At 42.5% G+C, this 72,089-nt stretch overlaps 1 long non-coding RNA gene across 3 annotated transcripts; it reads left to right on the top strand.

The window, feature by feature from the left end:
• Nucleotides 1-23,134: 23,134 nt before the first annotated feature.
• LOC148684861 (uncharacterized) lies at nt 23,135-37,974 on the top strand. Of its 3 annotated transcripts, none has more exons than XR_015951520.1 (3): nt 23,135-23,288; nt 28,574-28,740; nt 35,736-37,974. It is a non-coding gene; the product is annotated as an uncharacterized LOC148684861 (long non-coding RNA). The 3 variants fall into 3 exon arrangements; XR_015951521.1 differs by lacking the exon at nt 35,736-37,974 and adding an exon at nt 35,435-35,491; XR_015951522.1 differs by lacking the exons at nt 23,135-23,288; nt 28,574-28,740 and adding an exon at nt 35,513-35,633.
• Nucleotides 37,975-72,089: the final 34,115 nt, after the last annotated feature.

Genomic DNA, 72,089 nt, shown 5'->3' on the forward strand with positions numbered 1-72,089 from the left:
ATGTATTTACTATATTTTATCCAACTTTTTAAATAGTAATAGTTTCCCAAAGTGGTTCATATCAATTTGAAATAGAGTGACTGAGAGAGAGGAGACCGTTCAGTCTTGCACATCCAGGTATGTCTGGCACCTTCCTTGTTTAGCTTTGGTCATATGTTGAAGACACACTTCACCTGGACTTTTACATCTGATATAATAATAATAATAATAATAATAATAATAATAATAATAATAATATATTTATACCCCGCCCTCCCCAGCCAAGACTGGGCTCAGGGCGGCTAACACCAGATATAAAACAATTGATTAAAATACAGCTTAAAAACAAGATTAAATACAACATTAAAATGCAGCCTCATTTCAATAGAAATTCAAATCAAAAACTGTTTGGGGAAGAAAATGTCAAGTGTTGCAGGGTTTTGTTTTGTTCTTTTGAAAAATGAATACCTTGAAAAAGCAATTAATTTCTTTTACAGGAGAAGGAGATGTAAGTTTAAGTCCTCCTACGTATGCCTGCTGCACAGATTGTAGTGGATCTTGCATCCATGCTGTTCGGTATTAACAAAAAACCAGGTGACAACCTGAGTGCTTGTGCTTCCTTTCTCTTTGGGGGGTTGTCCACACTGAAAGATGACGAGGATAAAAATAAGCCAAACGTTGCTCCTGTTCAGTGTTCCAGCCAGCCAGCCAGCCATGCTCTCCTCCACAAATCTCCATTCCATTCCATTCCTCCCCTCCACTAGTTTTCCTTCCCCTTTCTCAACCATCCGTCAGTATTTTGTGGCCACTAAACTGGTCTGCTTTGAGTTCCCCCTGCCCCTTAGGGTTTCTCCCCCTTGAGACTTTTTTTACTTCTTTAAACCCTGGCAATCCCCTGAGCCTGGTGGGATCACCTTCCCATTTGTGAATGGTGCCATTCTTAGCACTCACCCAGAAGTGGTCAGTAAGGCTTCATCTGCAACCTCATCTCCTTCCTGGTAAACCACAGGGACATCGGTGATGGAAGGTCAGGTCATTGCAACCGTCCTGCCTCACTGAATGCATTCACCTCTGAACTTCAGAAATGGAGGTAAAAAAATCAGTGATGCCTATTCTGTGCCCATTCAGCCCTTAAATGTGCACACTCTAAAGCAAGCTTGTCATAGGCCAGGGTTGAGGAAAGCACAATGGAGGAAAAGGGAGGTGATGTAGTGGATGTACACATGGATGAAAATTCATTTTTGTACATACCAACACGAAAACTCTCCAGTGCAATAAATATTGGAATGCGTAGGATTACGTTGTTATCTGTGATTGAGGCAATTTTTCAAGCCCAACTGAGGTTTTGCACGCAATGGCTTTGCCCAGGTCTTGAGCTGCTGAGAGTGAGAGGTGCGCTTTGTGTGTGGCGAAAAGTTACTCAATGCTAAAGCTACAGTTTGCTCAGCTAAAGCCTGAAAGGGTAAGTGTTTATTTGAAATGTAAATGAAGACTTGCCACCCAGGAATGTGTGTTACGTTTGACATTTGTCTCTAATCAGAAGTCCCTATGAATAATGTAGTTTGGTACCAATAGGCTCATTAAGCAAGCCTTCCCTTGTTATACTTCCTGATTGTAATCTCTTCATTATGCTTTCCTTTTCTTGTTTCTTCTGGCCCTGCTAATCATTATCAATATGGCCAGGCCTTCAATACTAATGTGTATTTTACATCACCTAGGCTGCTTAAAATGGGAATTAATAGTGCCGGTGCCCAGGTGATCTTTAAAAGCAAGGCGCTTCCATCTGCCTTGTATTTTTTATTAGGAAGGGACCTGTGCTTAACTGTCAGTACCAGAAGTACACTGGGCTGGGTCAAAAGTAAAATAAAAATAAAAATGAGCTTGATGGCTTCGTCCGACCTCTCATTTGTGCACGTCGGGAAGAGGTGGATGTGCAACATGGCCACGCAATTCCACATGATTGGCAGTTTGTGCTTAACAGAGATGGAGGCATGAACCAGCCTCACCTGGGAAGGTCAAAACGGAGGTATAGGGAGTGAGCTGAGCAGAAAAGGTATCTGCACTGCCTTGCAGGCAATACCTGTGACAGGTCAAGTGCAGCCGGTCCTTGACTTTCATGAGCGCTGAAAGATGGCACACTATTTTGAAAGGAAAGCAGGGGAAGTGATTAAACGCTCTGCAGGCCTTATTTGGTCTTGATTAAATATAAATGGAAAGTTACCACTAATTTGAGGCTTCTTTTTGGGGATGATTGCACATTATGCTGGTGAGGATAATCACGTCCCCAAGGTAATGAGCACTAACAGGATTCATTTCACAAAATAACCAGCCTCTTCTCTCCCCCCCCCCCCGTCCCCATCTTGTAATGATCCCGTAAGAATAAAAGATAACGTTGATAAGCTTTGGAAGGAGGTGATGGCATATCACCTTTCCTTTCTTGCAGTGATGATTATTTGGAGTGATCAGACAGGGGTCTATATTCCAAGAGGTGCAGGCCACAAGCCCCATCAAGGCTCCCATCTTGAAGGAGTTCCCAGAAATGGTGTTCTCATTAGGCTCAGCTGTCATTACTTTTACACAATTTTTTTCTGGCTACAAAAGTGCTGGGCAAATTGTGGTGCCTCTTGTCTTCTGGGAAAGGGAGAGGTGTGGGAGGCATCAGGAAGCGGATTAGGAAAAAAGGGGGATTCAGCATGAGTTGCAGAATATTATGAAGCTCCATGTAATGGGTAATTCACTGGCTTGTGATTTTGAAAGTGAAGCCCTGTTGTAACACTGTTCAGGTGTCTTCAGTGGTGCTTACTCCCAGGTATGTCTGTATAGGTTTGCAAACTTAACTGTGACTTGATTTTTTTTTTAAACTGAATTTTAACATCTCTTAGCTGTAAAGAAAAAAACCCCTCAACAACCTTGAAGAGTTTTACGTAAAAAGAATGTGCTAAATAAATAAATAAATAAATGATGAAAAAAAATGTGTGCGCGCCCAGTTTTGTAACTGAAAAATATTGATGGAAGAGCAATATCTGCCCTTTTCTCTTTTCAGCTAAATCACCGTACAAAATTGAGTTGTCTGCCCAACCATCCACCATACTGGCTTTGTATAGATAGATTTCCATGGGTGCTTATATTTCATTCAAACCTGTGGTTTAAGGAATACAGTGGTGCCTTGGGTTACAAACGCTTCGGGTTACAAACACTTCGGGCTACAAACTCCGATGACCTGGAAGTAGTATCTCGGGTTGCGAACTTTGCCCCAGGATAAGAACGTAAATCGCACGCTGGCGGCGCAGCGGCAGAGGGAGGCCCCATTAGTGAAAGCGCGCCTCACGTTAAGAACGGTTTCGGGAACGGACCTCTGGAACAAATTAAGTTTGTAACCGAAGGTACCACTGTTTGTGTGCCGAGGTACCAAGACGTCCCACCAAATAATATCACACGGAAATTAAGTTTTGGTTTTTGGCATTAATTTTGGCCACAACTTTATTTAAATACAACTGAATGTGAGTGGTTGCTTAGGCATTGGTTCCCATGCCATCTGTCCCCCGCCTGGGACAGATCTGACTCCCCAGCATACTGGGGATGTCAGGATAGGTAAGCACCCTCTGAGAGAGGCTGGGGCAGGGCACCACGCCCTATGACCTCTCCCCCAGGTGCTCCCCGAGGCTCATGTGTGGTCCTAGCCCCTAGCGGGGGTATGGTCAAACATGTCGGGCCCGGGGATTCCTTTAACGGAATACCCCTAAAGGCAGCAGTAATTTTGAGGGGAGGCCCAGCCAAATCCTTACCCTTCCACCATCCAATTCGAACCAATGCCTAACCGCCAACCTTACAAGTTGTGACAGTTTGCTATGTAGTAGGCAAAAACCACCTGGCACCAGCCAATCAGCCAGATGGCAAAATTCCCACTACGCCCCTGAACACAGACGACCCGTGACAGGCACAACAACGTCAAGCACAGCAAAAAAAAACCTAAATATAGGGAGGGAGGGAGGGAGGGAGGGAGGGAGATTCATTGCAAGCACCCAAATAATAATAATAATAATAATAATAATAATAATAATAATAATAATAATTTATACCCCAATATAAATAAATTATTATTTATATCTGGCTGGGTTTCCCCAGCCACTCTGGGCAGCTTCCAACAGAAAAATAAAATACAATAATGGATTAAACATTAAAAGCTTCCCTAAACAGGGCTGCCTTCAGATGTCTTCTAAAAGTCTGTTAGTTGTTTTTCTCTTTGACATTTGATGGGAGGGCGTTCCACAGGGCGGGCGCCACTACCGAGAAGGCCCTCTGCCTGGTTCCCTGTAACTTGGCTTCTCGTAGTGAGGGAACCGCCAGAAGGCCCTCGGTGCTGGACCTCAGTGTCCGGGCAAAACGATGGAGGTGGGGACGCTCCTTCAGGTATACTGGACCGAGGCCGTTTAGGGCTTTAAAGGTCAGCACCAACACTTTGAACTGTGCTCGGAAACGTACTGGGAGCCAATGTAGATCTTTCAAGACCGGTGTTATGTGGTCTTGGCGGCCTCTCCCAGTCACCACTCTAGCTGCCGCATTCTGGATTAATTGCAGTAGTCCAAGCAGGAGATGACCAGAGCATGCACCACTCTGGTGAGACAGTCTGCAGGCAGGTAGGGTCTCAGCCTGCGTACCAGATGGAGCTGATAGACAGCTGCCCTGGACACAGAATTGACCTGCGCCTCCATGGACAGCTGTGAGTCCAGAATGACTCCCAGGCTGCGCACCTGGTCCTTCAGGGGCACAGTTACCCCATTCAGGACCAGGGAGTCCTCCACAACTGCCCACCTCCTGTCCCCCACAAACAGTACTTCTGTCTTGTCAGGATTCAACCTCAATCTGTTAGCCGCCATCCATCCATCCACCCAAAAGCAAAAGCGGAACTTGCTTGCAGCCTTTTAAAGGCTGTGGCTGTCAACCAAAATTAGCAACATAACATTCTCCCCAGCAACAAACCCTCAGTGGCCATCCAAACTGACCCACCCCTAATGACCAGGGAAGGTCTTGTTAACCCTTCCGCAACCCATGCTCTCCCTAAGGGGAGAACCTGCTATGTGCATCCCGATTTTACTCTGTGGGCCGTTGGAGGGTATGTAGATAGCCTAAACCCTTCATCAAGCAGCTAGCGTGTGTATCAGTCCTATGGTTCTTTATTTATTATTTTAATGACATTCTGAGCAGTTGCCAGCCAGGGGTGGCAGCGGGCAGCTCTCAGCCTCACATTTCTCAATTTTGTTCTGAATTATTTGTATTGATTTACTGCTTCGTGCAGCATTGATTGTGTTCCCCTCCTTGACTATGCTAAGGGAAAGGTGGGGTATGCATTGCAAAATTAAATAATGAAGATGTCACTGGGTATTTGTAAGGAGCCAGCACGGGGTTCTTCGTCATCAACTACTTATTTAGGAAAGTGATTTAATGGAAACTGAGTAGCACCTGAGAACGCAGAGGCCTTTGCTACTCGTTTCATTAAGCAAGAGTGGCTGCATCATGGTAAGAGTGTTGGACTAGGACCTGGGATTCAAAGCTCAACTCAGCCAGCCATGAAGCTCACTAGGGGCCCTTGGATTTGTCACCAACTCCCAGCCTAACACTCTGTGCAGGAGTTGTTGGGATAACATGGCAAAGAGGAGAATCATGTATACTCCCTCGAAGTCCTTGGCGGAAAGATGGTATATAAATGCAATAATAAATAATATTGTTCTAGGACAGGATGATAGAAGGATGCCATACGTGCAGAATTTTTGAAATATAGACGGAATACGGAAAATCCGGACATATGGACAAAAAAATTCAACAACTTTGCCCAAAAAACCCCTCAACTTTTGTGTCTGGATTTTCACTTTTTGAAATATGACAACCCTATATTATGCTCATATCCTAATTCTGGGCTTCCTATAAGCATGTGACTGGCCACTTTGAGAACAGAATCCTGGGCTAGACAGGCCTTTGAACTGATTCTGCAAAACTCTCCTTAGGTTCTTGCATTATATTCTTAAGGGGTCATTATGACGCTAACACTGATGGGTTCATCAACAACAAATGCGCATTTGGGTGCATGCACACACGTAGCCGAGCATCCCCAGAAACAGGAGCATTCCGACTTCTCATATGCATGCATTGAATGTTCAGTGATTCTTGGTACAATATTCATGTTGTCTCCTCAAGGGAAAAGAAGGTTACTGAAATCCAGACATTTTGAGTTAGAGAAATGAAAAACAAGCTGGTGTTATGACAGTTTTGAAATAGGCCTGGTCTTGCCAGCCTGTTATGCGCTTTAAGGGACACCGGCTGATTTATGCAGTACTTGTCCCAAAACTGCTGTATTGTATTACTTCAATATTTGTGTCCTAAGCATTTAAAGAAGTTTTGATCTTACATCAATAGTCCTCCAAAAATATTAAAATGAAAGGGATTTTTTTTCTCAAAGAACCTATGCAAAACAAACCCTGTGTTCTCCTAAGGTCTTCACGGTTTACTGAAAAGGCAAAAACAGTTCTGTAGCAAAAATTGTGCACGGTTATTGAAGCTGCTAAAAGTTCTGAGAGGTTTGAAAGGGGAAAGGATCTGCTTTTAAAAGTACAGTAGACGTCTTTGAGCTTTCAAGACAAAATATATTCTAGTAACTGAAGAAAGCAAAAATTAGGATTAATCAAATCTAACATCATTCCTCTCTCTCTTTTAAAATAATCCATTTTAATTTAAATTTCTATTTAAAATAAACTAAAATATTTCAATGTAGTGAGGCCCCTCTAATTTGTTCTGTTGTATATATTTGAATTTCTCCTTTTATTAGGAGTTTGCTAAAGACAGTTTTAATTTCAATATGTGTTTATACTTCATACATTAATCAAAAAATGGTTGAGGACAGGCAATTCATGATCATAATCATCTTATTCTTCATCTTCACCACTGTTAATATTAACTTGACATTAGTCACTTACTATAAAAAGACCCTAAGTGACCAAGAGACAAAGGCATAGCATAACATGAGTAACAATAGATTACAATAAATCTGGAGACGGTCAGGTGGTGCATCCACAGCAGTGACTAGAGAAGGAATGACTGGTGGGAGGAACACAGAGAGAAGAAAAGCTATGGTGCATCTGCAGCAGCACAACCAGAAGCCTTCATCTGCCCCATCTGCAGCAAAACATGTCTCTCCCATATCAGTCTCTACAGCCACAGCAGGCACTGTAACTCTCCAATGGTTTGACTTCACCCCCACACTCCTCCATTGTCTTCTGCGACAGACAGATGCCAACAGTCACTTACTATAAAAAAGACTCTAAGTGACTGAGACAAAGGCATAGCATAGAGATCTTGCAATGAAAATCATTAAAACGGCCCATAAACAGACCCAGCAAAACAGCAAAAACAAAGCAGCAGAAAACATTTTATCAATAAAGAGGGGAACATCTTTTATAAGAGCCTACTGGTGATTGGTTTGTATATCCAATCCCAAATATGTGTGGAGATAGTTGAATTAAGTTTTTTAAAATCATATTAAACAGTTAAATGTAATTGATGCTAATAAGGGCAGCAATGCTACAAACGCTTAACTGAGCCAGGTCTCTGAAATACATGTTGGCAATATAATAATAATTTCCCCAGCCACTCTGGGCGGCTTCCAACAGAAAAATGAAATAAAATAATCTATTAAACTTTAAAAGCCTCCCTAAACAGGGCTGTCTTCAGATGTCTTCTAAAAGTCTGGTAGCTGTTTTTCTCTTTGACATCTGATGGGAGGCCGCCACCACCGAGAAGGCCCTCTGCCTGGTTCCCTGCAACTTGGCTTCTTGCAACGAGGGAACCACCAGAAGGCCCTCGGTACTGGACCTCAGTGTCCGGGCAGAACAATGGGGGTGGAGACGCTCCTTCAGGTATACTGGACCGAGGCTATGTTCTCCATAGCTTCTGTCTGCTGTTCTTTGAACTTCCATGCATTCATTTGAAGAATAGAGCTGCATTGTCTAGGATTGCCTATGACCCCAGCACCTGTGAAAGGTTTCTGTTAGTATTTCCCGTGCCAGAAATCGCACAGCAGCCATTTTGGAACTGGACAGAGCAGCATCAAAAGTCGCTTCTGAGCATGCTCCGCCCAGTTCCAAAATGGCCACCGCACCAGAAAACGTTTCTGCGCATGTCCAGAGACTCCAGATATGCGCAGAAGGAGCCTCCCCCGGCCGGTAAGTAAACCGGAAAAAAACAAAAAAATCCATTTTTTCAGCTGGGAACAGCTGGAAAAACGGAGGTTTCCCAGGGAATACAGGAGACTTGGCAGCTATGTGACCATTATCTTGTTGTGGCGCTCATCTTGCTCTATGGGCCAAGGGAGCCGGCGTACAGCTTCCGGGTCATGTGGCAAGCATGACTAAGCCGCTTCTGGCGAACCAGAGCAGCACACGGAAACATCGTTTACCTTCCCGCCGGAGCAGTACCTATTTATCTACTTGCACTTTGATGTGCTTTTGAACTGCTAGGTTGGCTGGAGCTGGGACCGAACAACGGGAGCTCACCGTGTCACAGAGATTCGAACCACGACCTTCTGATCGGCAAGCCCTAGGCTCAGTGGTTTAACCATCAGCACCACCCGCATGACAGGTAAAGAGCTACCAAATAGGAGCTTTCTATCCTTATTCTCATATCCCCCCCCCCCCGTGGACATGGTGATGAAAGACAAAGATGGGACTAGCGGTCTTTTTGAAATTTCTTCCTCATCCAAATTTCTTCCTGAATTTTGGTATTCCAAATAACCTGGTGTCATTTCACAGCTTTCAATTGCTTCCCTTTATTCATGTTTCCACCCTCTAGTTTAAATTACTGGTGCTCAGGTGCATGTTGATAAAACGTACTGAAGAGGCAATCTCCACAGGGCCAGATTGGACAGGGCCAAGTAAATGGGCGGGGAGGGGGGAATGAAATACAATAATGGAACGGAGGAAACCATTTCATCCCCAGGTAATACAAGCACCTGCTAGGTTTGTATTGGCACTTGTAACATATGTTCAGCAGCGTACCCAGGATCAAAATTAGGGGGGGCAAGGGGCGGGAGGGGAGGGGCCACAGTGGGAATGTGGGCGGGGCTACGTGGCCTGCGCTCGCCCAGCTCTTCCGAGGAGGCGGCCCTACGCGCCGGGAGCGGAGCTCCAGAGGCGTGCGGGGAACGCGAGCCCATGGCTGCCTCCTCCGCGCCTCCCAGGTCTTCTGAGGAGGCAGCCCCAGGCTCCCGTTCCCGGCGCGAAGCTCCAGAGGCACGCAGGGAACGCGAGCCTGTGGCTGCCTCCTCCACTTACGCTCCCCGCTCCCGCTTAGCACTCCTCCGCTTACGCTCCCCACGCGCCTCTGGAGCTTCACGCCAGGAGCGGGAGCCTGGGGCTGCCACGCTGCGCCCCTTAGCCTTTTGCTTCTAGGGGGGGCAATTGCCCCCTCCTGCCCCCTGCCTATGCCCATGCATATGTTGGTGCTGCTGAGACTTTAACTCAGAGGCAGAGAACATGTCTGGCATGCAGGAGGCCCTGACTTCAATCTCAAGCATCTCCAGGGAGGACTGGAAAAGACCCCCTGGAGAACTGTTGCCAATTATAACTAGGATATGGAATCTGCCACCTCCATATCTTGCTGGACTCCCACTTCCACCAATCCTTTCAAGCACATCCAATGGTTAGGGATGATGAGAGCTATGGTCCTGCAATATCTGGAGGGCCATAGGTTCCATATCCCTGGATAGGCAATACTGAGTGAGATGAACGAATGGCTGTCTATGTTAGAAGAAGTTAGAAGAAGGTGATTAGGGGAAAGGTCATAGGTCAGTAGTAGAGCACGTGCTTTGCATTCAGAAGGTCCCAGGTTCAAACCCCAGCATCTCCAGGTAGGGCCTACCTGAAACCCAATACTGGATGAGGCGTAACAATGGTGGGACTTGGCATTTCCATGTTCTTATATGTTCATACCAATCTCTGACCTGTAGAGCTGCATTGTGACTCCTTGTGCTTGCAATTCTTTTTTTGAATAAGCTGCCCATTTCCTCTGCTATTTCTTATTTGCTTTTAGACTTACTAGGCTGACTTTGTTGTGGTATTGTTTCTTCCTTTCCCTCCTTCCTTCACTGTCTGTCTCTGCATCTTAAGTAGAATATTTGATTCCCCACCCCACTTCAGTAGACTCACAAAAGAATTACAGCTCAAGCTTTGCTATAATCGTACACCTCACTACTTAAAGACAGTACCAGAAACCTTATATGAAATATGTGCTTAGTATGGTGCCTACCATCATTTTGTGTGTGTGTGGGGGGGGGGCAATATGTTTCCATTTTGTGAAGAAAAATATATACTGAAAATGTGTTAGTCTCTTCCTCACAAATCTACCTCCCCTGGGGTTTAGACATTCACAGGTTTGTCTGTTTGCTCACGGTGCAAAGCATTTTGATGCATGTCAATAAATTGTACACATATATGCAATGCTTCAAGAGAATACAAGAAAGGGAAAGGGAAAGTGAAGTATACAATGCCCTTAAGAAAATACAAAGAGAATTCAACAAACCCCACTGCAATGGCAGGGAATAATGCAAGAAGACAGTCAGGGTCAAACCCAAACCCAAACGAAAATGAAGCCCTAGCAGACATCAGAGAGCTAATAATTGAAATGAACAAAACCTTAAATGAGAAGCTAGATTCAGTGGAGAGTAAAGTGGAAGGAAACTCAAAAATGATAGCAGAGTTGACAGGCCAGATGAACGAACTACATAGCAAAAACAAAGAATTGGATAAAGCAGTGAAGGATTTAAATGCGAAAGTAGGAAAACAAGAAGAAGAGATTAAGAAAATAGCAGCAGAAAGCAAAGATATGTTGACAACAAAAGAGAAAGAAGATGAAGCAATGCAGAAGCTGAGGAAAAGACAGGAAGATCTAGAGGATCAGATAGCGCTACTCGAAATGAAACAGAGGGCGCTGGTTCTGAGAGCAAGGGGCGTTCCGGAAACAACAAACGAACAAATAGAAGAAAAAATGATTAAAGGTTTGGCAGAATGGCTGCAAGTTAGTGAAGAAGATCTAACATTAGACATAGACAAGATCTACAGAGTAAGAGTGGATAGAGCAAAGAACTTTAAAGGGCCAGGAGATGTGATGCTATTCCTGAATTCAATGCTTCTTAAGGACAAAATCCTACAGAAGAAAAAACAAGAAAGTTTGAAGATAGAAGGAAAAGTGGTGGCTTTGTTCAAAGAAATTCCGAAAAGACTGAGACTTAAGAGAGAGGGATACAAAATGGTGACAGATACCTTAAGAAAACAAGGGATATGGTTTACATGGGAGTATCCTGAAGGACTATCTTTTACTTTCAAGGGCAGGAGAAAGACTTTTAGATCGGTGGGAGAGGCAGAAAGATTCTGCAACAGAAACAAGAAAGAACTACTTAAAGACCCTGAAGAAGACAACGACGGAAATTAACGAATTGGCTAATATATATATATCCTCTCCCCTTTCCCCCCTCTCCCTTCTCTCCCCCTAGTTCCTCCTTTAATTAATCTATTTTATAAAAGGCCAAAATTATAGATAATTTAAAGTATCCTCAGCTTCTTGGCAAAGTTTGAATTGAATAGAAAATAAGTACAGACGCGCCCTTTACAACTCTTTCCTTATATTTACATTCAAAAATTGAGGAAGATTTTGGTGTGGAAGTTTTGAAATTTTAAACTTTGAAATTTTCTTTTTCCCCCCCCATTATTATCTTTTTTCCCTCCCTCCTTTTCCTTTTTCACCCTTTCTTTCCCTTCTTTCCCTTTGCTTCTTCCCCCCTCCCCGTTTCCTCCTCCTTTTTTTTTTCTTTTTTCTTTTTTTTTTTTTCCCCCAAGTTTTTTAAAGGAATTCAAATAAAGATATGGATCTCAACATCACCTCTTGGAATGTCAATGGTTTGAATAACAAATTGAAAAGAAATAAGATTGAATATATAATTAAGAAGGGAAATTGGGATATAGTATGTCTCCAAGAGACTCACGTGTCCCTGAAGCATGAAAGAGTATTGATAAATAAGAGAATTGGAGATGAATTTATATCATCAAATATAAAGAAAAAGAGAGGTGTAATCATATATGTCAAACAAAATATTAAAGCAGAAAAGCTATTTCATGATGATGAAGGGAGGATGGTTGGGGTGCGTCTGTGCTTGCCAAAAGGAAATGTGTGTATAGTGAATATTTATGCGCCGAACGGATGCAAAAGGGAGTTCTTTAAGAAATTAGGAAGAAAATTGGGAAACCATATAACAGATGAAGAAGTAATTCTTTTGGGAGATTTTAATGGGGTTATCCAAAGTGAATTAGATAGAACAGGGAGGGGGAAGAGGGACAGAGGGAGATTACCGGAAACCTTCTTGAGTTTAGTAGATAATTATAATCTAGAAGATATCTGGAGAAAGGAAAACCCAAATGGCAAAAAGTTTACTTATTATTCAGGAGCGAAAAAGACGGCCTCCAGAATAGACATGATATGGATTTCAAAAGGATTAGTACCAAAAGTGGTTAAAAATGAAATATTGGCCAAATCAATAACTGATCACAACCCAACAATGGTAAAATTAAGGGAGAAAGAAACGAAAATTAGAAGGTGGAGAATGGATGAAAGAATTTTAAATGATGAAGAATTTACAAAAAAAGTTAAAAATCTATTAAAGGAATTTTTTGAAAAAAATATACAACGAGAAGTGGAATTAACGACAACATGGGACGCAGGTAAAGCCTTTGTAAGGGGATTATACATCCAACAAAAAAGTAGGATTAGAAAAGAAAGGGAGAGAAATATGGAGAAAATTAAGGAAGAAATTAAGGAAAAAGAAAAAGATTTGGCAAAGAATCCAAAAAATGAAAATTTGATAATGAGATTAAAAGTATTGCAAAAAGAATTATCTATATTGATAGGTCAAGAAATTGAGAATAAGATAAGATGGATCAAACAGAGAACCTTTGAATGGGGAGATAAGGTAGGGAAATTATTGGCTTGGAGAATAAGGGAAAAACAAAAAGAGAGGCTGGTCACGGAAATATTACACAAAGGGAGAAAATTGAGGAAAATAGAGGAAATACAAAAATGTCTTACCCAATATTATAAAAAACTCTATAGGAAAAAGGGAATAAATGAAAAGAAATTGGATAAATATTTTTCAAAAAAAAGGAAGGAGAACCAGGTCACAGAAGAGGAAAGAGAAAGGTTGAATAAACCTGTGACGAAACAAGAAATATATGATGCCATCCAAAAATTAAAAATAGGGAAATCGCCAGGCACAGACGGTCTGTCGAGTAGACATTATAAACTATTTAAAGAAGAAATAGGCGAGACCCTTCAGAAAATAATAAATAGTGTCATGGAAGGAGGCTCTATACCTAAATCTTGGGAAGAAGCCTATGTGACACTTATTCCGAAAGGTGAGGAGAAGGATAGGCAAGTAGGAGATTTTAGACCAATCTCATTATTGAATGTAGATTATAAAATTTTCACGGATATTTTAGCAAATAGATTAAAAAAGATTTTAAGTAGGATTATAGGACAGGACCAACAAGGGTTTCTCCCGGGAAGAAAATTGGCAAGGAATATAAGAATATTATTAGACGTTTTAGAATATCTGGATTGGTCACCGGGGAAAAAAGCAGCCTTTATCTTTTTAGACATAGAAAAAGCTTTTGATTCTTTGTCCTGGGATTTCATGAAGAGATCGTTAAAAGAAATTGGAATAGGAGATAATTTCATGAAGGCAATTGATTCAATTTATGAAAAGCAATCAGCTAGTCTAATCTTAAACGGGGAGGTGATGGAGAAGTTTGAGATAGAGCGAGGAACAAGACAGGGGTGCCCTTTATCCCCCCTATTATTTATATTATCTATAGAGTTTCTATTAGATGATATCCAAAAAGAAGAGAAAATTGGAGGAATCAGGGTGAAGGATAAAAATTTTAAGATAAAGGCTTTTGCGGACGATATGATGGTGATGTTAGAAGACCCAGGGGATTCAATTGAATGTCTAAAAAAAGTATTAAAAGTTTTTGAAGAAGTATCAGGATTAAAAATAAATGAAAAAAAGACAAAAGTGATGTTAAAAAATATAGGGCAACCGGATAAAGATAAATTGGAACAATTGATGAGCTGGGAAGTTGTTAAAAAATTCAAATATTTAGGAATTGCAATTAGCATGAATAATATTGATCTTTACGAGAACAATTACGGAAAATTATGGAAGGAGGTTAAGAAAGATCTAGAGAGATGGAAAGATTTAAATCTATCCTTTTCAGGCAGGATTGCAACAATTAAGATGACGGTTCTACCTAGATTCCTTTTCTTATTTCAAACATTACCCATATTGGGAAAAAAAGATATATTTGAGGGTTGGAGAAAAGAATTGAGCAAGTTTATTTGGTCGGATAAAAAACCACGGATTCAATATAGATTGTTGACAGATGTGAAGGAGAGAGGGGGTTGGGGGGTCCCCGATCTGAGGCTCTACTATGCGTCCGCTTGTTTGGGATGGTTGAAAGATTGGATAATATTGGAAGATGATGAATTATTAAAATTGGAAGGATTCAGAAATCAAAGGGGGTGGCATGCATATCTATTACAAGAAGAAAAAGGAAAATCTACTCATTTTACAAACCATGTGATAAAAAAATCAATCCTTAAAATCTGGCAAGAGTTCAAACCCTTATTAGAACCCAAAATACCCTGGTGGGCCTCCCCCTTTGAGATAACTGCACTCGGGGGGAAGCGGGAAAATGGAAAGTGGTTAACGTACAAAGATATATTGGTAAAAGAAAATGAAGACTGGAAGCTAAAAACATACGAAGAAATCAAACCACACTGCAATAGTTGGTTACATTACCTCCAGATACAAAGCCTTTTTACGGAACATAAAAAAGTAGGTTTCTCAAAAGAGAAATCAAAATTGCAGGAAATTTTAATCGAAAACAGTACGAAACAATTAGCAAAAATGTATAAGTATCTCCTAGAATGGGATTTAAAAGATGAGGAAGTAAAAGGGGTAATGACGAAATGGGCCCAGGATTTGGGAAAACCAATATACGCAACACAATGGGAATCTTTATGGAAGGGGTCAATGAGATTTACAGCCAGCATGGGGATAAAAGAAAATATGCTAAAACTTGTTTATAGATGGCACCTAACCCCCGAGAAATTAGCGAAAATATATAAGAAAGAATCTGATAATTGTTGGAAATGTGACGAAAAAGGAGGTAACTACTTTCATTGTTGGTGGGGTTGCAGGAAAATTTTTAAATTCTGGGGAGAGATATATGAAGAGATAAAGAAAATGCTGAAAATTACTTTTGGAAAAAAACCAGAGTATTTCTTATTAAGCATAGTACCGGAAAATTTACCAGTAGGCAAGAGAAATATCTTCCTATATGCTTGCGCAGCAGCGAGATTATTGATTGGACAAAAATGGAGAAAAACTGAAATCCCCACAGTTCAAGATTGGCATATAAAATTAATAGAATTCATGAACATGGAGAGAATGACAGCCGCAATTAGGAATACATCTAAACAACGGTCCAAATTGGAATGGGGGTTGGTCGAAGACTATTTCAAAAAAAAAGGTATAAAAACGGAATTGATGATTTGTTTAAATTAAGGGGTCATGGGGAAATAGACAGAAAGTTGAGTTAAATAGAAATAATTTAGATTGGAGACGTAATATTTAGAGATAGCAACACAAATTAATGAGAATTTGTTAGCTAAGCGATGTGGAGGGATTGGGAAGTTTTGTTTGTTTGTCATCAAATCTTATTATGTTATTTGTTTATGTGATATATCTGTTTATGTATTATATTTTAATAATTTAAATAAAGATTATTTTAAATTTAAAAAAAAAAAAAGAGAATACAAGAAATAAATAGAAGTGCTACTAAAAAATGTAATGCAGAAGCATAAAATATGTATGAAATTATGTAAATACTCTGGAAAAAGTCTCCCAGCTAAACTTGTCTACCCGTTTTCTGAAGAGATGCCAGCCTCAAAATAAAAGCCACATTGAGTAGAATGTTTACACATCTGGATACCTTTCCATTAAGTTCCAGGAAAATATTCTGTATCAAGTTTGAACTGCAGCTACCTAAGTCGCTATTTCCACTACAGTCAAAATAGTTATTCTTTGCAATTTCCTGTTTGTCATATTACTTCTCTTCAGCCAGTTGATCAAAGAAACGCTTGATATTTTCCTAACTGTTTCCCCTGCCTAATTTTCTAGTTAGCTTTTTAACAGGCTCAGCATTGCAAGGCAACTCCCCTCCCCCTCCTTTCTCTTTGACCTGTTCTGGCTTTCAATCTTTAGGCTTTTGGACTTGATTCCACTGCCATAGCTGCACATTTTATTGGGAATGAATTGAACACTGCAAAAAATATTAACAAAGTTCAGCAGTTCACCAAATTTAATGTTGAAAATTATTTCTCCAGTCATGTTCGTGTCGCAGGAAATTCCTTGAATACTGAATCTATCTCAAGCAATTTCAACTAATAATAAAATGAAAAAGTAGGCCTTACACCATCGCGTGACAGTTTCGCCTCATGCTACTCGTGCCCAAGTTTTATCTGGTTTTGTTCTATCAGACCAAGCAAAATGAGCAACCTTTTAAACTCACGAAAATATTTAGGTCTGAGTTTATGCTTCTTCAGCCTTCACATAAGCACATACCAGGTGTGGGTGGTGAGGAGTCCACCAAGAAGGTACCTAGAACAGCACCTGCGTTTGAAAGTGTAAATTGAAACAAATAAAATAGGAAGGGTATGATTTCTATGCCTACCTGCAGTGCTATTTTTCTAGAGAAAGAGGTGCTGTAACTCACCATGAACACCTCCTTCGTTCTCTTAGAATGGCAATAGCACTCACCTGAGAAGTGCCGGAACGGAGTCCCGGTTTTAAAAAAAGCCCTGTATACCTGTATGTTGTATTGTACGATTCTGCTCAAACCACAGAACGGTTTCATGAAATCCCAGGATTCTCTCTTAAGAATGTAAGAAGAGCCTGCTGGATCAGGTCAGTGGTCCATCTAGTTCGGCATCCTGTTCTCACATTGGCCAATCACATGCCTGTTGGATCTGTGGGAAACTTCTTAGCTTAAGCTTCAGTGCTGTATCTGACACACTACATGACACATTAAACAGGACCTAAGTACAAGAGTACTCTCTCCTCTTCCAGAAAATGGTATATGGAAGCATTACTCTTTCCCACAATGGAGACCAAGCATACCCGTCATGGCTAGTAGTCATTGTAGCCTTACTCTCCATATATTTGTCCAATATTCTTTTGAAGCCATTCAACTTGGTGGCCATCATTTTCTCCTGAGGGAGTGAGTTCCACAGTTTAGCAATAGGCTATTTCCTCTCCCCCCCCAACCCCAGTTTTTACTCTAATATTTTCCAGTTCCTGTGTCCGAAAGACATACTTTCTCCTGCAACTTAGTTCATTAATCCAAAAGTTGCACATCTTATTTCTAGTGTTCCACTTTGCTAATGTGGTGAAAGTTTGGTTTGACTTGACTTAGTGACCGATATTAACAGCATATTTGTGTATGTATTTATGGAAGCCAATGGGAATACTTGCATTCACTGCGCTGATTCTCTAATGTGTCTTATTGAACAGCTGCTGCTATGCAGGGGAGGGGAGAATATTTGGACACAATCCAGGCAAAGTTAAGCACTCTCACACAGCACTGATTTCAATGAGAGAAATTCAAGCTCATACTTAACTCTTTTGTTCCTTTTCAATGGGACTTAAAGGGACATCACTTTGACTAGATCATGACCCCCACCTTGCAGAAAGGACTGAACTCCCCTACCAGTTAAAAAAGAAAAAGAAAAAGAAATGAGAGTTCTTCCTTCTTTCCTTCCTCCAAGCAAGCCATGTTCCTCTAGTTATTTATTTTTCCTTCCTCTGCATCATCAGAGATGCAGATCAAGATAGGGTATTTTTATCAACATTTTGCTGAGCTGTTAGATTCATTGCTCATTTCTCAAACCAGTTAAACAAGTGTTGTAGACACCAGTATCATTAGCAGTGGCTGGGGGCCAAGCAATACATGAATCAGAAGACCTGATCACATATTTTGGTACTAAAAGCCATTGGGAGGAGGCTACCACTGTCCCTCTACACTATTTCCCCACAGAAATCACTCCCCAGCAGCTATGGGGCATAAGATAAAATAAAGGTATCTGTCTCCACCCACCAACTGGAGATAGGTAAAGGTAAAGGTCCAGTCGCAGACAACTCTGGAGATGCGGCACTCATCTCGCTTTACTGGCTGAGGGAGCTCGCGTACAGCTTCCGGGTCACGTGGCCAGCATGACTAAGCTGCTTCTGGCAAAACCAGAGCAGCGCATGGAAATGCCATTTACCTTCCCGCTGTAGTGGTACCTATTTATCTACTTGCACTTGACGTGCTTTTGAACTGCTAGGTGGGCAGGAGCTGGGACCAAACAACGGGAGCTCACCCCGCCGCAGGGATTCGAACCACCGACCTTCCGATTGGCAAGCCCAAGGCTCTGTGGTTTAGACCACAGCACCACCCGCATCCCTAATTGGAGATAATATCGGTGTAATTTGAACAATTATACATACATAGTTTGGTCCTGAGGAATCAAGTACAGGACTTTCTCTGCTGCAAAACTAGTGGCTTCTATTTTAGTTTTCTTTCAGCTAAATTAGATTCTACCTTAAGATGCATTTCCTAGGCATAACAAGAACCTGCCCACACACTGTGTTTATTACCTGATGCTCCTCTGTAGGTCCTTCCACATTCTGACAGGAGGTTGGTGGTAACTAGAGATAGGGACTTTTCAGCTGTGGCACCATGTTGGTGGAGTAACCTCTTCACGGAGCCTTTTCAGGTGCTCATTTTTCAAACCTTTCAGCAGAGATGTGGCCTGGCTCAGTGAACAGGTTTCGTCTGTTCTGCTGTACTTATAGCATAGATTCCACGTGTTGTTGTACTACTTAGCATTTATTTTGATGGTGGCTTTCTATTAAACTTATTGTATACTAGTCTGATAGCTGTACTTACGAAAATAACAACTTAGCGTGAAAAAAGATACAAAGCATCAGAGAGTCAGAGCCCGGGAACTTTGCATCAGTTTATCTCACACTCATTTATGAGTTAATGTTAAAGGGTGTGAGAAATGGACTGGTGTCTGTTCCTTCAAATCCAGCTTTTTGTGTAGTGAAATTTCGTAGAAGCTTAAACTTGGACTCAACAGGAGCCATCCTATAATTAGTAGTGGTCAATGGAACTTAAAAATGATTTGTATACATTGTCTTTTCCTTCAGTGTATGATTTGGCTCAGTTGTATACAGTAAGTGTCCTTGCTTTTGCCATGGCCCAGACCTAGAGTAGCCAGCATAGATCCATAGAATAATTTTTTTCTATTTAATTAATATTATTTCTGATATAATATGCAGACTGAGACACTCATTATTTATAATTTGCACTTTTCTGAATTTTGTGATATGTTCTCCGCCTAAGTAACATGTACAAAAATACAAACACTACATGAAAATGCATATATTCATGCAAAGAACATACAAAAACGCATTATGTTATGGGAAATTGCTTTGCAAAAATATATACACTAGGTAAAATTGCATATGAAGAATGTGCATCTTGGGAAAAATTTGCACTGGAATGGTGAATTTCCATTATTATCTTTTGAAACAATTCACAAACTGATGGGAAATGTGAAGAACTGAATTTTAAATGGAAAAATCAGAAACAGAGAAACTGAAACTGGTAGATTTGCCTTTTCCTTGGACCATCCCAGACCTGACCTGGTTCAAAGTGTTTCTTGAATTCCTTTTGCTGAATAGTTCATTTCCTTCAATTTCCTTTCTTCATTGCCTGTTATGTCTTTCTACCTCTTTAGGGTTTGCCAGACACAGACTTCTGTAATTCTAAGAGCTGAACAGTAGCAAGGGTTTACCAGGTATCATATTTTCTCTTGATAGCATTGTAAAGATGCGGGGAAAGATTTTTCTTTCTGTGCATCTGGACACACTTCCTTCATCATTGCTTAATTTAAGACTTTTTGATGAGGTCCAAATCTAGATGTCATTTTCTGGGGAAGCTAAGGCATGGTTTCCACATGCAGTAGGATGAGATGGTAAGATTTCTGAGGTGGTGGAGTAGACTTAGATCGGGGAGCCAATTATTACATAATTATGACTGTCTGTACTTCTATGCATTTAATTTCCAGCTGACTTCGCTGTTTACAATTCTGTGTATATTTCTGTGACTCAAGGTAAATGACAATACACTCCAACATTCCCCAGCTGAAAATGGCCTGGGCTTTGAGGTGCAGCTTCCTCTCCCACTCCAAATGACTGACAGGTTCCCAGCAGGGCCTCCAGCATGGCCACTTTCTCCCACAGGATCACAACCTTGGTGCCTGGTGGTCCTGGGGCTTTGGCCATCCTTCAGCTTCCACTGTCCTGGACCTGCGCCTCCTCCTCCTCCAACCACCAGGGCAAGGACAAATAAAAAGTGGGCAAAATTTTCAGCTCGTCTCTGTCTAGTTCAGTGCTTCCCAAACTTTTTTTCTCCACAGATCACTTGAAAATTGCTGAGGGTCTTGGCATTCTCCGTAGTGATTTTTGTGCCTGCATTGCACTGATGGTGTATGACTTTTTATTGTACTTCCGTTGCTTGTTTTATTTCTTATATATTGTGTTTTATTGTATTCCATAGAATCCAAATTAGTTGTGCCATCCGCTTTCTTCAGCCACAAATCCACAGACATGCTCATGATCCACCTGAATGAACCTTGCAGGATCACAGTTTGGGGACCCCCAGATCTAGTAAATTTGAGAAGCCACATTTCCACCCACTTGGAAACTTATTAAGATATCTTATCCCACAAAAGCTTGTTTCTCAAAATAATAAGCTGTGATTAATGGGGAATAATACAAAGCTGGATTTGACCTGCCGTTAACAAATTATAGAGCAGGATTTTTATTTTGATAAATAATTGTTGTTAGGATTATTTTTAAAACATGGTACTTGCTGATAATGTTGTTTCCTTGTATCATCAGCTTTTGATCTTATAATATAGCGGCTCCTGCATCTGGGTCATCGCTTGTTGTAATACTCTGATAATGCCGCCAAAAGCGTAAGGTGATCGTAGCATATGCATTACAAAGTCACAAGTAATTAAGCTTAAAGGAGAGTGAGGTTTGAAAATCACAAGTCTTCTGACTAGATGCAAACACTGTATTGTGGAGTGAATCTAATCCCTGTTTCTAAGCAGCTAACATATTGAATTCCAACATTAGTTTAGCATTTTATAAATACATAATCTTCTCAGCTACCTCACCCAAACTGGGGTAGGGAAAAGGGGGGGTGTCACCTTAAAAACCTTGGCACCTTCATCTCCACATAACTCTCCTGTGATTATTATTTTTTTGGAGGGGGCATAAAAAACAGCGAGAAGTGGAAGCAGCCGCTGAAGAAAATCAACCAGAAGAATTTGCCAGCAAGAGGCTTTAACATCCGTTTCAAAAGTCATAGATTGCAATTTAAAATGGAAGTTCCCGTTTGAACAAAGAAGGAAAGGTTATGAGGAAATACAGTTGGAAATTACTGATGTAGAAAGCCAGCGCTGATTGCTTCTGTCCTGCAGCTCCCCCAAATGTACGGCCTGGAAACTGCCACATTCTCTTGCAGAAGAATAGCAGAGGGGGGCATATTTGACTACCGCCACTTTCATTACGGCTTGGAGAATGCAGCTTGAATGCATCTTGTGTGGAATCTCTGCGTTTCTCATTTAACATATTTTATGGACTGCTTGTCAGATGGGCCCTGTGTGCTCTGCTCAGATAATCTTGGAAACATATATGAGTTATACAAATTATCATTCTAGAAAAGGAAATAAAGTCAATTGACCACTGATTTTTTCTTTTCCCCTCGTCCCAGCGCCGTGTATAAGCATCCAAGTGTAATGATTGTGAACTCAAAGAGTTTCTGTTTCACTGCACTTTATCTTTGCAGGTAATGAAGTTAGCGGGTTCAGCTTTAGTTCTTTTCTGCCTCTCTTTTTCTATTTCATTTTTCACCCAGCAAAGGCCACTTTGGGAGGGGAGCCGAGGGGGGGCAGGGGGGGAGGGAGAGGAAAGAAGAAGAAGAAGAACAGGGGGAGGGAGAGAAACGATGCTGTAATTGCCCAGTGTTAGCAAGAGAGTCGGGTCTCTATTTCCTCAATTGTTTACTCAGTGCTACACCAGGGAAGAAACTAAAGGAGCAGAACTATGAATGTAACAAAGCATTGGCAGAAGGAAGGCCAGACAGCACTGAGGCCACAGAAACACCAGCACTTTTTGCTCCAAATCAGACTTGTTTCGTGATTTGCCGTTGGTGCCTACTGTATTCTTAGGTGTGCCAGTAAAGAACATCCTAACTTCCCAATCATTCCATTTGAGACAAAGCTCACCACTGCTCGGTATTGAATTACCTTCACTGGAATATTTCTCAGAGACATCTTTTTGCCGGTCCTATCCATCACCCGCCCTGCCCCCAGAGTTTGGGTGCTGAAGACACCCGGTCACCTTTCTGCATCTCTGCAGATTAATCCTTCTTCCTTTATTCTGCATGCCACTATTGATTCTCAAACCTGTTTATCCCCATTTTGTTAATTGTAATTTTGAAGAAGAAGAAAATCGCGTTCTAAAGTGTACACATTTTATCCGGTCGTAATTTCGAAGGCGAGCAGTTACTTCACTGGGTTGTCACTCTTTCCAGAAATCAAACCCTCCCTGTCATATATAAATAGATTGCTTGATATACATGCAATATCCTGTCGATGTCATGCGCTCTTTTGTTTAATCTGACTGACATGGCACATAATAAAATGCTCACTTCAATATATGTCTGTTGCATTTCACCTAATTCTGGGCTTAGTTTAATATTAGTCATGAATATTTCCTACAACTGGATATGAATTTGAATATATAAAAGATGCATTTTATGTCCGTGCTGCAGAACTTGCTTCTCCCATTTTTTTATTGCTTCCTCTGTTTGTGATGAATTAAGTCATCTCAAGAAAATGCAGACTGGAAGCAACAGGGACTGAAGCTGTTATCTCTATGCACAAGCTAGGGGCAGCTTGTGGACTGGGAGAGAAATGCACTCTTTTTGCACATACATTTTCCCACTAACATTTCAGCATTGAGGAGAGAGGGTCTAGCCTTTCCAGTGCAAGACGGGGAAGGAAATAGTGAGATCCGAACTTCTTAAATCTCGGTAAGAAAAAGCAATTGCCTAACAATTTCACCCTGCATATTTGAAATGGAATTGTTACCATGCAAGGTGAAGCTCTCCCTTGTGCTCATGTTTAGAAACTGAATTCATGCATATCTACAGCAAAGTTTCCTTAGCTATCACTGGACTTAAAATCTATAGCTAGGTTCTTTTAAAAATGAAGAATTAGCATAATAAAACAAATTTCCTTATTCACTTTGAGAATGCTCTACAGTGATCTTAATTACAGAGGTAACATCTGCCTGGATGATCTCACTTTTAGCATTTATACAAAAAAAAAATACAACCTCTTTATGGGTAGAGAAATATTTATTGCTTTCTCTTTTATATTGAGGAACTCAATTTCTAGAGCTGGGCTTCTATCTGCAGGTATGTAACATGAAGGATTGGTTAACAAGAGGGGCCCGTAGGGGCAGGCCCAGTGATTTCTGCTAAAAAAAAAAAAAAGAAGCCCTTTGCAGACTCAAGTTCCCTCGCATACTCCATTTCATCTCAAATATCTAGGCACTGTGAATTACCAGACACTTTTCATGGATAATTAAAAGGTTCATCTTTTAATAGCAATTCAATCAATGCAGTTGAAATGTTTAATATATTGCTACATAATCATGATTTGGTACTTCAATTGCAAGGGAGTTCTACGGGTAGGTTTGGGGCTCTTCATAATTTGCCTTCAAATGAACTTGGCTCCTTTTTGCTAGTTTTTGTATATGACATACTGTACTTGCCCCCCTCCCCCCACACTGCATGGGATACAGGCAAAATGATTTTCAGTCACACATATCCATGTACAAGCCTCATCTAAAAAAACATGGGACCTTTCATCCAGCCTCTTGTTTGTTATCAATTCATTTGCTCTTCCTACTGAGGACTAAAATCTGTCTTGTTCTCCTTAGGATGATACTTTGCATTGTTTCTCAAAGACACAAATATTGAGAGTTTATTCCTTTATCATTTTTACAATTTTCTGTTGCTTTAAAAATACTCCCCTCGGTCTGCATAGGTAAGAAATCAGCCAGTCATATAGGGTATAGTTATGCATATGTAGTTGTTTGTCAGAATCCACCCCCACCCCCCCATTTACTGGCCAACTGGAGAATGAGGGACATGGTGGTTGATAATTGTTTTGTGTGGTGGCCTGTTCTCACTTGGAGCTCTTCTGTTACTGGGCCAGCCCAATACATTTTGCTGCCTGAGGCAAAGAACAAGATGGCACCTCGGCCTATTCCCTGTTCAGAAGCTGACCAGACTGGCATATAGTGTTCCTTGCTGCCGCTGAGGATAGCTGCTGGCTTAGGGAGAAGAGGGAAGGCTGAGTCCACATCTGTGTCCCTCCTCTGCAATCCGAGGCAGCTACCTCACGCTGCCTAATAGTAGGGCCAGCTCTGCTAGAAATGTTTTTGAAATAACTCACTTGGCTGTTGAGCCAGGCATTGAGATGGATGTTTTAAATTGGTGTTTTGAAAGGTAAAACTGCTACCTCTCTATCTATTGTAGCAAATTCCCACAACTTCTTATACAGATGGGATGGGGAACCACACGCAGACCTCCATGCCTCTGTAATCTGGCCTTCAAGGATGTTCCCAGGCCAAGCTCTCAGCGGCCCTGATCTGTACTCCCAATGAGCTTTTGCAAATCTGGAACTCTCATAGTACCTCTTACTTGCCACTATGGAGAGATGCATAGTACCCTCTGAATCTGTGAACCCATTGCTCCACCCACTTGTTGCCTCTTGTCCCGCCCACCACCGGCATGCAGGAACTGAAGGTTGCCCACGACAAAATGTGGCCCCCAGCTGAAAGAGATTTCCCCCCTCTGTTCTGCAGGCATTCATATCGGTTGGGTACCCTCTTATAATTTATAGGTTATCATTTTAATATTGCCTTTTCGTTTTTAGTATACCAACTTCACCGCATTGATTTGGTTTGCTGTGCTCCAATTTATGAGATTGAGTAGAAAAGGGGGATAAAAATAAATCAAAACATTCATTAAAAAAATTAATTAAAAACTCAGCTGGAACATAGTACCAAATTGGAGTGTGTTATTTTGGATATAGTACTTGCTTTTTGCTATGCGTAGCTGTGATATAAACTAAACAGAGCATGAAAGATTGTGTTCCAACGGAAGAAGACAAAAGGACCTACAACAGGCCAAAAAGCAAATTTAGGTGATTTTTTTTGTTTAAGCTTTCTGAAATATAAAATACAGAGGGATACATTATTGGAAAGCAGGATTGTGATTAATTACCCAGCTGCTTCATTCATTGTCCTCTTGCCCATGGCTCTCTTGTGGCAATGTAGACTAATGCAACTTGAGTCCTGCTTGCCCAGTATGGTGCAAAGAATCCACGCAGCATGCTAAATGCATTTTTATTCAACAAGGCAACCAACCTTGAGGAGATTAATTAACAAAACAGCCCAGCAAACTCCAAACAGAAATTACTTCCTAGTTAGACAAGGCTTTTATAACGGCGTCCCACATTGTTTGTGCTGAATGATTCCGACAAGCCTGGAGAATTTTATGGGACTAATGACACTATTACCATTGTTTCCAAATTCTTGCATTACTTCTTGCTATTGTCTTCCTGCCAAGGGCCTCTTTCTACTTAATTATCTTGACAGAGATATACATTGGCAATAATTAAATAATTCTCAGAGTTTCTCTTTCCTAAAAACAGACATTCCGACGGAAAGTGAGGGGTGAAACAGAGCGGGGGTCGGGAGACATCCCCTGGAATCGGAAACGCAGTGCAAATTAGCCATCCCAAAGTAAATCTGGAGGGGGGCGGAGAGAGAGATTGTGAACTGATTTCAGCGCTTGTTAAAATGAAGCTGGGTCAAGCAGTATGCGCCATCGAAGGATAATAACACAACTTGTTGGGCTTTCCCCTTAATATCTTGCCGCACTGTAGGTAACCCTATTGTTCCCCAAAGGCCTCTTGCAGTTACTCTGAAGGTACTTCTGTGCTTTTACCAGAGTCTTCAGTAGCTCTGACAGTCCTTGCAAATACAATGCTCATGACAATGCCACCTGATTTAAAGCATGTGAAGCAAGTCGAATGCTATTAATAATACTAATGGAGAGATTATATTTGGCTCCTGAGTTCCTGTCCCCTCCCACTCCTTTCCACTTTTGAAAATAAAAGCAGGAGGTTTGTTTTAACACCCTGCTCTTTTTAAAGGAATTGTTGAAAGAAGCAACTGATTCCTCTCCGTGTTCCCCCTAGTTATTTTTTTAAAAGTTCCATCACTTAATTAAAACAGTAGCAGAGTTTGCTTTTTTGGAAGCCAGCTCTTTTTACTGATACCTTTTTAAAGCAATCAAACCAATTAACAGAATGCTAAATGAATAAACAAGATCACTAAGCTTTTGGTTTTATTTTATTTTTAAGTTCGTCATCATCAGTTTGAACAACGGATCAATTTATACTTTTCTGAAGTCCCAGGAAATAGGTGCTGGGGGTTGTTTTTAAAGCTCCTTTGGAGTTTTCTTATGATGTGCATTCAAACCCTGCTGATTAAAAGAGAAATGCAGGAGCGCTGACTGTCAGGAGTATGGGCAGGAGTCAGGCTCTGGGGCCTGTAGTACTTTGCAGGACTGGGGCCTGCCTCAGCTTGTGCTGGAGAAGCAAGGCGTGGCCACACAGGTGAAGACCTCAGCTTGTGCTGGAGAGGCAAGGAGTGGTCACTCAGGTGAGGCCACTTGATACCTCACTGCACCTGGTGGCAAGAGCTGGGAGGGATAAAAGCTCAGCATTTCCCTCCACCTCTTGGCCACAGCAACGCTATCCCTGCCTGGTTGCATCTGGCCTCTTGATCCTTGCTCCTCGGACCCTTGCCTTGCCGACGCCTTGATTCTTGCTTCTTGGACCCTTGCCTTGCTGACGCCTTGATTCTTGCTCCTTGGACCCTTGCCTTGCCGACGTCTTGATCCTTGCTCCGTGGACCCTTGCCTTGCCGACGTCTTGATCCTTGCTCCGTAGACCTTCGCCTTGCCGACGCCTTGCTCCTTGACTCCCAGACCTTCGCCTCTGCCTTGCTCCTTGACCCTGCGACTGCCTGCTGCTGGACCCTCAGCCCTGCACCTGTTCCTGCTTCTACACCACCATCTTGCCTCTGGTCCTGACGCCCGCCGACCGGACCGTGACACCGACTCTAGTGAATTAATGTACAAATGCAGGCCAAGCGTACAACCCATCAAGGGCTCCTCTTCAACATGGGAAGGGCCATAGCATAACCCTCAAGTGTTCTGGGAAAAGTGGGGACATCCAGGATTTTTTCACATGAGAGCATGGTGGCCATTTTAGGCGCTCTAATCTCACCCTCAAAATGCACTTTTTCGGGGTTGCGATCTCATCTGGTGCCCCAAAATGTGTATTTTGAAGTGCTGTGCTCTCATGTGAGAGCATGAACCTGAAAAAGCCCCCTCTCAGGGCCGTGATCTTATGCAGGTCATGTGACTCTCACAGGAGCACAGCCCCAGAAGATGGCATCCTGGTTTTTTGCTTCGACGTATTGGAAGGTATGCCATAGCTTAATGGAAGAGCAGGAGGTTCAAGGTTCAATCACCAACATCTCCAGCTAAGGCTGGGGATATCCCCCTGTCTGAATCCCTGGAGAGCTTCTGCCAATCAGTGTAGACAATACTGAACCAGATGGACAAATATTATGACTTGATTTATGGCAACATCCCATATTCCATGCCTCATTCGAATGAATGAAATTTATTTCACAACTGCAACATCTGCATCTGCAACAACTTATGCTTGCACAGCAGGACATTCTCCCCTCTCATTCCCATGTGTGTCCCATGTGTGGTGGAGTGCTTAAGAGTGGTAGACTCGTAATCTGGTGAACCGGGTTCGATTCCCACTCCTCCACATGCAGCTGCTGGGTGACCTTGGGCTAGTCACATTTCTCTGAAGTCTCTCAGCTCCACTCACCTCACAGAGTGTTTGTTGTGGGTGAGGAAGGGAAAATGAGAATGTTAGCCACTTTGAGACTCCTTTGGGTAGTGATAAAGTGGGATATGAAATCCAAACTCTTCTTCTTCTTCTTCTTCTTCTTCTTCTTCTTCTTCTTCTTCTTCTTCTTCTTCTTCTTCTTCATCTGATATAGGGGTTCCTCCAACCCCTAGAACTGATTTGGGGAAAGAGGTACTGTTGCACAAATGCAAGCTGTTGTGCTCGCACAACTATTTAGTTGAATACTGTCCATTGACTCTCTTTATTCATTTATTACTCTCATGCCTTCTCTTTCCTCAAACAGTTCACAGAAAGCTTTTGGCTCCTTGGTGGTCTTCCCTCTATGCAGGTTATAGGACCAAACCTGCTTCAATTGCACCATCATGTGCCTTGAGGACACTCTTTCTTGTACGAATGATTTCAAGTGGAAGCAAAAGGCTGTTCTCCCATTGTGGACACAAGCAAGCAAAGGTTAGTCAAAAGTTATTGATGGAAGCAATAGAATTTTAAATCAGGCCTTAGTCACCACTCATTTCCCCCCCTCTATATACCTGTTTGCGGTACCCAGTTAAAATCACTTCCAGTGTTTCATTCTTGAACCTTGTTCTTATATAGGGTAATTTCCCACTGAAATTAAGGGATTTAAAGCGCTTAATTGGGACTCGATCAATATTACTTTTGGTTTTCAGCAGTAAAACCCCCAGACAGAACCAAGTTTTAACGATGATATTACCTGGCAGCTATTCAACATTTTCCCTAAGTGCTGAAGGTTTACATAAAGTAAAGGTTTACTAGAATTGTCAAATGATACACTTAAAAATAAAAAAAAGTCTTTTGCAAGTTACATGAATAGTTACATAAGTTATGTAACTATTGCTGCTGCTCTGCCAGGGAGTGTTTGGGAGGACTGCTCCCCCTGAAGCCCACTTCCACCTTGGGCTTGGGGCGGGTCCCCCACTCCACCACAGCTTTTAAGGCTCCTGGGAGGCCTGGAACATTGCTGCTGCTGCTGCTCTGCCAGGGAGTGTTTGGGAGGACTGCTCCCCCTGAAGCCCACTTCCACCTTGGGCTTGGGGCGGGTCCCCCACTCCACCACAGCTTTTAAGGCTCCTGGGAGGCCTGGAACATTGCTGCTGCTGCTGCTCTGCCAGGGAGTGTTTGGGAGGACTGCTCCCCCTGAAGCCCACTTCCACCTGGGGCTTGGGGCGGGTCCCCCACTCCATCACAGCTTTTAAGGCTCCTGGGAGGCCTGGAACATTGCTGCTGCTGCTGCTCTGCCAGGGAGTGTTTGGGAGGACTGCTCCCCCTGAAGCCCACTTCCACCTGGGGCTTGGGGCGGGTCCCCCACTCCATCACAGCTTTTAAGGCTCCTGGGAGGCCTGGAACATTGCTGCTGCTGCTGCTCTGCCAGGGAGTGTTTGGGAGGACTGCTCCCCCTGAAGCCCACTTCCACCTGGGGCTTGGGGCGGGTCCCCCACTCCATCACAGCTTTTAAGGCTCCTGGGAGGCCTGGAACATTGCTGCTGCTGCTGCTCTGCCAGGGAGTGTTTGGGAGGACTGCTCCCCCTGAAGCCCACTTCCACCTGGGGCTTGGGGCGGGTCCCCCACTCCATCACAGCTTTTAAGGCTCCTGGGAGGCCTGGAACATTGCTGCTGCTGCTGCTCTGCCAGGGAGTGTTTGGGAGGACTGCTCCCCCTGAAGCCCACTTCCACCTGGGGCTTGGGGCGGGTCCCCCACTCCATCACAGCTTTTAAGGCTCCTGGGAGGCCTGGAACATCAGTGCTGCTGTGAGTACTGGAAGGACTGCTCCCCCTGAAGCCCACTTCCACCTTGGGCCCGGGGGCGGGACCCATACTCTACCACAGCTTTAAGGCTCCTAGGAGGCCTGAAACAGTGCCGCTGCTGCTTTTCTTGTAATTCTGATGTGTTTGTAACTTTTATTGTTTTTGGTTTTTGTTTATCGTTTAGTCTGTTAGTTTGTTTTCTGTATTGGTTTTAAATTCGATTTTAAGGGGAGGGGTTAATTTTAGTTTGTAATTTTCTGTCTTTGTTTGTATTGTTTTATTGCATTAGTTTGTTTTCTGTATTGGTTTTAAATTTGATTTTAAGGGGAGGGGTCAATTTTAGTTTGTAATTTTCTGTCTTTGTATTGTTTTACTGTATTTTTTGATTTACATAGGTTTTAGGGAGGGATTTTTAGTCGGGTGTGGGAATCTGTTAAATTTTAGTGTATTTGTAATTTTTATTGTTTTTGGTTTTATTGTTTTATTGTGTTTTTTGTGTTTTTCTTTTGTTCTGTTCTTTGCTGTTTTTACAGAGGTTTTATTTTGTTTTTAAGGGGAGGGGTCAGGGCTGCCCGGGAGGGGGTCCCAGCAAGCAAAATGGCTGGGGCAGATTCCACAGGGGGTGATGCACTGGGACAACCGATCTCAGTGGTCACGGGTAGGAGGAGGAGTTACGCTAAGACCAGACCATGTCATTACCGAGGAGGCAGACTTAGTCGTTGTCTGAGGACTATCCCTGCCTCCGGGTCTGGTCCTGACCGGACGGATATTGGAATCAGCAAGGGATACCCACATGACCTGAAGGTGCTGCTGTGCAATGCCAGGTCGATGATGAATAAGACCACTGCCATTCACGACCTGATTGTGGATGGAAGATTTGACCTGGCATGTGTGACAGAGACCTGGTTGGATGAAGCCGATGGGCCCGTTCTTGGCGCTGCTTGTCCACCAGGTTTCTCTTATGCACAGCAACCCAGGCCATCTGGGCGGGGAGGGGGGGTTGCAGTGATTTTTAGGAAGTCATTAGTTTGCACCAGGCGTCCTATTGGTAAGACGGAGTTTTCTGAGTGCATGTTCTGGAAGTTGGGCAATAGGGGCAGTACAGGATTCCTTTTGGTGTACCGACCTCCCCGCTGCACCAAGGATTCCCTGCCCGAGCTGCTTCAGGTCGTGTCGGATGTGCTCCTGGAGACACCTAGCTTGGTTGTCTTAGGGGATTTTAACATCCATGCCGACACGACCTTACAAGGAGCCGCTCGGGACTTCGTGGAAAGCATGGCCACCATGGGGCTGTCCCTGAATAAGTCTGGCCCAACTCCTAGCCGCGGACATGCCTTGGACTTGGTGTTCACCTCTATGGATGTTGGTGATCTGACATTAAGTAAAAGCGAAACAAAAGAAGTGCCATGGTCAGATCACTTTCTGGTGCAACTGGACTTCTCCGCAACCCTTCCCCTCTGCAGGGAGGTGGGACCGATTCGGATGGTCCGCCCCCGCTACTTAATGGATCCAATTGGCTTCCAGAGAGTGGTAGGGGATGTTTTATCCCATGTCGATGGCCTTTCAGCTGATTCCCTGGTGGCCCGCTGGAATGCGGAGTTAACCAGCGCTATTGACTGTCTGGCTCCGAAGCGCCCTCTCAGATTGCATGGAGCCCGGACAGCCCCGTGGTTTTCCCCGGCGCTGAGGGCGATGAAACAGTCGTTGAGACGGCTAGAGCGCCGGTGGCGGAAAACTCATTTTGAATCAGACCGGACACGGGCTAGAGCTCAACTTCGAGCCTACCAAGTGGCAATGGCGACGGCGAAGAGGACCTTCTTCACCGTCTCCATCGCATCTGCAGAAAACAGCAGCAGGAGACTCTTCCAGGTGGTTCGCAATTTAGCGGAACCACCTGCTCCATCCGGGCCCAGTACGGGCCACATGATCTCCTGCAATGATTTTGCAAAGTTTTTTGCAGATAAAGTCGCTCAGATTCGGGAAGAGGTAGACTCCACCGTGGGGGCAGGGCCGGGGCAGGGGAGTGCTAGAGTCCTGTCTAGTCAAGTTTTGTGGGATCAATTTCAATCTGTTACCTCCGAGGATGTGGACAGGCTGCTTCGACGAGTGAAACCAACCACCTGTCTCCTTGATCCTTGCCCATCCTGGCTTATAAAAGCTAGCCAGGAAGGGCTGGGCGATGGGCTTCGTGGGTTGGTAAATGCTTCTCTCCATGAAGGAGCCTTCCCAGACCCGCTGAAAGAGGCGGTTATTAAACCGCTTCTTAAAAAACCATCTTTAGATCCGGCCAATATGGCCAACTATCGCCCAGTCTCAAATCTTCCATTCTTGGGCAAGGTGGTTGAGCGAGTGGTTGCTGAACAACTTCAGGCACGCCTGGAAGAAGCGGACCATTTGGATCCCTTCCAGTCAGGATTCAGGCCTCATCATGGGACTGAAACTGCCTTGGTCGCACTGGTCGACGATCTCCGGCGGGCTAGGGACAAAGGTAAGAGCTGTTTCCTTGTTCTGCTGGATCTCTCAGCGGCTTTTGACACCATCGACCATAACATCCTTCTGGATCGTCTAGAGGGTTTGGGAGCTGGGGGCACTGTCATGCAGTGGTTCCGCTCCTTCCTCCTGGGCCGTGTTCAGAAAGTGGTGGTGGGGGATGAGTGTTCAGACCCCTGGGCTCTCACTTGTGGGGTGCCTCAGGGTTCTGTCCTCTCCCCCATGCTTTTTAACATCTATATGCAGCCGCTGGGAGAGATCATCAGGGGGTTTGGGCTGGGTGTCCATCAGTATGCTGATGATACCCAGCTCTACCTCTCTTTTAAATCAGAACCAGTGAAGGCAGTGAAGGCCCTGTGTGAGTGCTTGGAGGCGGTTGGAGGATGGATGGCGGCTAACAGATTGAGATTGAATCCTGACAAGACAGAAGTACTGTTTGTGGGGGACAGGAGGCGGGCGGGTGTGGAGGACTCCCTGGTCCTGAATGGGGTAACTGTGCCCCTGAAAGACCAGGTGCGCAGCCTGGGAGTCATCTTAGACTCACAGCTGTCCATGGAGGCACAGGTCAACTCTGTGTCCAAGACAGCTGTTTATCAGCTCCATCTGGTACGCAGGCTGAGTCCCTACCTGCCCACTGACTGTCTCTCCAGAGTGGTGCATGCTCTAGTTATCTCTCGCTTGGACTACTGCAATGCGCTCTACGTGGGGCTACCTTTGAAGGTGACCCGGAAACTACAACTAATCCAGAATGCGGCAGCTAGACTGGTGACTGGGAGCGGCCGCCGAGACCACATAACACCGGTCCTGAAAGACCTACATTGGCTCCCAGTACGTTTCCGAGCACAATTCAAAGTGTTGGTGTTGACCTTTAAAGCCCTAAACGGCCTCGGTCCGGTATACCTGAAGGAGCGTCTCCACCCCCATCGTTCTGCCCGGACACTGAGGTCCAGCTCCGAGGGCCTTCTGGCGGTTCCCTCACTACGAGAAGCCAAGTTACAGGGAACCAGGCAGAGGGCCTTCTCGGTAGTGGCACCCACCCTGTGGAATGCCCTCCCACTAGAGGTCAAAGAGAACAACAATTACCAGACCTTTAGAAGGCATCTCAAGGCAGCCCTGTTTAGGGAAGCTTTTAATGTTTGATGGATTTCTGAATTTTAATGTTTGATGGATCTCTGTATTTTAGAATTTCTGTTTTGTTGGAAGCCGCCCAGAGTGGCTGGGGGAACCCGGCCAGATGGGCGGGGTATAAATAATAAATTATTATTATTATTATTATTATGTAACGTACATTAAATAGTGGGCAGCAAGACAATACTTGGCAGAAGCCGAACTGCAGTGAAATGGAAATAGCACCAGTTGTGACAAACACAGGCAGCCTTCTTGCATCCTTACCACTGCACATACAGTGGTACCGCTACTTACGTTCACCTCCAATTACGTATCTTTCAGGATACGTACACAGCAAACCCAGAAGTATTTTTCCAGGTTTCGCACGCACGCATGCGCAGAAGTGGTCCCTCCAGTTGTGGAGGTCCAGAATGGATCCCATCCACAACCGGAGGTACCACTGTATATACATAACTTGATGGGAAACCACAACTGCAAAGTTCTTGTGAACCTAGAGTTGCCATATTTCAAACAGTGAAAATCCAGACTGAAAAGTTCTTGACCTTTTTTGTCAATAGCAAAAAAAAATACCGTTTTTGAGCTATTTTTATGGAAAATCAGCAAAAACAGCACTGCAATTACTGCCCGGACATTGCTGGCGATCAGGGCTGGCCCTACGGCCAGGCTGGGTGGCGCTGCGCAGCTGCGTCTGCCCGCCTGTTGCGGAGCTGCGCCCGCTGCGCTGGGAAACAGGGCAGAGCGGGGACGCCGGAGGGATCCGTCGCACCACGACGCCAGGGTGCCAAATATACTTAAGACGGCCCTGCTGCCAATAGCAGTATTCTGGATATGTCCGGGAAATTCCGGATGGATGGCGACCATAGGTCCCTCAACCTGTCAAAAACCAGAGCTTATCATGTGGAATGCTTAAAAAAAACCACATACCACAAAAATCCAGAAATCCCACATGTCAAGCAGGGGGCTTGATTCAGTGCCACATCTGCCCTCTCCAATCTAGCAAACTACTGTCCAGCAGGAATCCAGCTTTTTTATTTAAAAAATGGGATATGTGCACAACACAGCCCTATTCAGGTGGAGCACAGATAGTTATTTTCAGTATGTTATTGCCGACCAAAATGATGTCAAAAATATATCTTCAGTATTAAGACGAAGCTGTGTAGGGTTTGATTATCCATGCTCTCTCTCTCTCTCCTCTCTCTCTCTCTCTCTCTCTCCATCCACACATTGCTCCTTTTTGTTATTTTTGTTGTCCACTCTGCTTCTGTTCTCTGTCGTGGAGCTTTAAAATATAAATTGTGTTCCTCTTTCAAAACTCAGCCCCATTGGGTTATGCATTATGTCAGGCAACATACAACCAAACACAACTTATCACAGTCTGGCAGCTAATATTTAAAAAGGAACACACACGTATTTTGAGGTTTGATAATGGCTATCAATCTCAGTAATGGGTATCCAATCCAAATTTCTGACAGACATCTAGTGGATGAAACATCCAGTATGAGCGGCTAAGCCTGAAGAAATCGAATGAGGTAGATATTTCGAATCACTAATTAAAAATAAGACACAAAGGCTATCTTCAGAGGGATTATAAAAATTACTGCTTGTTTACATATGCAGGAATGTTCTGGAAACCTAAACTAGCCAGGTGTTAATTGGGCTGACACATCTAAGGTTTTATCTTATAGATGGTTTGTGCATATGTGTTTTAAAAATGGGGACATTTTCCGGCATCCCTGTACAATTCAAGATCTTTGTTTTTCAGAAGCTGCCAAGAAGGAATTCGGCAGGACATGTAAATGTATGGCTTTGATGCTTAGAATTTTTTTATATATATATAGGGAGAGAGAGAGAGAGAAAGAAAGAAAGAAAGAAAGAGAAAGAAAGAAAGAAAGAAAGAAAGAAAGAAGACAGCTAAGTTAGACTGACCTCTAAAAGCCAAATTGCAGCACAAAGCACATTGGGTAATGCTATGTAAATTGCCATGTGTGCAATTGGGATGTTATTATTATAAGACCAAAAGGTGCTAGTTAATGACCTCTGCATTTGATCTCGACTTTTCCTAGGTACTGATGATGTCCCTAGCTGAGACAATAGCTGCACTGCACTGATGAGAGAGAAGAGTAAAACACCTGTCTTCAGAGACTCCATGGCACAGATCTACTAGCTGACATATTTTAACTCTGCTGCAAACACAGCCTTTTACATCTGCACAGGCTAATCAAAATATTGTACTCTTTTCTGTCTAGCATCTAAAATGTGCTTTCAAACTTTTTATTAGGCTATTTGGTCATTTGTATTAATGGATCATTGTTCCATTCACTGAACCTGTGCTACTTGGACCTGTCTTGTGACTTTCTCTTTTGCATGTTTGTGTGTATATCCCATTGATTGTAAGGTCCTCGGGGCAGGGGGCTCTTTCTCTTTTACTGTACTCTGCAAAACACGATATGCATTTATTGTTCGTATAACCAAAAATTTTTTAAAAAAATTACAGGAAAATTCATGGGATAAAAAGAGTATTCTTTTTATAAACAAGAAATGGGGAATCTGTGGCCCCAAACTGCACAAATGAGTAAGATCTGCATCCAAAAACATCCAGAAGATCACAGGTTCCCCAGCCCTTATTTATACACCACTCCATTCTAAAAGCAAATGATACCATTTTTTAAAAAATAATTATGTATTTATTTATATTTATATAGTATTTGCATGCCCAAATGGCTGTGTTACTCCAGAATACCATATTTTCTCGAGTCTAATGCTCCATTGTTTCTAATGTGCACCCACTTTTTCAGAAATTTTTCAAAATAAGTGCACATTAGCCTTGAGTAAATAAGGCCAATATGCAGTTCCATATCTCACATAGTGCTAATTAAATTTCAAAATAGTAGCAGCTGTAGTGAGGTCTTATTGACACACCATGGAGGTCGGAGGCCTACTAGAACAGTACCACTTCAGGCTGAAGGTGAGCGTCACATTCCTTAATTCTTCCTAATGCAAAACAGACATGCTCCGCATATTGTGAACCTGAATCTCAGGGAGAAAACTTAGAGCACTCTCTGGTGGTTCTGGTTTTCTATATGCAAGGACCTTTCTCCATTGTGAGCATTAAGATCATATCCCACACCGGTTGTCTCAAATAGTTCAGACTGAGTCCATGAGGAATAAATATTGACAATGCCAATCAAGCTTAATAATCTATATTGACTCAGCCCATCAGTCCATCTAGTTCAGTTTTTTATTTTATTTTACAATGACTAGCAGCAGTTCCCAGGGGTTTCAGATGATTTCTAATTGGAAATGCCAAGAATGGTACCTGGCATCTTTTGCCTGCAATTGTGTTTTACGGACACAATTGTTTCTGGGGAGCCGGTCGCTCCCCGAGCAGTTAGTAAATAGAGTGCCTCTTCTGCGCGTGCGCAAATCACCGACAGAGCGCTTCTGCACAAGCTCGTGTCACACAGATCGCTTCTGCGCATGCGCGTGCTGTGCAGATCGCTTCTGCGTGCCACGGAACCCGGATGTAAGCACTTCCGGGTCAGCGGCATTCGCAAACCAACCGATCGCAAACCACAGCGATCATAAACCGAGGTACCACTGCATCTCTTTGGCGACTGAGCTATGGCTCATCCTTAGCTCTGAAAATGTTGAGAAGACTTCATAGTAAACATAGTAAACAAGAATTTAGAATCAGACTTCAGTATTTACCAGTCTTCTCTGCTGGTGGTTCCTCTCTTCCTTCGCAACATGGCAACTTGAAAAAAGTGTAGAGAATGGTGGCAGAGGGGAAGCCAGCAACACCAGACTGCTAATGGTAGAGGAGCCTTTTCAGACTCCATCTCTTGGAGTTTAGAATAACACTCTTGATTGTTGCTCCCAGAGATTCTTCTGAGAATTTTCCTAGAATGCCCAGAATGATCAAGCCAATTCGGTATCAAAATGGAGGATTTTCAGCCATCTCAAACACTCATGGGAGTTCAGTTGCTATCTGCATCTTCAACAACAATGAAAAGCTTTGCTGAAGGCCCAGCTCCATCCAGCACATCTGGCTCCTGGAGTGTGCCAAATGGTCAATATAGGACCAGCTGTTTGGTGCCTGAAATTGGTGCCTGAGTTTTGATTTTGATTTTCCTCTTCCCTCCCTGTCCATTTCCCTTGTGTGTCATTTTTTTCTTAGATTATAAGCCTGCAGGTAGGAACTGCTTTGATTGGATGTAAGCCACTCTGGGAGCTTTTTTTTGGCTGAAGAACAGGGTACAAATGCTCTAAATAAATAAATAAATAAGCAGGTATTGACAAATCTGCCAGTTTCAGCTTCTTTCTGTTTCTATTTTTTTCCAATCTTAGGTTGAGTTCTCCACATTTCCACATCAAATTGCTGGGATTTTTTAAAGTCCTCATCAACATTTTTGTTTGAATTTGCCCTGATATACAGGTTTGTTTGTTTTTTTGCAATGTTGCACTTTTATGCATGCTTTACTCTGGTATATGCTGTTTTGTACACATTACTTGGCTGGATTGTAAAATTCAGAGAAGTGCAATTTTTGAAGGTTTGATTGGATTTTGGCTTGCTTGGTGTTTCAAGAAGTGTGCATTAGTTAGATTTGCATTTTAATGAAATCTGAACTGGATTTCTCCTACATGCTGTATATCAAGTGATTCACCAAAATATTTAGCATGTGAGCAAGAAATGAACATGCTATCCAGCCCATATACCACCATAGACCCACAACCCTATGACATGAACATTACCAAATACCTTAATAACAACAGCATTCAAGTTATGCATCAATGTCACATTGTACAATCCTATCAGAGAGGAGAGGGAAAGACGTTGATTGGCAAAGGAATTTCTTCATCTGTCTCTTACACTCACATGTGGATGTTATGCATGCAAGTGTGGATTTATTGTAGGTCCCACTATTGGTAAGAACCAGGACAGAATGAATGAAAGAGTGAATAGGATGCATAGATTTCTCTGGAGAATATAGGGATTTGATCCCTCTTATTTCCTCACAATACTGCAATAAGAAGCTTATGCAATGTATGGCAATGGCATTTTTGGTTCATCCCATATGCTAAAAAGGTGGCTTGTCTTCTTAATGACTAAATTTCCCCTTCTTCTGCCAGTCCCCTTGACTCCACCAACACTGAAATTAGACACACACTTGAATTAGACACACATGTTTCTTGACACAGAAAAAATTAGAAATCTGTGCGCCATTGTGAACCCCCCTGCAGAAAAGTAAAAGAAAATTGGGGTGGAGGGAGAAATTCCAACAAAGGAATTGCAATACAAAACAAGTGAACGATTCTGCTTGATCCACCCCCCCCCACTGCAGTCATTTTATCAGGGACAAGGAATATTTTACAGTACTGCACGCATGAAGGTTGTATGCATTCTCCAGCATTAAATTGTGGTAGAAAATGAAAAACCTAATAGCATTTTGATATATTCCAGTTAGGTTTTCCATTAGGAGAAAAAGGTGATATGTTCACACCATTTGTCAGGAAACGAAGAAATGAAGAGAATGTTGACAATTTCATTACACTCTGGTTATGGGGTGATCCGCACTTACCTATTACAAGATAAAAAAAGAAGAAGCCTATTCAGGATATTATTAGTTGAAAACATTACTGTTTATAGTTACTTTAAGTTGTGCTACAACTGTAGAGTTGATATAATGATGCAGGCTGCAGATTGAGAGAGGGAGAGAGATCCCATATCACTTTGCAGACTTAGCTCAGAAAAATTTGTATTGGTTTGAATGACATAGTATCAAACCAAATCCCATTCTGCAAAACGGGTCTCTGATAAGACATTCCTAAAAGAAAAGAAAGAAAGGGATGTAACAGATCAGCTATGAAAGGGCCTCAAAGTATGGCTTTCCCTACAGCTCCATTTATTCAGAAAGGCAATAACCCTGTCCATCAGTTCAACTGCTTAAATCCTATTGACTCCAATTGTGTGCAGGACTGAAGCCAAATCTTCTCACTGTTCCCTGTCTCTCCACCTCTTTTATTGACCATTGACTCCAGCTTTCTGTAGTGAATATTTCCCCAGTGACTGGCTAATTCATAGCAAAGTTGGATGCAGTTTTTTTGGGGTGGGGGTGGGGGAGGCAAAACTAGAATAAGTTGGCTTTGTCTGTCCTTGGCTCTGGTCTCCTTGATATCTGCCCTACCCACTCTGAATTGGCACCAGCCACCACCAATGTAGAAAGACTCCTGCATAAGATAAGCTGATCTGAAAAGACTTGCCGAGTCCCTTAATGGACACCATCAACACATGGTGCCATTTGCAAAGGGTGCCATATGGGATAGGGACGTGGGTGGCGCTGTGGGTTAAACCACAGAGCCTACGGCTTGCCGATCAGAAGGTGGCAGTTCAAATCCCCACGACGGGGTGAGCGCCCGTTGCTCGGTCCCAGCTCCTGCCAACCTAGCAGTTCGAAAGCACCTCAAAGTGCAAGTAGATAAATAGCGGGAAGGTAAACGACGTTTCCATGTGCTGCTCTGGTTCGCCAGAAGCAGCTTTGTCATGCTGGCCACATGACCTGGAAGCTGTACGCCGGCTCCCTCAGCCAATAACGCGAGATGAGCGCCACAACCCCAGAGTCGGTCACGACTGGACCTAATGGTCGGGTCCCTTTACCTTTTACCACATGGGATAAAATATCCCACATTCTTATGTTCAGCAAGCTGTATGCATGAAGCCCACTGTTGTGCCCAAGGAGCTGTGGATCACTGCTGTATTGTGCAACTTAATTAAGTTCTGCTCTTACTTCCACAGCCTTGTGTAATGAATATAAAATTACAACATTAAAAGAAACATTGGGAGGGGAAAATTAAGCTCTGGTTTGATTAAAACGGTCCTCAGTGGGATTTGAAAAATCAAGCGTTTCACTAGGGACTTCCTTACTGTACAATAAATACCAAAGATCTGTCCTTACCATGTATGAAAATATAGAGATGGGGAGGGTACCCCAGCAACATTTACCAAAAGGAAGATAGATTTTTATTTATGGCGAATTTTTAAAGGCTGAGACCCAGTTTCAAAATTAATGTTGGCATGTGAAAGAAACTTCTGTTTGGGGGTTGGCACACAGCCGGGATGTACTTCAGGAAGGAGCACTGCCCATTGGTCCAGCTAAGTGAGTACTTTCCACACTGAGGTTGCAGCAGCTCTTCAGGGTTTGAGACGGGACATTTCCAGCCCTGCCTAGAGATGCTTGGAATCGAACCTTGTGGACCTGATACCTGCCAAACAAAAGCTTTGGCACAGAGCTGTGGCCTTTACTATTTGAGGTGTCATGCACAGTGGTGGCACTATATAAATGAATACATCCACATCATGTTTACATTGGGTTGTCTGTTTCTGTACATTAAACACTTTATTCTACATCACCCAGAAAACTATGTCACGCTTGACCATTAGCAAATTAAAAATAAGTGGTTAAATACATGAGCAAACCATGGCTGTTTATTCTTGGCATCCTAACAAGACTAGTGTTGGTGACCTTTTTTTTTTTACTTGATGCAAGTTTTGTAACCCTACAGAATAAAGCTTATGTTGCCTAGAATAGCCTAAGTTGAACTGAGAACATAGTTACCTGGAGAAATTGGATGTGATGAGTGTGTATGTTGGGTAAATCCATTCAGAGTTTGGAAAATAGAGAGTGTGATTGCATTACTATCTGACCAGCTTGAAAGTCAGCTAAAATCCATGGCAACATGACAAGCCATCTAATTTCAGCAGTTTTTCCAGAGGTGTGGTAAATCTTCATTGGTTTGCCAACTAAGAACATGTTAAAGAATTGTCTGGGAGCACCCTGATGCTATAGTACAGGAATAGCCCATTGCAAAGAAGGAGCACCCCACAGCTGTTAAGCAGAAGGGTGCGATCCAGTTTTGGGATGGTGCTACTCCTTAGCGAGCAGCTTCCCTTGCATGGGGCCACAGATGAAGCCCACAGGACAGATCTGTGTGTGTGTGTGTGTGTGTGTGTGTGTGCGCGTGCACATGCAGAGCCCTAATATAAAGTACAATTCCTTCTCCACACAATTTGGGCAAAATAAAGTGAATTGCTCCAAGATAGTCTACAACCAAGCATTTCAAGCTTACCTGATTTATGGGTCTCTGTAATGAAACACACACATGCAGCCCACAATGAGAGATGGACAGAGCATGAATATGAATGTTGTTCATGACCTCTTTGCTAAGTATCCACACATAACTTTTTATTTTACTTTTTTTACATCTTGATCCTATTTTGTTAGTGGCAATTGCTATTTTTTTTTTAAAAAAAAAGCTTGAGATCAGGTTTTAAAACAGTTCTGTAATGCAGCAGCTATGGAACGAATTTGTAGCATCAACCAAATAAGCCTTGACATGTTAAATATAGGTTACTCCACCAGAGCTCTGCATTATGAAAAGCTTCCATGTAGTTACTGTGGTATATAGATGGTGCCAGTTGGATGTAGGGATTGCTTGGTAAAACACAAGGGATTAATATAGCAAGATACAAGCTAGATGAACTTAATCAGACTGGATGGGCAGATTTATAAACTTGAGTCTAGCTTTGTAAGGACTGCAGCTCTAGGAAGAAATCAAATATGCCTCCCATCCCATATGGACCTCACACATACTTGTAAGGCAGAAACAGCAACAAACCCACAGGGATTTTTTTGCAAAGGCATTGTTCTATTACTTTGCCTCTGTCTTGTTTTAAGAATTTAAAAGGAAAATATATTTTGAGTAAATGACTAAAAGGATGTTCAGAATGATGTTAAAGAATGGTTTGTGAGGCCCACTTCTCTTGGGACATTCGTCACCTGGGAATCATCGCATTATTGATACACCATAAAGATAATGTCAGAAGTGCTCAGCCATGTGGGAGGAGTCTGACTGTGGCTCCTCCTACACGGTCCCAGGTGTCTGCTCTAATCCAAGTGGTATAGGAAGCTGCTGCTGCACTAGAGTGTCTTCCATGGCGCAAACGTAAAATGAAAATAAATGGGGTAAAACTATTTATAAACTAGCTTGTGCACACGGTTAATGGAAGATGTAGAAGCAAATATTTTAAAAATCAAATGGCACAGAAAGGTGGTTATATAGTTGCAGTGATCGGTCAACATTTTCACAACCTTATGAATAAACACTGTTTTAAAAAAATGCACCATACACTATCCATTAACAATCACAAAGTATCCCTTAAACAAAACCCAGCAGCTGGGAGCAACACGGACAACATGAACTTAACCACGTCTACTCGGAAGTAAGCCCTATTGAATTCAGGGGCGGGGGGCGGCTTATTCTCAAGTAAGTGAGTTTAGGGTTGCCGCCTAAATTAATTAAGCTTAGGTCCCATTGAAAGAAGTGGGATTAACACCAGGACTAGTTCAACAAGAAATTAGTTCAACTAGCTTAGTTTGGAAGCAATGCAGCATCGGAACTTGATTCTAGGGGTATGGCCTCTATCATAACTGAGAAATAGGTGGGAGTTGTACCGAAAAGTATAAGAATGTGAACATATGAACAAGCATAATGAATGGTGGCGTACATAACCTCCAACATTTCTCCAATGGAAATAGGGGCGTCCCATCCCATAATGATAATTTTACTGTTTATACCCCACACATCTTATTGGGTTTCCCCAGCCACTCTGGGCAGCTTCCTATACATATATATATATATATATATATATATATATATATATATATACACACATTAAACATTAAAAAACCCTTCTCTATACAGGATTGCCTTCAGACGGCTCAAGGGTTGGATAACTCTATACCCTCCATCATTCCTCCAATGATAAGAGGGACATCCTAAGGGAAAATGGGACATTCCAGGATCAAATCAGAAACCAGGATGACTTCTCTAAATCAGGGATGTTCCTGGAAAATAGGGACATTTGGAGGGCCTGGGTGTGGTATTCTTACAAGAATGAGGGAAATACAGAGGTGAAGATGTGTGAATTGTAAAGCTAGCAACTGATGAATAAACAGTTTTGATGGATTTGTTTCTCTTCAGTCAAGGTGTGTCCAGCACGGTGGGGTGGAGTCACCCTCCAGACCCTAGTGTCACTGCCGCTTAACTGGATAGTGTGGGGGTGAAATGGGGGTGGTGGTAAGGTCAAGCAAGACTACCTGACTGCTCACTGGTGTGCTTCTGCAGCTCTGACCTCACTGCCACCTTGCCCCACTCCGGTAAGTGTCAGGGACTCCCCAGTAGGTCGACTCAGCAACATGGCCCCATTGTGCTGCTCCTGTGACTCATTTGTCAGTGCGGAAATGCTAAAGGAAGCATATTGATCCAAAAAGACAGCACATTCAATACCTGTAGCAGAAAGGAAAAGGCAAGTTTTCCAGTCCTTCTTCTGGGACCTTTTAACAGGACATGCCAGGACATGATCCTGGCACCTTTTAAAGGCAACATGTATTTCCTAGCACTGAGTATGGGGCCTTTTCCTGTTTTGACCAACACAGGTCACAAACATTGTACAATTTAGTCAGCGGGAAAATAGTGCCCCCATTCTGACCCATTGTTACCTATATGGATCTTAAATCAAAGCATTGCATCAACTTATATCTTAAAAAAGAAACTGTATGAAATGCTGTAAAAATTCTATAGAGTGTATGTACAGATGTGCAAGGGGAAGGTCAATCATGGAACAGGGCTTTTCTACCCACTTCCCCACTTCTCTCCAGTAAAGGTAAAGGACCCCTGGATGGTTAAGTCCAATCAAGGGCAACTATGGGGTGCGACGCTCATCTTGCTTTCAGGCCGAGGGAGCCGGCGTTTGCCACAGACAGCTTTCTGGGTTGTGTGGCCATCATGACTAAACCTCTACTGGTGCAACTGAACACCGTGACGAGAACCAGAGTGCACGGAAACGCCGTTTACCTCCCCGCCGCATCGGTACCTATTTATCTACTTGCACTGGTGTGCTTTCGAACTGCTAGGTTGGCAGGAGCTGGGACAGAGTAACAGGAGCTCACCCCGTTGCAGGGATTCAAACTGCAGACCTTCTGATCAGCAAGCCAAAGAGGCTGAGTAGTTTAGAACACAGCGCCAGCCATGTCCTTAGTGCAGCAACTTGAATCATCAAAAAATTTCTCTTTAGGATGAGAGGTGGGTGAGAGGAGCTGGAATGAGAGATAAGAATTTGCTCCCAGTGCCACGTCTGAAGCCTATCCTGAGGGTCCCTTGACTCTCAAGAGCAGCATTTGGGAATAGCAAAGGTCTACAACGAGAGGATATGAGAAACCCTATTGCGTGGGGGAATGTCTTCCTATGCAATTTTGGATCTAACTCTATATGTCCTCACTATTATTTTCTTAGCAGAAGGAAAGAGAGAAGGCGAGAAAGAGGAAGGAAGGAAGGAAGGAAGGAAGGAAGGAAGGAAGGAAGGAAGGAAGGAAGGAAAGATTTTCACACAATTGTATTACTTTCCACCTTTTGTGTAATTATAAATTTTTAGTATATGTCAGCATTGTACCTTTTGTCATTTACATTGATATCACACCATGTTTGTGATTGCATTTTTTAAAAAACTTTTTGGTATCTTGGTCAAAGAGAAAAGTTGAGATAAGGGACAATGGGGGAATGCATTCTCTGGAGTAAAGTGAATTATCCAACAATATCTGGAAAATATGTGTACAGTATTTATGCATGAATTAAAATCTTGGCATTCAAATAGATTATTCTAATATTCCTGTGTCAGCACAGCAGACTTTTTAGCCCAGGAAATAATTAACAAAAAAGAATCCCCCCCTCTCAATTTAAAATAAAATCCTTCCAATTATAGATTCCAGTATCTTGGTCTATTGGTGAAGAAGACAATACTGTTATATGTTCTAAGAATTCTTTTTGAAAGGAGAATTCATTTCACCCTTGGCTAGTGATTTACCATAGCTAAATTCTTAATCTAGATTATCACACATTCCTTCTCCAAGAAAGACCAATAGTCTTTCTACTTCCATTTTAAAATCTAAAAAGGGTTCCCATAAACCAGGCATGGTAGCGTGTTACTATCTGGCCCCCATAATTTCCCCAAGGCCGTGCTTTGCACTCCAAGTGTTTTTACATCTTTGAACCCTGAAAGAAACATATTGCTTTTCTGGATGTAGGATAAAGGTGTGTGTGTTTATGTATGAAAACTAGCTTTCTGTACAAATGTAAAATTTACATTCAATGTACTGACATTGTCTCTGGCCCCACCAACCACTGTCATATCACCCAATGAAGGTTGCCCAGACTGGAATGTGGGCTTATTTCCAGGTAAGTGGGGTAAGTATTGCTGGTTAAGTATTTTTTTCAGTGCCTGAATGGCTGCATTCAGGGTTGTTCCACCTAAAATGCATTCAGGTGTCCATGAACCAAGCACCCCAAAAATATTTTTCTAATGCAATAAAATAAATTGTATGGAAAATGGTGTGTGTGTGTAGATGCATTTTTCTGGGGAGGAGGGTCTATATCTTTCACATAATTCTAAAATGGATCCATGATCCCAAAAAAGGTTAAGAACCTCCGTCTTAAATTAAAATATGAGCCAGATTCTTTTCTGCCATCTCTGCCCCCCTCTCCATGTGTTGTGCCCACTCAGAAGAGGCATGCAGAAAAAAACACAGCAAGGACATTTTGGGTGTCCTTTTTGCCTCTGCATCACTCAGAGAATTCTGGGGCACAGGGAAAGGTGTATCAGCACAATTTAATATTTTCCGTGCTTGAAGAAAGTTCTGAGGTGCATCGCATGCAGTCCTGAGTGTTGTCCAGACTTTGGCTACATTCACATGACTGTTTATTCTGTTTCCCTGACATTTCTTTACTGCATTATATATGACCTTGTAAATGATATAAAAGCCACTTCTGAAAAACTAATGCGCTATACCCCCCAGGTTTTTTTCTGTGTTATTTGATTCCAGGGGAAAAAAATCCATTTCCAACCCCCTCAACCCAGAAAATCATGGGGAGGTATAGATGAAATCTGGAATGGTATGCTGGCAACAAATTCTTTCCTGCTGTTCTCATGGAGGAGTCACAGGAAAACAGAAAGTGTTGGCAACATTGTCCAATGACGTTTGTTGTTGTGTCCCACCATGCTGACTGGCCATGACATGCCGGTATATCGATCAAAAAGCCACGGTTTCATAACACAACAGATACTGAAGTTTGAAAGGTACTTTAGAAAAAGGGAGAGAAGTGCTAGCATGATATAATCAGGAAAACGTACACAGTATTTCCTGTTTCTGAATGCCCCCCTAGATTCCAGTTCTAGAGTTCAGGTCCAAGCATCAGAATCTCTAAAAGTTGGGAATGGAGAAAATTGGTTTATTTGGTGTTATGAATGATCAAGGCGCTCATATGTTACCAGATTGACTGCACAGTTAGAATCCAATCTAGTGTCATACCAAACACTGTGGATCAGTCATCCTTTAAGCTGCTTAAGCTCTTCACAGTTAATGACCCCCTCCCTGTTTTTATACACGTGAACTGTTCCAATTGCGTTGCCATTGAAGCAAATGTTACTCTTGCCTTTAGCTGTGCCTAACCGCCTACCCCCCAAAAAAGCCCACACATTACAGTCTATCTTAACATGAGCTAAACCCTCAACCACTGAAATGCCTTTGCATTTGACAATGCTCAAAGAGGTAAAAAGCAGGCGATGTGCTGAAGATGTTGGGGAAATACATTCCTTGCCATCCAAATGAGCAACATTGAGTTGAATAAGAAAGTGGTACCTCACTCAGTGGTTGCATTGGGTGTGCCTTGTGTGATTCTTGCAGAGAATTTGGAAGGTAGGGAAGAAGACAGAATTTTTTTGTCCTGCAAATTCACATTCTCCCCAGCTTAGATCACCTGGGGACATTGTACTCATGGCATCCTACAAAACATCACAGGGTGGTGACCTGAAAACTGGCCACTACAGGTGAGAGATGATTCACTTCACATTTAAAGGGGACCTTACCTGATTTACACTCTCTGAAACGATACGTGATCTGAAACACAGCCATATGTCAAAATTCAGACATCCCTGAATTTTGAAACTCAGTCCTCTAACAAAGTATTGTGTAAGCAAATATATAAAGCGGTAAAGTGTGCATAAATATGCATCTATGAGTGGAACTGATATACAGAAATTCATTGAGTGATGGGGAAATTCATTGCAAAAATATGTACAAAAATATGAATATTAAAAATACTAGTTAATTTTCATGAGGTTTTGTTTGTTTGTTTTTTTAGTGGGAAATGCAAACTGATGTGGAAATGTGAAGAACTAAGTTTCAGATTGGGAGAAACCAAAATTGAGAGATTTGCCTATCTCTATTCCCCCCCATTGTCCCTTTACACAATAATGTTTTAGGTATTCACATCTTCTGTATTTATATCTTAGACAAAAATCCAAAACTTCCCTGTAATATTATCTTCATCTTCAAGTAGACCATTTTGTTGCATGCAACCCCCATCTCTGAGGGGTGCAAGATTCCGGGGGTTCCAGGCACTTACCCAAGATTCAGTTTCCTCAGAACGAGGGGCAGCGAAGACTGTGGTGTCTTTAGAATATATGGTTTATTTGCACTTATATACAACATGAACCTACAACTGAGAGGCTCAAAGGATTGACACCCTTCTAAGTTCTTGCTTCTCCCATATCCACAGCCTCGGATTCAGAAGCAGAAATCAAGCATATCTCTTTCTCATAGGCTTCAGCCTGTCGCCTGCTTCAAGCTCTCTCTCCATAGCTGCCAAGTTTTCCCCTTTCTCGTGAGGAAGCCTATTCAGCATAAGGGAATTTCCCTTAAAAAAGGGGAGAACTTGGCAGCTATGTCTCTCTCACACAACTCTGACTTTTGTCTTTCTAACTACCAGACAGTTGAGAGAGGAGTAGGGGCACCCATTGACCTGAGGCACAGAGCCACAACCAACACTTAGGGCTGTTACCAAGAACCTGGCCTGGCTGTTCCAAGAACTGAATCCTTGCTAGATCCAGGGATTAGAAGGGACTCGGGCATAGAGCCTAACAGCCCACCCCTCCCAACAATAATTATCAAGAGTGACAATTGATACACCCTCAAACATGGTGCTGAATTTTTGCTCAGTTTGATTTTCAAGTCATGTGACATCCTTTGCTCCACTGAGCTCAGGATTATGTGAATATCAGTTTTCCCATTTTATCTTCGTAAAACAAACTTGTGAGGTGGGTGAGGCTGAGTGGTAGTGACTGGTGCAACATCACCCTATGAGCTTCATAGCTGAGTGGAGGTTTGGCTCCTGATCTCCCCAGTTAAAATTCAACATGCACACTGTCTCTGAGGATCATTACATGTGTAATAGGCTTGGGAGATGGAGATCGCCAATATCAATGTGCTCATGGGTTGCAAATGAAGATAAAATAACCTGACTTGCTCAGCTGCAACATACTCCTGTGAGGTGGGTTTCAGTTAATTGTAATGGAAACCCCATGCAAACCATTTGTTTTGTTGTAGGCATTTGGTTTTTCCATTAACTCATGTGGATGGAGCATAATTTTGAGAAGGCCTCTTTGTAAAAAAAAATATATATTTTTAATTGCATATGTCTCAAATGAAGTCCCCTAAGTAATGCTTGAATTCAGAACAGACAGAAAAAAACAACCCTTCAACAGTTGCGAGTTATATTTGGAGATTCACAAAAGTTAAATAATTCACAATATTTAATTACTGTAATTAAAGTTTCTCCCTGTGTGTGCGCGCCGCTTCATAAGTAAACATTTCATTATGTAATTCTAGCTTCTCCTACCTTCCCTAAGTCCCCATGATCGCCTTTGAAAAGGAAAAAGTTTTGCTTGAGGGATTTAACTCCCTGATCTCTCTTTCCATCTTTCTTGTGGAACTGCTGGTGTACAACAGCCTCGTTTTATAAGCACATTACTCAGACAACTCCTATCACCCCCATAAAATATAGCATAATATCACATTTCAGAGATCCCCCTGCCCAAGCTGTATTTCATTTCATTCCATTCCATTCTAGGAATCCTGCCATTGAATACTGTGCAAATTATTCCAGTGTTTATATAATACCAGATGAACCCAAACCTCATACGTGACATTTCTTCTTGTACATATGACCAATATATAAAACTCTTTATGCAGCGCCAGCACACTGGTCCATCTAGGCCGCCACCATTTACCATGGCTGATGGAAACTCAACCTCAGGCAGAAGTAATTTCCTATCATGCTGACTGGGTTCCTTTTATTGAATTCCAAAATTAGGCTCCCGGTACGAGCACAATTCAAAGTGTTGGTGCTGACCTTTAAAGCCCTAAACGGCCTCGGTCCTGTATACCTGAAGGAGCGTCTCCACCCTCACCATTCAGCCCGGACACTGAGATCCAGCACCGAGGGCCTTCTGGCAGTTCCCTCATTGTGAGAAGTGAGGTTACAGGGAACCAGGCAGAGGGCCTTCTCAGTAGTGGCACCCGCTCTGTGGAACGCCCTCCCACCAGATGTCAAAAAGAAAAATAACTACCAGACTTTTAGAGGACATCTGAAGGCAGCCCTGTTTAGGGAAGCTTTTAATCTTTAAGAAATTAGTGTATTTTAATATTTATGTTGGAAGCCGCCCAGAGTGGCTGGGGAAAGCCAGCCAGATGGGCAGGGTATAAATAATATATTATTATTATTATTATTATTATTATTATATTATTATTATTATTATTGAAGATGCTTGGGACTGGACTTGGGACTACCGCACACATACAAATTAGCCCCCACTAACCTCAGTCTACCACCTCATGAGAAGAGAAGAATCCTTGGAAAAGACCCTGATGTTGGGAAAGATTGAGGGCACTAGGAGAAGGGGACGACAGAGGACGAGATGGTTGGACAGTGTTCTCGAAGCTACGAACATGAGTTTGACCAAACTGCGGGAGGCAGTGCAAGACAGGAGTGCCTGGCGTGCTATGGTCCATGGGGTCACGAAGAGTCGGACACGACTAAACGATTAAACAACAACAACAACCACCTCAGTCTGCCCTCACCAACACCCACCTCCTTCCCTTGTTTCCTACAACCAGTCAGAAAATCATTCTGCCTGTCATTGGCTCTGGCTCCACCTAGTGTTGGTCTTCCTGCCTTCTTGTCCTCAGCTGGTGTCCTCAGCTGATCAGGAAATGCACCACCCGTATTTCAGTGGGGAGGGAATCCCAAAATTAGGGCATCACCAGGACAGCCTCCCCTATAGATCTTAACGTACAAGCAGGTTTGTATGGGAGAAGGCATTACAAAATTATTCTGGGGCTGAACAAGATCTGGTTTTATATTATGAAAGTAACTCAGCCGTATTGACGTACAGCCTGAGCAGGAAGGGGTGCTGCCAGAGCAGGTTCTGGCATGGGAAGTAAGGCAAAGTCAATCAAGTCCTAGGCTAAGCTTCAGTAATACGGCATCAAGTAAGGCAAGGTCCAGGTTCTGAGAAGACAAAGTAGAAGTCAGGTTTCAGGGAGGCAAAATCCCCGCAGAACAGACAGCACCCTGGATAGCTCCATGTGAAGCTCTGGCTGAAGAATCATCTGAGCAGCCTCAAATGATGATGCTTCAGGAACAGATAAATTTGGTCTAAGCTTCAAATACCTCTGCAGCTCTACAGGTGAAACTTGGAAAATTAGAATATCATCAAAAAGTGCATTTATTTCAGTAACGCAATTTGAAAGGTCAAACCAATATATGAGATAGATGCATGACATACATAGCAAGATATGTCAAGCCTTTATTTGTTGTAATTGTAATTATTTGCCGTTAGGCGGGTCAATTATAAATGGAATGTAATTAATGAAATGTCATAGTGATGTTTATTTTTGTATTATTGTAACTATTTGTTTTATTACTGTGGAATTTCCAAAAGAAAGCATTTGTAAAAATTAAAAGAAAAAGAAAAAAAAATAAGTTGCATTTCTGAAATAAATGCACTTTTCGACGATATTCTAATTTTCTGAGTTTCACCTGTATCTGCGTGGCTAGCTCCGCCTCTTGTGAGAGAAACTTCTCCAGCCTTGCCTGCTTCAACACCAGTTGACTCCAATGATGTAGGGGAGACTGGTCTTTCATGTGAGACATCTGGGCTGCAGTTCTCAGGACAGGAAAGCAACCTTCAGATCAGACTAGATAGATGCTCATCAAATGGGATCCTCTTGAGCTGCAGCTTCTAGAGCAGTGGCCAGTTTTGAGGGAAATTCCATCTCCTTCCAAGACTTCCTCCAAATATGGCTTCAATCCTTAAAGATGGGTGGTATAATAATAATAATAATAATAATAATAATAATAATAATAATAATAATAATAATAATATCAGTATATGGGACCCAGGTGGCACTGTGGTTAAACCACTGAGCCTAGGGCTTGCTGATCAGAAGGTCGGCGGTTCGAATCCCTGTGACGGGGTGAGCTCCCGTTGCTTGGTCCCAGCTCCTGCACATCAAAATGCAAGTAGATAAATAGGAACCGCTACAGCGGGAAGGTAAACGGCATTTCCATGTGTTGCTCTGGTTCACCAGAAGCGGCTTTGTCATGCTGGCCACATGACCTGGAAGCTGTACACCGGCTCCCTCGGCCAATAATGTGAGATGAGCGCGCAACCCCAGAGTCGGTCATGACTGGACCTAATGGTCAGGGGTCCCTTTACCTTTATCTTTTAATAATAATACAGTACTACTACTACTAATAATAATATGACAGTAACACATATTCTACTTAAGGGTGTATGTGCCTCTGTAAGCATTAAACAATACAGGGATAGACAATTGATTCACTATGAAGGAACATCATTTTTGTGTGTTTGTGTGAGTGAAAATGTATATAGCCCATTTCCATAGGACACTACCTTCCTGGGTTGCTTCTCCAAAATGGTTGCCTATGAGAATAACAATCATTTAGGCAGAAGCTACCAAGGTTGGAAGCTAGTTTTCAATATCTATTTTTGAAATGTAAGTTGAGCTGCACTGATATTTGCATCTTTAGCAAAAGAAAAAAAGAAAAAAAGAGAGGACCTATTGAACCTCTGCAATTTGCACCCTAGCTTTCAATTAAAAACACCCTGCCCCTAAACATCTCACAGTATCTTATTATCAAGCATGGTGGGGGGTGGGGGGTTAGGGGATTCCTTTTTTTAAAAAAAACAACCTCCTAACCCTGACTGATAGCTTAGATCAACCATATTCTGCTAACTGTGGCAATCTTGCATCATATGACCCCTAGAGGGTATTTTAATAATGTTACTATTCGACTCCTGTTTCAGGCGCTTTGCATTTTTATGTATGTTAAAGCATTCAGGAAAGCGATTCAGCCAGCATGGCTGTCAGGAGAACACAGTCTTATAAGCAAACAAATCTTCGCCATGTCTGGAAATGGCTCTTTCCGAGTGAGGCAAAACAATATAGAATAGAATCAGTGTCTGCGAGTCAATGTCGGGTAGGGGTGGGGGGAGAATCTGAATGTGAGAACATAACCTGAAAAGTAAATGAAGACACAGAGAGGACACTTGGAAATAATTTCCCTTTGGCAATTTCTTTCTTTCAAGGAAGACGTTCACTGCAGATTTCCCCATCTGGATTTATGAGACCCAAAGAATCTTACTACATGTCGTTGTACATGCAGACATATATTTATGCACGTAGGCATGCAATTAGCTATTCAAAGTCTTAAGATGAACTCAAGCACCAAAATATCCCATGCAGAGGATTGGCAAGTGAGACAGGTCGGCCCAGGATTAAACCTAAGCGATAATCAGATTTCACCCTGGCTGGGCTGTGAAACAAATCTCTGCTTATGCTTCTTTAAAAGCTGGGCTAGTGGGCTGGAAGGAAGAAGAAGGGCGGGGGGAGAAACGATGTACAGTACTGTAAAGGAGCACCTGCCTTCTGCAAGAAGGACATTAAGACAAACACTTAAAGGGGGAAAAGACACCACAGGAGCAACAGAGACAGTATGCAACTTTAAGAGGAGAGCCTTTTAAGAAAAAGATGGCGCAGTGAGGAATCAGAGGCAAAAACACAATTCCACTACCGGTGCTATAAAAGCAAAGGGTGGGAGGGAGTAGGAGAATCACGTTGTCCTCTTCTCTCTCCTTGCACTGCCGTGAGAGCTGCAAAAGGATGAAAATTCCATATTCAGATATGAAATTATTGCCCTGCTCCTTTAAAAGAGAGAGATAGAAAGAGAAAGAGAGGGGGGGAGAGAAGGGGAAAAATGAATCCCTGGGTATCTGTTTATTTATTTATTAAAGCTGTCAAAACCTCAAGGAACCGGGAATTGCCACGAAACAGGGCTTCATAATAGCATCATTTTGATTTAAAATGGATGAGATTGTTTAGCAATGATACTGATTCTACCTGCCTCTCCCCCCCCTTTTTTTTGCAGGGATGGGGGCAGGTAGCGTTTCTCTACTGCATTAACTTGCAGCTCAGAAGAAAAACGAAAACACCACTATGAAAAGGTGGAACACTTTGAAGCATCAATCACGTCGAACCCATAATGTGTTCTTCTTGAGCTTAACTGTCAGGGCTATAAAAATATAAGCGGCTGTAGTCTAGCTGTTTTACTTTCTTTACAAATATTGAAATTATGCAGTGGGAGCTGAACAAATAACTTAACAGTCTCCTTGAGCTGATGCTTCTGCCCCGCCCGTTTTTATTTCTATCTGCTCCCCCTGCTTTCTGCCATAGGTCCTTACTAAGTGAACAAAACAATCCACCCAAGGTTCCTTCCGGCTGAAACTGGCATTAGGATTTTGTTGCAAGAAAAGTGAGGCCATCTCAGGCTTTAATCAACATGCTTCAAAAAAAAAAAGTCTTCAGACTTTAAAAATAAAGAAATAAATAAAAGCAAAAAAAAAAAAACTTCAAGCGTTAAAACACCATTTCAGGCATTCATGTCGGAGCAGTCAGAAAAACAGAACTCGCCGAGCTGAATTGCAGCATTGGGTTTTTGCAAATGCAACCAAACAAAATGTTATGGCAACAATCATGAACGTTTTATCTTTTGCAAAGCTGCTTTACAAGGCAGTCTTTCCCATGAAAAGTTGTTGGCTTCTTGAGGGAGCCGGCGGCTGGGTAGAAGTTTTTCCATGTGAAATTTAACTGATGCCCATCCCACTCTGCGCAAGACTGTTTTACATAGCTGCCAAGTTTTCCCTTTTCTCGCGAGGAAGCCTATTCAGCATAAGGGAAAATCCCTTAAAAAAAGGGATAGCTTGGCAGCTATGCTGTTTTACAAGCCATAGTCTTTGACACACACACTCTCTCTCTCTCTCTCTCTCTGTCTCTCTCTGTCTCTCTGTCTCTCTCCCTCCCTCCCTCCCTCCCTCCCTCTCTCCCCCTCCCTCCCTCCCTCTCCCTCTCCCTCTCCCTCTCCCTCTCTAATATACATATTCTATATTGGATCTGAGAGGGAAGCAAATGTTTCCAAGCAAAATCCTGCTCAACATCATCTGCCAGCTGCAAATCAAAACACTCTCTTTTATGGCTATTTTCTGTTAGAGTAAAAAATGTCCAGCACTGGGGAGGTGCAAAAGAAAGTCAACTTTTTTATTATTTTATTTTCTACATGTATTGAAAACCCTCTCTTTTCGGCCAATAATATAGAATGTTCCTCTGGGAAGATAATGTGTGTGATTGCGGGTCTGCCTTGTTAAAATCCAGGCCTTTTTATGCAGTCATGTTATCACTCATGAATTATGCATGAAAGAAGATCTCATTACATTTCATTTTCTTTACAGCAGCTTCGCACCCCCCTCCGCTCTCGCCGACACGCTCAGATTCCCATCAGCCTGGCCCCACTCCCCCTGAAGCATGGCTCCATCTTGAGGCCTTCATAGCATCTTCGACAAAATGGGCGTGTTTAACTTGTCACCTCAAGCCGGGTATAAATTATTCACCAGAGCTTTGCACAGATTTGTGAGATAACCAGCTTCAAGTCGAGAAAACTTCATAGACCAGGATGCGTCTGACAGGGACCTACTAATGGCGATTTCCTCTTGAGCAGCCCCTCTCCACCCCAACCCCCCCGCTCCCACTAATACCTTCTTGGGTCATAAAATCTTCCTGCATTCAGATTTATTGGACATGTATTTCTTTGAAAATTTAAACAGGCCACTTCCATTTTTACAGTGAATAGATGCTAGTATGGCATTATAGAATCACAAAGCTTGAAGGAACACATGAGGGCCACTTAGTCCAACCTCCTGAGGAAGAAACAAAGGCCAACAGCATAATCTGCAGAAAAAAGTATGATTGAGTTCAAAAGAGCCTGCTATCAGGTTTCCAAAAAGCTCCGGATCCCCAGCCCATACCGGCTTATACAGCTGCCCCCGGCGTGAACAGTCTAGAGCTTGATGAACCAATGGTGTGACTCAAAATAAGGCAGCTTCCAATGCCCCCATTCTAAATGAACATAGGAAGAAGCACAACCTATCCAAGCTTCCTGTCCCACCATCTGTTTAGAACATTCAAAACATTCAGGCAGGATTAAATCAGATCTGGGTAAACACGGCCCACCAGCTATGTATTCTCACTTGTCAGGTAATCGACAATATAGCCCTCTGTTTTTTACAGTCTGAGGCAGATTAAAAAAAAAAACCCAGAAAGTTATCAAGCCTGTGGTACAGAGAGAAGTGAAGTTACAGGGAACCAGGCAGAAGGATTTGTCGGTAGTGGCGCCCGCCCTGTAGAACACCTTCCCATCAGATGTCAAGGAAATAAACAACTATCTGACTTTTAGAAGACATCTGAAGGCAGCCCTGTATAGGGACGCTTTTAATGTTTGGTGTTGTATTGTGTTCTTAAAATTTTGTTGGGAGCTGTCCTGAGTGGCTACGACAACCCAGTCAGATGGGCAGCATATAAATCATCATCTTCATCATCAACTCAATACATGTCTGGTGAGCTACACTCAGCTTTGCCAACCCCACATTGTGGAGGTCTGAAAAGAAGCATGATGTGAATTGATATATTCCGTTGCAACTTCCAACTTCCATAGTACAACTTTCAAGGAAGGTGAATATTGGAAGAATACTGAAATAAAGGAAGTACTTCTTCACACAGAACGTCCTGTGAAATTCACTACCATGAGACGTAGCGATGGCCACCAACTTGGACAGCTTTAAAAGAGGATTATATAAATGCATGTAAGGTAAGACTATCAACAGCTGGATACTAGCCACGATGGCTATGCTCTGCCTCCATAATCAGTATCTATCTATATACCAGTTCCTGGAAGCCACAGGAATGAAGAATGTTATTATGGTGAACACCTGCTTAAGAGTTTCACATAGGTATCTGGGCAGCCTCTGAGAGAACATGATGCTGCACTTGATAGGCCATTGGCTGACCCAGCAGAGTCTTCTTATGTTCTTTATGGAGGCCGCATGCTACTGAATACCACTTGCTTGGAAACATGAGTGAAAGGGTGTTAGAGGGGAAAGAGTGGTAATGATGGTGCAAAATATTTTAAAAATCACTCGGGGTCTTAAAAGCTCAAAAACCAGATTCATGAGACAGAAAGGCACATTCCTTATTTTCTAAGGAAACAATAACAGCTATGACCAGTTCACACATTTCATGTTTTCCTTCCAAATGACCTTCCTCTTTGTGAGGGATCAAGTGTGTTCAGTGAGGACAGGCCATGGTTGTTTGTTTAATTTATTTTCACAGCCATCAGAAGGAGTTGATTTGCATGTGTGAACTGACTGTAAATCACCAAAGCTAAATAGAAACCTTAGCTGCAAAAGGAACACATCTCAAATTATTTGAACTCACAGGGAACTGATTCCTGAAACTTGCAGTGCCACACCATGCATAGAGTTTAAAGTGCAAGACTCATACAGAGAGGCAAATGCCCCTAAACAAACAACATTCATTTCCCCTTCTAGAATTCCATCAGTATTGGAAGGTCTAAAATATTATCACTTAGAGCAGCAGAAACATAAAAAACCTTCTATTTCTGGAAAAGATGTATACATTTGCAAATTGATACCTCAGCTCTCTTCAAAACCTTCTAGGAAGGGATGTTACTAAGAGCGCATGAAAAACATGCAAATGGACGACCACCCTTGGTTTTGTGCCCACCAAATTTATTCAGATATTATCATATAAATTATGGCTCTGAGCCAGAGGCGGCTATGCGCTAACAGGGTGCTGCGTCACATCCTGACTGCTCATACTGCTGCATCCTTGTGAGAGAGGACTTGGGAAAAGTTGGCCACTGTGTAAGATGGAAGTAGTGTAAAACACAATGGCCTTACTGCTCACAGGAGCAGGTTACTGGCAACATGCACTGAGAGTGATTCATGGGGTGCTTATTTGCTACTAGGCTGGGCTCAAGGTTATTGTGTTTTGGGTGGTTTCCTGTGACCCTGAGGTTTGGTAGGTCTTTATGAGAGACTAAGCTTTTAGTGTGGCAGACCTTGCCCTTGAGGAAATCCTGGCCAAAAGAAGTTCAACCAGAGTCATCCCTTTCTTTCAGATATCTTTTAAAAGTTGTAGTGTGTGTGTGTGTGTGTGTGTGTGTGTGTGTGTGTGTGTGTGTGTCACACACACACACCCCATTACTTTATTCACAACCAATCTATGTGAATGCTTCTGAAGTATTTGGGTTCAACTATCTGCATATAGGATAGGTCAAAGGTGAAAACTTCAAGAACTCTGGGGATTGCACTTGGGCAATTTCAATGCACAGCTTATTTTGTATACAGATGTGCTCGTGCCTTCTTTATGCGTGGGCTGGGAGTCTCTTTCTAATTTCGCTCATAGCGTTAATATCATTAGCGGCAGCTTGTTTGTATACTGCAGATAAGTAATAATTTAAATCCTCTGTGTAGTTAAGAAACAATATTTACTTAATTACTCTTTTCCATAATGGTTTTCTTCTTCATTACTGTATGCAGAGAAAAGGCAGCAGGCTCAAATACTGCTGAATAGTCATGCCAGCTTACAGGAAGCCACCGTGAGCCGAAATTTAAAGTGCCGGGGGGAGGGGGATGAATGCATTACACAACTTAATATTCATTAGTTGAAAAACAGCCGTAGGTTCTAAACTGAAGGACGTATGGAAATACTGTAAATGTCATCAGAAGCTCCACAAAAGCAGAAATAAACTGAGGTTCACAGGCCATAGGATACGAAACACATGGACCACCACCCCAACCACACAGACACAGTATTCCTGAAGGGGCGTCTCCACCCCCATTGTTCAGCCTGGACACTGAGGTCCAGTGCCAGGGGTCTTCTGGTGCTTCCCCCAGTGTGAGAAGTGAAGCTACAGGGAATCAGGCAGAAGGACTTCTCGGTAGTGGCACCCGCCCTGTGGAACGCCCCCCCCCCCATCAGATGTTAAGGAAATAAAAAACTATCTGACTTTCAGAAGCCATCTGAAGGCAGCCCTGTTTAGGGAAGCTTTTAATGTTTGATGTTTTATCATATTTTTAATATTCAATATTCTATTGGAAGCCGCACAGAGTGGCTGGGGAAACCAGATGGGCGGGGTATATATAATAAATAGCAGAAATAGCAGAACTGCTAACGCTACCCCAAAACCCCTCTTCCAATTTCTCAAAAGTTTCCCTTAAAAAAGACTTCCATTTTTATGTCTCTTCCCCCCAATCCTGCAATGTATTCATCCTTCCTGCCCTCCCCCTTTTAAATTTCGGCTCACAATGAGCGAATAGGGCACTGACCCAACAACTTCAGTCTGTTGTCAGCTGGTCGCTCCTGTCTGCCTTCTTTCCTACCATCAGCCCAGGGCAGGACATGGCTTGGTATCCCCTGCCTCCCTGTTGCTCTCCTAAGGGAGTAGGATGGGGACAAAACTAGAATTATTTGGTTTTGCCATTTGCCAAATCATTGGCTCTAGCTGCACCTATTGTTGTTCTTCCTGTCTCCCACCCCACCTGCCCCAGTGGGTACCACTGGCTATTGGCATGCTTCCTCCCATTGCTCTCAGGAAGAGGCACCAGACATCATTAGTCTCCAAATGCATCTTGAAGAGAAGATGTGCAGAATGGTCTGTAAATGTTGCTCTCCTTTGTCACAGCACCATCTGTCCCTACTGAGTGGGGCTGCAATATCCCCCTTATTTTCATAGCTCCTTTATCAATGTTATGAGAAAGTTGCTTTTCACCTTTATCACAAAGGCAGTTAATGGTTTCATAAAACTTTTTTCCCCCCTTCCTAAAGGACACGTTTTCTTTTCAGGTGTCTCTGCGTGACCCTGAATGTGAGGCAAGATCGATTTGCCATCCTCTTTCTGCCTTTTCTCTCTTGTAATGCCACTGCACATCCAGAAATCTTCCAAGGGCCTTTTTTCTTTGCCGGTTTGTCAGTGGATCATCACTTGCCATCTGTGCCTCTGAATGTTTTAACACCTTTAAAAAAGGAGGGGGGGATCTGCTTTGTTAAGAAGAAAAAATCTGTTTCCTCCCTGTGTCTTGTCTGGATTTCTTTTCAGTCAAATTATTTTCACTTGGCTGAGCTTAAAATCTCAAGTCTGCTTTACTGCAGATTCTTTGCTGTGACGTCTAATCTATCATTCACAGACCATCATCGTTTTACATGCTTTTACAACGTGTAAACATTAGTTTATGCCGTTTTGTAATACCAGTGTATGTCAAACACACAGGACTTGCTTTCTTCTTCCAGCTCTTTTCTTGCATATTGCCTTGGAATCATGTTTGGTTTTCCTCCTTTTTAAAAAAAAAAAAAATATTTTTATTAATTTTCCAATTACAACCAATTATATCACATTCAATATTTCAAATTATACACATATATATATCAATCAAACCGAATGTTATGCCAAATCATCTAAAGAATTTTTTATTTGGGTTCCCATGCTTCAAGAAATTGGGAATTCCTCGCAACTGTCCACTGCCGTCTTTTTTCTAAAGTTCAAATCGTCCTCCAAGTTCATAATAATCCAGATCTTCCCCTTACAGTCACATAGATGTTTTCCACTTTCATCCGATTGTTTCCCAGTTGCTGAGATAAATATCAAACAAAGTTTCACAGATGTTCTTTCTCCTGTGTGAGTTAATCAGTCCAGCCTCCCCATAAATCTTCTTAATGGAGCTCCCTGTTGCGTCGAAGCAGCCGAAGCAGCGCCATCTTGAAAAGCTCAAATCACTTTCGCTTTCTCTCATAGCCATGAAGATTTACGATCATTATAGAATTTACAGCTTTTTCAGGCAGGAGACCCAAACATCAAACCATAAACTCTTGGTAAATTAATGGATCTCCTTGCCCTATAGCTGAACTTAGCCTCAGGTCGCTGCTCCAATTTAAAGTGCGTCACAGCTCATAAATCCTCCGAGCGCGTCCAGAACTCCTTCTGTCTGACTAGGGGGGGGCTTTTCTCATCGGCAACTCCACATCTTTAAAAAAATATGCTCAGTAACAACAGTTATAAAGTTCAACTCACACAGTCTTTTGCTTCTCTTTCACTCCAAACAAGCCAGGACATCGCGTCCGGGAAGGTACGAGGCAACAATATGAAGGGAAAAAAAATAAAAACTCGCTTCCCTTATCGCTCCGTCCCCATCAATCCTTCTTCCAGATGCAGTACAATCTTCTCTCCCTCAGCAACATAAATTTCTCAGCAGTAAACAGCGCTTCTTCCCCTCCTTCTGAAGTATGTCCATAGATTTAAGCCTAATTATCTTCTTTAACCATGGAAATCCCCGCCATGCAGATTAGCGTCCGGGAGTCCTGGCCCTCGTAAGTGCTCAGCCCAAGCTCCCCCCACTCCAAAAACAGTCGGAGTGGGTCTGGGGGCATCGCGGGCCAGCGGCCCCTCTCCGTAACCCCCGGAGAGGGTAGGGGGTTGCCATTTACTCCCCTAGCAACCGCCAAATTCCTTACGAAGGTCAGAGAGATGGAAAACAGGTCCGCCATTCCTGCAGGCGGAAACCGGAACCTGGTTTTCCTCCTTCCATCCTTCAGCGTATCTGAGCTGCTTCCTTTTCTTCTGTTGTACAAAGTTCTGCCCTTTGCTCTCTGCATTTTCCTCTAAAGTTCTTTGCAATGCTCTAACCATCTGTGGTCTAAATCACTGGAATTTCTTCCTCACTGGCCTGCCTCCTTTCTTTCCCATTCCATTCACTTTATCCCCACCCCACCGCACATTATATAGCTCAGGCACCAAGATCCAGCTCCGAGGGCCTTCTGGTGGTTCCCTCACTGCGAGAAGTGAAGTTAAAGGAAGTTACAAGAAACCAGGCAGAGGGCCTTCTCAGTTGTGGTGCCTGCTCTGTGGAACACCCTCCAATCAGATGTCAATCAGATGAACAACTGTATGACTTTTAGCAGACGTCTGAAGGCAGTATAGGGAAGTTTTTAATATTTGATATTTTATTGTGTTTTAATATTTTGCTGGAAGCTGACCAGAGTGGTTGTAGCAACCCAGTCTGATGGGCAGCATATTATTATTAATAATAATAATCCAACTTTAGCGGACTATTACCAGGCTGCCCTGGCTATTACAGCATTTGAATCCATGATGGGTCCAGGAATTAGAAGGATGCCCAGGCATTCAGCCTACCCCCGAAAAAAAAAAAAACCTCATAACATTATCATCATCATCATCATCATCATCATTTCAGGTGACTTTTTGAAGATACTTTTTCCTTTCTTCATTTTACTTATTCTTTTGCTTCTATGATATAACTGGCTCAATCAACTTTGATGTGATAGATTGCATTACATAAAATGCACTAATTGAATGTTCTGTGACACTAGAAAATTTGAGATATAATTGGGTCACTGAACTACAAGAAGCGCAGCATAAGATAAAGAAAACATGTTGCAAAGCTTGCATAAGACAAATGAACATAAAAAGAATCATTCTCTAAGGGGTTCTGTTAATTGAATACATTTAATATTTTCTGAGGCAGTTAAAGCTGACACCTGCTGTTTTATAGACTGACATGGTCTGGAGCTATCTAGCTCTTTCCAGTAAGCTGAAGAAGCAAAATATCTAATTAAAATGAAGCAGGAAAGGCATTTAGTCAAATTGGTTAAAGTGTTGTTTTTAACACATAGAAAAATGGCTATTTCTATGACTCAAGTACGGTAAGTATAAAGTACCCAGGATAATGTAACTGTTTGAATGAAATATTTGCAGGGGTTTGGGTTTTGTTTTTTTTTACATTTGGAAAAGTCTAACTACACTTCAAATTAATCTTAAGTACCAGGAAAAAATATATAGCTTTATAAATATAATGATCACAACCCTGAGATGAGGCAAGCAACAAATTCTGATAAGTTTGGAAAACAAACATCTGTTTTCATTCATCTGGAAGCATGTATTTTACCAGCAAGTTGTACCTGCATCTGCATCTGGGGGCTTGCAAGAAGTTAACACCCCCCCCCATTTATTGAAATTAATCAACCTAACTTAAGTCATGTTGAAAACATTCCTGCTTACCTAGGCATTTGGTGGCTGACAAATACTTGTTCCTGGCAACCTTGCGATTATTCAATGGAAGTATGTTTTTTAATTGTAATCGCTTTTAGAATTGTAACTGCTTTTACGTAGGTGTTTTTCATTGAAACTGTTCTTAGAATGCTTTCATCCGCTTGTCTTTATTTTTGTTTCTAAATTGTGTATCTGTTTGCCGCCCTGGAGCAGAAGGGTGGGGCAGAAATTCAATAAATCAATGAATATGAATTTTACTGGGTCTATTCCATATGGAACTTAGTTGACTGCCAGCCAGTGATTCCAAGTCAGTAGTGAGGAAAACACACTCTGTAGCAGCATATTAAGTCCTTGTCTATATTCTTCCCCTGGTGAGTATGAGGCAGATAGTGTTTTCGGCTGTGGTACCACTACTATGACATGCCTTCCCTGAAACAAGTCATCTGGTACATTTAGGTACCAGGCAAAAATAATGACTGCCCTGCCCCTATTATATGCATTGTTAATTCCTGCATACAGAAGGGGGGTGAGGTGGGGTGGCTGAGAGCACATCATAGGAGGAATTCAGCGTCACAGTGCTCTGATCCTTTTATCAACATAAGCATTTCTGCTTGCCAAATGGACCAATCCCCCATGTGCTCTCCCTGGCATGCTGTTCCTGGGGCTCTCTCAACCCCACATAGCAGATTTAGGGGAGGTATGGGGATTAAGGTGAGGGGGGGACACGAGCCCCATTAAGATAGCAGGAGCTCTCGTTCTGGCTTCTGCTAGCATGCCGGGTTGTTTGATCCCTGTCTTATACCTTTAAAACACATCTGAATGAAGCACATTGTTTCTCTCTAGGCACCGTAGGTCACCAAGGGTTTCTGGGAATTGTACCTCCGCAAGGGGTGAACTGCAGTGCTCAGAATTCCTTTAAGTTGTACCTACACAATCCTGCATGCACATTTTTCTCATGGCCTGGGAAAAACCATGTTGTGAGCATGTGCTAACAAATTTGCCAGGGTGTAATAGAGAACACTGCTCAGTTAAGTTATTAGATTCTATGTGGTCTGAATTCAGTAGTCAGGATTCAACCGATAGCATTCATTGCCTGAAAACCAGCAATGCACAATACAATGCGTAACTTTATGAAAGCATCAACTATTCTATTGATTCTGCATGTGCTATGATAATCTTGAAACATCAACATACACGTTACAATAGCATAACCCTATAAACCCAGAAAACAGATGCTCCCTTAAACCCGGTGAATATAGTCTTCCTAAGACTCCAAAAATAAACACAAATGGTAGCATATATCTTATAAGTAGGATTCTGCATGCTATCCCTTTGAACGACATTGGTCCATTGGAGAAAAAGAGCTTTTACATCCTTGTTCTCTAAATCCATCACCTTTTTGTTTTAACGGGCACTAAATTAATCACTTGAAACCCATTAAAGGTTCCAATGAGAGAAAAAGATCAGAAGGTTTCTCCATCTTATGTGGGGCTGCCATAAACCTTTTCCTGACCTTGCATGCACAAGAAGACAGTCTTGGCTCGGTTTAAGAATTACTGTGCCAGATATCACAATGCAATACATTTGGTCTTAGTGAGAAGCATAAGTGACAGTCATCAGACCATAGCCGCAGAGTAAATAAGCAAGCAAACAAACAAATAACATAGTGTCTACATTGTTTCATATTGCCAAAAATTTAATAATAGCATTCTTAGTGCATTAACAAGTGGATGAATAACTATTAGAAGAGAGTGTTGCCATTTATAACACTAGGGAGCATGATATTGTTACGGGCCACTGGATTATGTCAAGAGGTCTGACACAGAAGCAGACCGGCATCATAAAATGAAAAAGTGACAATTGAGGGGGCTACGTTATTTACTGCACTTGGGTTGACTTATTACAGTTATATATGGACTTGTCATTAGGGCACCATCTCCTGTAACCATCATTGAAATAAATAGGGAGAGCACTAGAGGACTGCCATGCTGACATTCATTTCACTGGCAGCTGGGTAAGAATGTCAGGGGAGATCATAAGAGGGATAAATTTCACCTAACTTTCTAAGGGGAAGGGCTGGAGCTCCGAGGTAAGAGCATATGCTTTGCATGCAGAAGGTACCAGGTTCAATCCCCATAGAATTGTAGAGTTGGAAGGTATCCCAAGGGTCATCTAGTCTAACCCCTTGCATTGCAGGAATCTCAACTAGGTCATACGTGGCAGATGGACACCCAAGCTCTGCTTTAAAACTTCCAGTGAATGAGAGTCGACCACCTTCCAAAGGAATCTGTTCCACTGTCGAACAGCTCTTACTGTCAGAGCCATTTTTCCTTATGTTTAGTTGGAATCTCCTAACTTTAATCCATTGGTTCAGGTCCTAGCCTCCAGAGCAGCAGAAAACCAGTTTGTGCCATCCTCTATATAGCAGCCCTATTTGAAGATGGTCATCATATATCCTCTCAGTCTCCTCTTTACCAGGCTAGACATACCCAATTCCTTCAACCGTTCCTCTCCAGATAGGGTTTGGAATGACTCCCTGTCTCAAACCCTGGAAAGCCACTGCCAGTCAGCATAGATAACCCTGAACTAGATGGGCCCATGGTCTGCCTTGATGGAAGGCAGCTTCCTATCTTCCCACCAGTAGCAAGCTAGATGCCTGCAGGAAGCTGGGTGTGAAGGCAACGCCACCATCCTGTAGTTTGGATCCAACATCTGATATTTATTATTGTTTCATTATTTCAGCTCTATCCTGCTTTATCTCCAAGGAGCTCAAGGTGGCATACATGGTTTCCCCGCCCCCTTCTCATTTTGTCTTCTCAACAGCCCTGTGAGGCGGGTCTCACTGAGAGACTGTGACTACCTCAAGGGCACCCAGTGCGCTTCATAGCTGAGTGGTGATTTGAACCCAGATCTCCAGGTTCTCGTCTGACACTTTAGCTACTACACCACAATGGCTCCCTGCTCTGATTCACCCACACAGGTACATTGCCTTTGAACATGGCAGATTCTTACCATTACAATGGCAAATAGCTAACAGTTGGAAAGTCTCTCAGTAGGTTCTGCCTTAGACCTTTTTGTGAATCCAGATGCTCATTCCCAAAGCTGTGCTTTGCAAACAAATCTAATTTATACGATGACAACCCAGTAAAACACATCCTCTCCAATTTGCTGTATAAATAGAGTTCAAAACCAAAGAAAAGGAGCCGGAGATGATTGCTTCATGACGTCGTGCCTCCACTTCCTTGGGAGATGGCTCTCATGACTTTCCACAAAAGAGTCAAGACTTTTGTGTGTAACCACAAAATAATTATCACTCTTTGCAAGGACGGCTTTGGAGGAAACCTCACTGAACAAACTCTCTGCTGTTCCCAATGACTGATTTACCAAATATAGCCTACCCATAATTAAAAAAAGTGAAATTTGCAGAAGTCACATCTTTTATTAAAATAACAAAAAGCCCTTTAATCTCTTATTCAAGGAGGAATATATATATATTCCTTCAAGAAAAATCTCAGAAAACTTCTACAAGAAAAATAGATGGAAAATATTGCAAAACCTCTGCCACTAAAGATGTACAAATGGAATTTCATTTACTTGAAGAGTTGAAGCTGAACATGCTGCAACAGGATAGTTAATTTATTTATTTCATTCCAATTATGAATCCCTTCCTATAAAATATCAAACCAATGGATTCAAGTTACAAGACATTCATTTCTTGTAACTTGTAACTTGAATCTGTTGGTTCGAGTCTGACCCTCTGGAGGATGAGAAACAAGCTTGCTCCATCTTCCATGTAACACCCCTTTTGATGATGGTGATCTTATCTTATCTTATCATTGTCTTCTTATCCAGACTAAGCAATACCCAACTCCCTCAATCATTCATCATAAGGCTTGGTTCCCAGATCCTTAATCATCTTGGTTGCCCTCCTTTGCACATGCTCAGGCTTGTCAATATACTTCATAAATTGCGATGCCCAGAACTAGACACAGTAGTGCAGGTGTGGTATGACCAGGGCAGAAATATTACTTCCCTTGATCTGAACACTTTACTTTTGTTGATGCAGCCTAGAACAGCAGTAGCTTTCACATGTACTACTGGCAAGCCAGGTACCCCCCATTTTATATTTGTGCAGCTGGTTATTCCTGCCTAAGTGAAGAACCCTACATTTGTCCCTATTGAAATTCATTTTGTTAGTTTAGGCTCAGTTCTCCAATCTGTTAAGGTCATCTTGAATCCTGCTTCTGCCTTCTGCAACATTAGTTACCCCTCCCAATTTGATGTCATCTGCAAATTTGATGATCATCATCTCAATTCCTTCATCCAAGTCAGTTATAAAGATGTTGAACAACAACGGGCCCAGGACAGAACCCTGTGTCACCCCACTTGCTACTTCTTTGGTCCGTCAACCAGCTATACAAATCCACCTAATAATAGTAACCCTGTCCAGCCCACATTTTACTAGCTTTTCCACAAGAATATCATGGGGGACTTTGTCAAAAGCCTTAGTGGAATCAAGATACACTACATTCACAGCATTCCCCTGATCTACCAAGCTTGTAACTCTATCAAAAAAGAAAAGAAATGAGGTTCATTGGGCATGAGTTGTTTTTGAGAAACCCATGCTGTGTTTTAGGAATCACAACATCATTTTCGAACTGCTGACAGACCATTTAATTTTATTCTGTGACCTGGTAATGATGTTAAGGTTACTGGTCAGTAGTTACCTGGGTCTTCTTTTTTCCCTTTCTTTGAGTCAGGGACAATATTTGCCCACCTCTAGTGTGAAGGGACCTCAACTGTTCTCCAAGAATTGTCAAATATTATAGTCAGAGGCCCCTAGGATTACACCTACAAGCTCCTTTAGTACCCTTGTGTGTAGCTCATCAGGCTCCAGAGATCTGAATTTATTTAGAATAGCTAGAAATTTTCCTCCCACCTCTTTTCCGATCTTGGGCTGCAGCTCCCTCTTGCATGATTTATTCTGTTAGCATTGCTTTCCTTTTTGGTGAAGACAGAGGCAAAGTAATTCCGCCTTCTGTCTATCACCCAACAACATTTCTTCATCTTCTCCATGCAAAGGACCTACTTCTTGCTTGTTCTTTCTCTTGCTTCAAATATATCTAAAGAAACGTTTTAAAAAATTAGTTTTAACCTTTCTTTCAAACTGAACTCATTCTGCATTTGGCCCACCTGACCTTCTCCCTGCTACTGTTGGTTATTCATTTCTGCTCTTCCTTTGTGATTTCCCTTTACTTCCATTTCTTATACATGCTCTTCTTAAATTTTCACCCATCTACCGTATAAGCTGCTTATGCAGCCACAATGGTTTCTTTAGATGCCTCCCACTTTTCTTTCTTGTTGGAACTTTGTTTTTGTGCCTTCACCTTTAAGAAACTCCCATCCATCTTGGACTCCCTTCTATTTGAGTATTTCTGACCATGGGATTTCACCCAGTAGTTCCTTGAGCTTTTTGAAATCAGCCTTCTTAAAGCCTAGAGTGCATGTCAGACTATAGTCAGCTTTCCCTTGCCTCTGTATCAGGAAACCCAAGAGATGATCGCTTCCTCCCAAGGTTCCCAGTACCGGTACTTCCACTTTGTCAATCAGTTCCTCCCTGTTGGTGAGGACCAGGTTCAAGATAAATGATCCCCTTCTTGTTTCTTCCAGCTTTTGGGAGATGAAAATTGCATTATTAGTTGATTCTGAAAGCTATTTATAAGTACTCAGTTCCTGAGAGATGCAAAAGTGGAGAAGGCTCTGCGCATTTTGATGCCATGGACTGAGGTGAAGGTAATAATTCATTAAGCATTGATCAAAATAAATTTCCTGTAAGTGCTACAACATTTAGTGAAAGATAACTGACAACCTGGCACATAATTTTCTTGCATTCTGAATCTTAAAAGACTAAAATATACAAGAAAAGATGAGAAAAATATAATAATCTTTAAGCCACTGCTTAAAACAAAAACCCATCAAAGCCATTAAATTTTAAACTTGACATTGTTCAATTGCTTTAATGCCTTAAATAGCAAGCAGTTACTGGCGTAATGATGTATTTGGTGAGTGTTTCTTACTTTTTGACATAAATTACTTTGTTTTATTTGATTTTTTAATGCATCTGGTAATAGGAGACGCATTATGCATGGTAAAAATGCCATTACAAGGGGTGAGTTGAAAGTACCTGAACATGAATCTGAGAAAATGTGCTTAATGTAAGAGATTTTAATCAGATTTTTATCAACACTCCTCATGTCATCAGTGGCGGGCAGAAAGTTAATGTAACCTCATTAAACTGTTACTCAGAGGAGGGAAATGACCACTGAATATCAGAATCATTTTGCAATCTTGTACACTTTGGCCCATCAGACAAAAATTAACAAAGATTATTATGTGTCAGATTAAGAGTCACTCCAGAAGTTTCTGAAAGAGAATAACTTATTTGATCATTGTGTCCTTAATCAACAAATGGTCTTAGTGGTGACGGGAACAAGAAGCGTTGAAATACCCAGACACATTCCTAATGATGTTTGACTCATACACTAGCGCTATGCTGGTATTCTTCATGGAAGAAACAAAATTGTGCTCCCAGTCCTGTTCCCAACCTCCCAACATTCAGATGAAAGAGTGCATAGGGTAGAGCCGGGGCATTTTGTGGCCCTCCAGATTTTAAAGGTCTCTGCCCCCAATCATTGGCCAATGCCATCTGGAGGACCGCACATTCCCCAGTCCTGACCTACAGTCTATATGCATACAACTTTAGATGCCAAGCAAAAACTTTCTTCTATAACTTGACCTTTGGCCTTTAACTATCTGTGGCTCCTTAGAAGCGTGTGGGATGTCTGCTCCCCAGGCTGGTTTCAATGCATTTGTGTGACGTCTTTGTTGTTGTTGTTGTTGTTGTTGGTTGGTTGTAGGTCACTTTGGGCTGCCTTGGGCAAGATGAAGCGACTAATGAATTTAAGAAATAAAATAAAAATAACTGTATGTGCATAGCTGGGACAGGTGTTTTTTCAACAGAGGATCCCTGATTTCCATTATTGGATCAGAGAACTGAGGTTGGAAGTGCGGTAGAGTAAAGATGATGTTCTTCTTTTCCATCAGCAAAAGGCCTGGTTCCTGATATTATTTGAGACCTGCCTGGTCAATCTAAGCTACCAACTTCCAAGATGCTGTTGCATATTCCTTTTCTGTGCTTCAAGAAGCCTGTGTGGCCTGAGTTGTCCTTGGGCTCAATCTAGATGAGGGATAGGGAACCCTTTTCTGCTTGAGAGCTGCATTCCCCTGTGGACAAGCTTGTGGGAGCCACCTGCCAGTGGTGGATTAGGCCAGAGGCAATGGATGAGATTCTTACCTCTGTACAGTAGTCTACATTCCGGACATTCATAATTCTGGGGTTAGCACATACCTAAACAACCCTCTAGATCTTGGCCAGCCAGAGGCATTATCGCAATTCAAGAGCACATACCAGGCAGGCGGAAGCACTCAAGGAGGGTGGGGAACTGGGGCAGTGAGAGGTGTGGCTTAGAGAAAACGGTGGTGGCCAGGAGATGGATGTGGTGTGTGGGGGGGAGTCCCAAGGGTGAGACATAAAGACCTGGAGGGCTACATTTAGCCTCAGTGCCTGGGACTCTCCAGCCCTGGTCTGGATCAAACATCACATACTCTGAAACACATTTTTATTACAGTGGTACCTCGCAAGACGAATGCCCTGCAAGATAATTTTTTTGCAAGATGAATGTGTCTTGCGATCTGATGGTGACTCGCAAGACGAATTCATTTTGTGAAAAATTCATCTTGTGAATCGCAGTTTCCCATAGGAATGCATTGAAATTTAATTAATGCGTTCCTATGGGCAAAAAAAAAGAAATTTCAATGCATTCCTATGAAAAAACGCGATTCACAAGATGAATTTTTCGCAAGATGAATTGACTCGCAGAATGAATTAAATTCGTCTTGTAAGGCACCACTGTAGATGCATTTGAATAAACACCTCCATATGCAATGTTTTCTATATGAACATTTGAAGTTGCCATGTCATACCTTTGTCCCATCTAGCTCCAGATTACCAACACTGACTAGTAGTGACTGTCTGGGATTTCAGACAAGGGTTTTTGTATCCCTAGCTGCAGATGTCAGGAATCGTGGAACTTGGAAATTACTGCAGGCAAAGCATTTTTCTCTGCTGTTGATCTATACCACCTCTGCAGTACAGTAAGCATCAAGTGCCATTAACTTAATGCGTGGGATAGACTTTCACAAAACTCTTATCAATTTAAAAAGAAAGCAGGCAGATTAGCTACCTGGATAGGAAAGGGTTCTTCTTATGCTGTTAATCTAACAGGCTTCCGTACCGAGGACAACAGCCAAAAAAGGGATCTTCATATAAAGTTTACAAGTATATTTTTATTTTATTCCAGTAATGAATGTTGTTGTTGTTGTTGTTGTTGTTGTTGTTTAGTCGTGTCCAACTCTTCGTGACCCCATGGACCGTAGCACGCCAGGCACTCCTGTCTTCCACTGCCTCCCGCAGTTTGGTCAAACTCATGTTGGTAGCTTCAAGAACACTGTCCAACCATCTCATCCTCTGTCGTCCCCTTCTCCTAGTGCCCTCCATCTTTCCCAACACCAGGGTCTTTTCCAGGGAGTCTTCTCTTCTCATGAGGTGGCCAAAGGATAAGAATAGCAGGACACCTTTTAGAACTCCGCACATGTAGTTGCAACACTGTTATTTCAGTGTATGGTTCAGAGGGTCTTCTTACTTTGGTGATGCAGATGCACGGCATCTGAACAGCACTGGCCTCCCAGCTGCCTCTTCCTAGTAAGCCATGGCAATACTGGTGCCAGTAGGTCAGGTGTAGACTGACACCCCTGCCAACCAGCTGTTCCTGTTCAGTAGAAAGGAAGGTCTTCATATCATTTTCCATCCAAGAGGGACCTTCATGAAAAGGTAAGTTTCTCGGGTATTGTGA

This window comes from Zootoca vivipara, chromosome 8 (assembly GCF_965207765.1).
Source record: "Zootoca vivipara chromosome 8, rZooViv2.hap1.1, whole genome shotgun sequence".
In the NCBI taxonomy this organism is placed as follows: domain Eukaryota; kingdom Metazoa; phylum Chordata; class Lepidosauria; order Squamata; family Lacertidae; genus Zootoca; species Zootoca vivipara.